The sequence below is a fragment of the Siniperca chuatsi genome, linkage group LG18 (genome assembly GCF_020085105.1).
Source record: "Siniperca chuatsi isolate FFG_IHB_CAS linkage group LG18, ASM2008510v1, whole genome shotgun sequence".
NCBI lineage: Eukaryota > Metazoa > Chordata > Actinopteri > Centrarchiformes > Sinipercidae > Siniperca > Siniperca chuatsi.
Genome location: NC_058059.1, coordinates 26,825,153 through 26,896,641, shown reverse-complemented (window position 1 = coordinate 26,896,641; position 71,489 = coordinate 26,825,153). Strand labels below are relative to the sequence as shown.

At 42.4% G+C, this 71,489-nt stretch overlaps 3 protein-coding genes and 1 long non-coding RNA gene across 5 annotated transcripts; 2 read left to right on the top strand and 2 right to left on the bottom strand.

Annotated features, from left to right (window-relative positions):
- Positions 1 to 21,834: 21,834 nt before the first annotated feature.
- cdk9 (cyclin-dependent kinase 9 (CDC2-related kinase)) lies at positions 21,835 to 28,595 on the bottom strand. The gene is made up of 8 exons (XM_044174408.1): positions 28,436 to 28,595; positions 28,200 to 28,313; positions 27,331 to 27,412; positions 26,766 to 26,856; positions 25,526 to 25,692; positions 24,030 to 24,201; positions 22,913 to 23,061; positions 21,835 to 22,806 (listed from the first exon to the last, which is right to left on the bottom strand). The coding sequence occupies exons 1-8, from the start codon at positions 28,474 to 28,476 to the stop codon at positions 22,441 to 22,443; spliced, it is 1,182 nt and encodes a 393-aa protein (XP_044030343.1). The 5' UTR covers positions 28,477 to 28,595; the 3' UTR covers positions 21,835 to 22,440.
- A 4,889-nt stretch (positions 28,596 to 33,484) lies between these two features.
- On the top strand, positions 33,485 to 54,308 carry fpgs (folylpolyglutamate synthase). 2 transcript variants are annotated; one of them, XM_044173753.1, is made up of 15 exons: positions 33,487 to 33,686; positions 35,859 to 35,987; positions 36,144 to 36,197; positions 36,529 to 36,593; positions 37,752 to 37,866; positions 39,515 to 39,592; positions 39,911 to 39,972; positions 42,308 to 42,410; positions 42,923 to 43,000; positions 43,139 to 43,286; positions 43,959 to 44,042; positions 44,380 to 44,530; positions 47,857 to 47,932; positions 48,785 to 48,851; positions 52,647 to 54,308. In XM_044173753.1, the coding sequence occupies exons 1-15, from the start codon at positions 33,540 to 33,542 to the stop codon at positions 53,021 to 53,023; spliced, it is 1,734 nt and encodes a 577-aa protein (XP_044029688.1). In that variant the 5' UTR covers positions 33,487 to 33,539; the 3' UTR covers positions 53,024 to 54,308. The 2 variants fall into 2 exon arrangements, with proteins under 2 accessions (XP_044029689.1, XP_044029688.1); XM_044173754.1 differs by lacking the exon at positions 42,923 to 43,000 and having other exon boundaries at positions 33,485 to 33,686.
- A 536-nt stretch (positions 54,309 to 54,844) lies between these two features.
- On the bottom strand, positions 54,845 to 59,556 carry LOC122865390. The gene is made up of 2 exons (XR_006375468.1): positions 59,259 to 59,556; positions 54,845 to 55,982 (listed from the first exon to the last, which is right to left on the bottom strand). It is a non-coding gene; the product is annotated as an uncharacterized LOC122865390 (long non-coding RNA).
- On the top strand, positions 58,976 to 69,944 carry skp2 (S-phase kinase-associated protein 2, E3 ubiquitin protein ligase). Its single transcript, XM_044173755.1, has 10 exons — positions 58,976 to 59,139; positions 59,753 to 60,003; positions 60,106 to 60,220; positions 61,554 to 61,697; positions 62,112 to 62,246; positions 65,108 to 65,206; positions 65,307 to 65,434; positions 67,485 to 67,536; positions 68,724 to 68,831; positions 68,912 to 69,944. The coding sequence occupies exons 1-10, from the start codon at positions 59,126 to 59,128 to the stop codon at positions 69,129 to 69,131; spliced, it is 1,266 nt and encodes a 421-aa protein (XP_044029690.1). The 5' UTR covers positions 58,976 to 59,125; the 3' UTR covers positions 69,132 to 69,944.
- Positions 69,945 to 71,489: the final 1,545 nt, after the last annotated feature.

Genomic DNA, 71,489 nt, shown 5'->3' with positions numbered 1-71,489 from the left:
GACTTGTCTTGCAAGTTGAAATTGTTTGAAGTTAGTTTACCTTTAGAAGAGACATGCAGAGTTTATTTTATATTTTTTAATTTTGATATTGTGCAATGAAGTTTTTCAATGATTGTAGTGTTTGTATCCTTTACTGTTCAAGAGAGAGAGAGCGAGAGAGAGAGAGAGAACAGTAGCACAATGTAAATTCCACATAGAGATAGCAATAGAGTTAGTAACATGCAGTAATGGGATAAAAATGCATACAGATGGATAGGGAGAGGAGGAGAGAGGAAAGAGGTGCATCATGGGAAGTCTCCTGGCAGTCTAGGCCTATAGCAGCAGAACTAAGGGATGGTTCAGGACTCACCCAAGCCAGCCCTAACTATAAGCTTTATCAAAGAGGAAAGTCTTAAGCCTACTCTTAAATGTGGAGATGGTGTCTGCCTCCCAAACCCAAACTGGGACCTGATTCCACAGGAGAGGAGCTTGATAACTGAAGGCTCTGGCTCCCATTCTACTTTTGGAGACTCTAGGAACCACAAGTAACCCTGCATTCTGGGAGCGCAGAGTTCTAGTCAAATAATAAGGTATTATGAGATCTTTAAGATACGATGGTGCCAGACCATTACGAGCTTTGTAGGTGAGGAGAAGGATTTTAAATTCTATTCTGGATTTTACAGGGAGCCAGTGCAGAGAAGCTAATGTTGGAGAAATATGATCTCTTTTCCTAGTTCTTGTCAGTACACGTGCTGTGTGTGTGTGTATATATATATATATATATATATATATATATTTTATATTATTTCCCCCTCCTATCTTGTTACCATGCTGTACCACATGAATGGCAACAACATTTACCTTACCTAGTAATTATCAAATAGGTACTTTGTACTTTTATAAAGAGTACAGTCTAGACCTGCTCTATAGGAAAAGTGCAATGAGATAACTTCTGTTATGAATTGGTGCTATATAAATAAAACTGAATTGAATTTAACTGAATTTTAATTTTTTTTTAACACAAATGTGTTACCCCCTTATTCACTAACCACTTGTCTTCTTCCCTTGTCCCTACATATAAGTACCCAGTAAGTACTGCATGATTACACTGTAACTTGTGGGCTGTAATCTAAAGTGTCACCTGTTTGTTTGTTTGTTTTAAATTTGGGTGAACTAAACCTTTAGGCCCCATTTACACCTTGTATTAACATGTGATCTGTATCTCTTTCTGTACCAAATTGTGTAGGTGCAATCAATTAAACTTGAAATAAAAATTAACAAAGATAATCATAAATAATAACTTTAATGAATAAAGTCCTTAGGGATACCACCCTTAAACAAGGGAAAATGATCTCACAAAATACATAAACTATTAATTTGTAACTCAATAATTAAATAATAATAATAATAATAATAATTAAATTAATAACTAGAACCAAAATTACCATTAATAGCTAGTACGTTAAAGGATTTGGAGTTCAACATAGAAGAGGTTGGCAAATTATTCACTCTTGTGCAACATTAAAGAAATAATAATAATAATTATACACAAGCATTCATTAAAAGATAATAAAAGCAAAAACACGCAATATGAACAGTGAAAAACACATCACAACAATAAACCTCCGAAAAATAAATCAATACATGTAACGTTACATTAGTTAAACAGTCCTGTGCTTAGCCATGTCCACTGTTACTCTATGCCCAGTTATATGTTACCAGTCCGTGAAGAAAGAAAAGGTTGCTTTGAAGTCCTCCTTGTTAGCTGGCCATGTGGATGAGGCAAGCGGGGAAGAATTTAAATTCCGCTTGAAGAAAAATCCTTGCTGTGTAGTCCATTTGTGCAAATGGAGGAACCAGTCGCTCCGTCTATTGTTCTCCTCAAAGATGGTTCTTAAAGTTAGCTGGCAGACTTTGTGTACAAGCCGTTGGCCCTAACTAAGTATTGTTGCAGAAATCTTACGCACCCCACCTCAGGCCAACATGCAGGAGACACAGCGCATGCTCGCCAACCAGCTACTGTGTGTGGAGCCAACAAACCCAGACTCCGTAGTTATTGTCCTTTAACAAAGGTAAACACCATGAATTTCCCAAATACAGACAGTTTATCAAATGCCCGACCAGAGAGGAGAATACTTTGGATCACTGTTACACTACAATCAACAGTGCCGTCCCCCGTGCTGCACTGGGACACGCTGATCGTTTCATGGTCCACCTCATTCCTGCATACAAGCAGAAATTAAAGCTCTGTAAACCTGTTGTGAGGACATCGAAGCAGTGGACCAGTGAAGCTGTGGAGGACCTTTGGGCGTGCTTGGACTGTACTGACTGGGAAGTTTTCAGGACTGCTACCAACAGTTTACAGATGCTGTGACATCCTGCATCAGCTTCTGTGAGGACTGCTGTGTACCATCATGCACCAGGGTGAGTTATAACAACGACAAGCCCTGGTTCACCGCTAAACTCAGACAGCTAAGGTTGCAAAAGAAAGAAGCGTGCAGGAGTGGAGACAGGGACAGGTTTAGGGAGTCAAAGTACAGGCTTAGCAAGGTGGTGAGGGAAGCTAAACGACTGTACTCTGAGAAACTCCAACACCAGTTCTCAGCAAACGACTCTGCTTCTGTCTGGAAGGGTCTCAGACAGATCACAAACTATAAACCTAAAGCCGCCCACTCCATTAACAACATTTACTGTCAATTTGAAAGACAATGGGACAGTCGACAACGATTCTCTTCATCCTGGAGAGGGACGTCAACATACTGTTCAAGAGGCAGAACTCCCACAAAGCAGCCAGACCTGACTCTCCCTCCCCCCTTTAAGCACTGTGCCAATCAGCTGTCTCCGGTGTTCACAGGCATCTTAAACACCTCACTGGAGACATGCCACCTACCACCCTGCTTCAAGAAGCTCCGCCTTCAACACCATCATTCCTGCTCTGCTGCAGGACACGCTCTCCCAGCTGAGTGTGCCTGACTCCACCTGCAGGTGGATCACAGACTTCCTGTCTGACAGGAGGCAGCACTAGAGCTGGGGAAACACGTCTCTGACTCCATGACCATCAGCACCGATTCCCCCCAAGGCTGCGTTCTTTCCACCAGCTGCACCTTCAGTCATCAGTCGCTCAAGCTCCTGAGGTTTTCAGACATGACACCACCCTCGTTGGGATAATCTCTGGTGGGGACCCAGGACCTCAAGTGGGAGCTGCCAAGGACAAGGGCAGACTGTAGTGTATCATTCTCTCTGCTAAGAAGGTGATTAGCTGTAATCTGCCATCCCTCCAGGACCTGTACGCCTCCAGGACTATGAGGCAAGCAGGAAAGATTATGGCCGACCCCTCCACCCCAGACACAAACTGTTTGAGATGCTCCCCAAGAGCTGTTTCTTCCCGTCTGCAATTGGCCTCATCAAAAAGGCCCAGGACCCCCACTGACACAGACTCTTATCCCCTCTCATGGACACTACACATTACATTAATATACAGTCTCCACATCTGTCTCAATGTGTTACTTTAATGCACATCTTTTGGATTATTAGCTCTGTACATTGCACATATTGTTCTACTTCATAATGTGAACTTTTTCACATTCATTGATCAATATTTTGCACATTCCTGCACATAATGTACAGCTCTTTCATTTAAATAACAGATACGTATATGTATATATATATATATACTTTTTATAATAGTTTTTCAGATTTTTATTGTCAATTTTTCTTTTTCTATTTCTATTTCTTGACTTTTGTAGTATGCTTTTAGCCTTTTTTATTTTCTCTTACTATGTTTATTGTTATGCACCAAAATATTAAAGCAATGTGAAAACCTACCGATCACATTAAGTTCTGTGTGCATTACATCTGCATTAACATGCGTATTATGCACTTATTCAGATAGGATATCCAGACACAGATACAGAACTGGGTTATAAATGACATGATGGCTGCCAAATATGATTTGTTGCCAAAAGTGTAATAATTAAAAGGTCTATAAAGTAGCATTTATTATTGATTATTGTGCAGTAAAATGTATTATATGTGGAAAACTGCCAGCAGCTGCACTCACTAAAGCGTGCACGTTACATGTAAAGATTCACTGTGTATTTCTGAAATATTTAAGGTGACAGTTGAAGGATAATTCAGAGAGCTCCTATTATATCTGTCCTTACCCCACAGTGATGGACATAAATCAAAGATAAGAAGTTTACCTTTCCAACAAGTAAATGTTATGGAAACAAGAGTTTTTGTTTTGGTGACCTCAAGTCTTTTCCCTGAGGGGGAAACATGTGCACATTGAATGTTAAAATGCATCTCCAAATCCTTGCTAAAAGCTCTATAAACATGGGCAATAAAAGGGCAGTTGTCCTGTTGGCAGGCCCAGCTGGCCACCAAGAGGCCACTCTTTATTGACTTGGCTGATAGAAATCTGCACTGACATTTCCCTCTCCTTTCTATCTGAAAGAGCCCAGGACTGACATTACAGCTAAGCATTTCAAAAGCCCAGTCAAATTGCTCTTTTTGATATTCAGTCGGGCCAGCCTTCTGGGGACTCACGGCTTGGGGAATCATATAAAAAAAGAGATGACAAGGAGTATCTAAGACCTAGACACTTTTCAACAAAGCACTATAGAAGGATTGTGACCAAAATACAAGACCTCTGTGAACTTTATGAACTCAGTAATCGCATGTGTCCAACTGAAAAAGTCCAAAATATCTAACTGCGAAGGCTTTAAAAGATTTCAGGTTGAGGAATGAACTTTACAGAATTTTTTTTTGTTGGATGTTTTTGTTCATGCTGAGGAGAGAAAGAAAATGTTTCAATTCAGAATGGGGTGATTGCCGATTTTTTTTTAGTCTGAGTCCTCAGAAGCTGCTGAATCACATTCAATGTGAACATAGTCTGGCCATGGCACAGTCTGTCTGTAAAAATGCAGTTATTCAGTTTTTTTTAGTTTTCTTCCTCTTGCATACACATACTGGTACATACATACTGTTTTTCAGTAGGGATATGTTGTGAGCCTACTTACCTATAACCTGTAATTATCCGTTCCAATCTTCCCCAAAATATTACTGAAGCCGACCGAAGTATGTTTAGTAAGTGGACATATACAACATACAGATTCCATAACCTTATAATGCAGTCTCTCATTTGGTCTTGGATTTCTAAATTGCAAAATTTGCAAAATCCTTCCAACTAGGTTTCAAAATCTGATTTATAGGTCTAGTTCCAGCCTAATCTTACTTGGTTATGTTGGACATGAAAATTCGCTACCGGAATGAGTCACATGATGATACAGTAATAATAGGATGGACCACCACCAACAGTGAGAAAGGATACCTGGAAAAGGTGAGGGTCCTGTCACTATGGGGCACGGCCAACAAACTCTTACTGAACATCAACAAAACCAAGTAGCTGGTTGGGGATTTTTGGAGGAAGAAGCAGAGGAACTACAAATCCCTGAGAATCAATGGGACACTTGTGGAGAGACATGGTCCACACACAAAGACAGCTTGATGGTAAAGGTGTTTCTCTGGGGGTCCTAAAGACCTTCTACTATGGTCATGTGGAAAGCATCTTGACAGTGGGCATCATTACACATATTACTTGTGTATGAGACAAACATACCTTTGAATCCTTGAATATCTACATTCAGGGAGACCCTACTGTAAATATACACATTTCATGACCAGATTCAATCATAATTGTGGATTTAAAATCAATCAGTTTTTACGTTCTGTTTCAGATTAGCACAATATCACTGAACTCCACAGATTTTACACATAAATGTCAGTTTACTTATGTATGACTATTGTATAATGTCTTCTGTGGCTCTGAGGAGTTTCCCAAAGTTTGAAAAAATGACCCTGATGATGTCATCAGGATAGTATCCAGTTATTTTTTTAGCTTGACCCATACGACAGACTGTGGTAAAATCTGTCTAAAAATCTGTCTCTTGTGAACAATAACTGGCATCCACCTCTTTTCCAAAAATTGCATACATTTATTTGAAAACATTTTAAAGCACTTTATCCATACCTAGTTATGGATAAATTGGATTGCCCCTTCCCAAATTGATATATTCCTATCTTGACCTGACCTGTCAAGAAATAGTGGGTATCCTGCTGAATTTCAACAGTACTGTACACAAGAGAGAGCAATTAGTGAAAGGAAAAGGGTGAAGCTGAGAAATCGTACGTTAAAAAGAAAAACATACTGTAGCAGGATGCTGCCAGGTTCAATAAAGTATCATATATTTCATGCAGGTGGTAAGTCCAAATGTTAAATAGTAAAAATCCATAAACAATGGTTATAATTCAAGGCTTTCTCAAATCTTCATTTTATCATTTGCTGCCCAGCTTCCAGCCATCCCAATGGGACAAATATATGTAATTTGTTCTCAGGTCTCTCTTGTAAAAGACATCTTGATCTCAGTAAGGCTTCTTAGATAAATACATCTTAACAAAATTAATTGATTAGATAGAATTAAGTTAAATACCTTAATATAAACCAATGGCTACTTGCAACCCCTCGTCACAGAATGCATGTCTATGGGTTATTAGAAGTTCAATTGATTTTCTTTACTCAATGAAATTCAATTCAGTTTCATTTATATAGCGCCAATTCATCCATCCATCCATCCATCCATCTTCTTCCGCTTATCCGGGGCCGGGTCGCGGGGGCAGCAGTCTAAGCAGGGACTCCCAGACTTCCTTCGCCCCAGACACTTCCTCCAGCTCCTCCGGGGGGATCCCGAGGCGTTCCCAGGCCAGCCGAGAGACATAGTCCCTCCAGCGTGTCCTGGGTCTTCCCCGGGGTCGCCTCCCGGTGGGACATGCCCAGAACACCTCCCGAGGGAGGCGTCCAGGAGGCATCCGGATCAGATGCCCTAGCCACCTCAGCTGGCTCCTCTCGACGTGGAGGAGCAGCGGCTCTACTCGAGCTCCCCGTGTGACTGAGCTCCTCACCCTATCTCTAAGGGGCGCCCAGCCACTCGGCGGAGGAAGCCCATTTCGGCCGCTTGTATCCGCGATCTTGTCCTTTCGGTCACTACCCAAAGCTCATGACCATAGGTGAGGGCAGGAGGCGTGGGATTGACCGGTAAATCGAGAGCTTTGTCTTTCGACTCAGCTCCTTCTTTACCACAACGGTCCGATACAGCGCCCGCATCACTGCAGGCGCTGCACCGATCCGCCTGTCAATCTCACGCTCCATCTGTCCTCACTCGTGAACAAGACCCGAGATACTAGCGTCAGAAGACCCTATGGATTATTTAAAATCAAGGCCAGTTACGTCGCCCGGATTGGCGCTACCGGGCCCCACCCTGGAGCCAGGCCTGGGGTGGGTGCCCGACGGCAGCGCCTGGTGGCGGGCCTTTCCCCACGGGCCCGGCCGGGCACAGCCCGAAGGAGCGGCGTGGGGCCGTCCTCCCGTGGACCCACCACCCGCAGGAGGATCCGTAAGGGGCCGGTGCAGAGAGATCTGGGCGGCAGTCGAAGGCAGGGGCTTCGGCGACCAGATCTCCGGACACAGAAACTGGCTCTAGGGAGCGCCAATTCATAACAGAGGTTTTCTCATTGCACTTTTCCTATAGAGCAGGTCTAGGCCGTACTCTTTTTAATATTAATTACAGAGACCCAACAAATCCCACCATGAGCAAGCACTTGGCGACAGTGGCAAGGAAAAACTTCCTTTTAAGAGGCAGAAACCTTGGACAGAACCAGACTCAATGGTGGGCGGCCATCCAATGCTGCCGTGTTAGGTTTTGAAAGAGAGAGAGAGAGAGAGAGAGAGAGAGAAGGGGGCTGGGGAGGGGGAGGGAGAGGGAAGCACAATGCAAATACCACCTAGAATTTTAAAATAGCCGTAATGGTAGTGGTAATATTAATATTAAGAATAAGGACCAGGAGGGCTATAGGAATACATGGCTCAGTTGAGCTGTGACTCTGTCAGCCTGGCTACAGTGCTGAAAAGAAACCTGGGGTTGTTTTTATTTTCCTCTATTAATGATGAGTAGTAAGCTGCTCTGGCGTAACGGAGGGCCTTCCTATATGTTTTAAGACTATCTTGCCAGACTAAACGAGATTCTTCCAGATTGTTGGAACGCCATTTCCTTTCAAGTTTTTGTGATGTTTGCTTTAATTTGCAGGTTTGGGGGTTATACCATGGAGCTAACCTTCTTTGTTTTACTATCTTCTTTTTAGAGGAGCTATAGAATCTAGACTAAACTTGGTTTTAAAAACTCTGAGAATTCAGATAAAAATTTCAGAATAAGGACCAGGAGCGCAGTACACTATAACAAATAGAATTGGCTGTCGAGTTTTCCAGGTTGAGTGTGAAAGACTGAGAACAGGACTTTCGAATGAGTTATAATTTAGTTTAGGTTTAGGGTTGATTAATAAGCTTGAGTTGAAGATGGCTGCAACTCCACCTCCTCTTGAGGAATGTGAGCATTAATATGACTGGGCAGAATGGATTCATTTAGGCTATATACTTCATGACACAGCCAGGTTTCAATAAGACAAAATAAGTCGATATGATACTCTGATATTAAATCGTTCACTAGTACAGCTTTAGATGACAGAGATCTGATGTTTAAGAGTCCACATTAAATTCTCCTATTTTTTTGTGCTATTTCAGCGTTTTTGTTTAGGTTTTTATGTATAACTCCTCTTCTGTTAACTTTAGATTTTATTAATTTAAGTGGTCGGGGGGCAGACACCATCACTAAGGAGTTTTGGGTGGGTAATTGATGGCGTTCATCCAAAGTTTCTCCTAATTAGACCAGGTCTTCCCCAAAAAGTCTGCCAATTATTATATGTGAACACCGTCTCAACATTAACTTTAGTGACCTCCGATTGTTGTAATCGGGAGTCGTTACCACCGGTGTGAATAACAATCTTACTGTATTTACGCTTATCCGTAGTCAGAAGTTTTAAATACTTCACAAAAATGCATAGAAATAAAAAAGCAGTGTCTGGTTGGGGTCTCACGTTTCAGATGTCTGTAAGTTGTTAACAGTTCCAGGAAAGAGAGTTTTCCCCTCAAAACTTCTCAGACAGTTTAATTTAAATAACCGACCAAAAGAGGGAAAATGATCTAACATTTTCTTCTTTACTGACCCCATAATCATCTCTCAGCCCCTCAGATTTATCTTGTGACACTTTGGAGGGGGCATGGACCCTGGGGCAACTAACTTACTGTATATAAAGTAGTTATAACAGTAACTTACACATTGATACATCAGTATTAACAATCTAATAATGTAATATACAATAAAATATGAGTCATATGAGTGAGTGCTTTTACTTTTGATACTTTAAGAATATTTTGTTGATAATACTTCTGTACTTTCACTTAAGTAGGATTTGGAATGTAGGACTCTTGTAATGTCTTGTAATGGAGTATTTTTTCATTGTATCATTGGTACATTTACTTAAGTAAAGGCTCTGACTACTTTTTCCACCAATGACATGAACAGGTGTGAACATACTGGAGTTTTTTGGGGGCCTGAGGCAAATAGGTATAGTGAACCGCTTGTTTACCCATTCACGTTTTTGTAACTAGTGATCTTAAAAAAAGATTTCCACAAATGTATTTTGTATTGCATATGTATGAAAAGAAATTACTTTGAGTTTGTACTCCAATACAGCAACATAATGAAGTGTGTCTTCCACTCTTTAATCCATAAAAACAAACATTATGATAAGGTGGATATGTGGGGCTGGCAAAAGAGAGACTGAAGGGTTGGTGTGGTTATGTAGTGAAGAAATCAGGGATCTAGGATTATCCAGATGCACCACACATGCTCATGACCCTCCTCGGGTCTCAAACATGAAAGAAGAGAATAAAATGGATCATTAAAGTTGCAGTGGAGAGAGACAGTTTGTCCTTTATAATACCAATTCCTTTGAGCAATGTAACACACAAACACACAGAGCACCCCAGGATTTTGACAGCTCCTGTATGTGTGCCCTTTGATTGATGAGCCCTATTCCAAATGTTTCTTCATCCAAATCAGTGGGAGTTTAAGTGCTTTGTGCATGTTAATACCCAACAAAACATTAGCCGGAGCGGTCCCATTGCTAACTCCCTCTCTACTGATTTCATCACTCATCTCTCTGTGGCTCCACATGACCCCGCGACACAGAGGGGTAGAGATGGAGGGAAAAATGTAAGGCAGACACCATTAATGGTTGGTAATTTTACACACATGATTCTATGAGATTTCCATAAGTTTTATGGAAACTGTCTTTTTATCTGTTTTGAGTCAGTGATTTGTCTTTAAGATTTTGTGTTGCATTTCTAAAATCATTCAGTGACCATTTCTAAGTTGACCATGAAAGCCTGGTCATCTATTGACAGGATCAAGCCTAAAATGAGATGATGGATGACTGTGACTGAGCTTTGTAGTGCTTAACATGTTGTCCATGTGGTTAACAGGATGTAAACCAACACAAGAAACATGACTAATACCCCTTTCATACATAAATATGTGTGACACTGGTCTACTCAACATGCAGTGGGCCCATGTTAGACTCATTCATATGAGACAGCGGTCACTCTGGCTGTCACTGTTAGCAGAGTCTCTCCCGCTCCTCTTGCGCCGTGTGCAGACGGTCAGTAGGTGCGTTGTGTGGGGCAGCAGGTTTGAGCTTCTCTCTCACTCTTTCTCTCTGGATGTCTGGATCACAGTTGTTCCTATAGCTTGTAAATAGGTCAATAGTTTGTTCGATCTTCTCCCTCCCTTTGTAGATTTTTGCAAATGTTTTATGCAAATGAATGTGATGGAATGCCCTGAAAATGTCCTTAAAATGACAATAATATCGTTTATCACAATTATAGCTTGGACAATATATCGAATCAAACAAAAGATCTGCACATCAGCACGACACTGATCACAATCACCTGTGTGATGAATGTGTTTGTGCCTGTATATTGTCTGCTCTGCCTGACAAAGATCTCTGTTAGATCAAAATGTTGCTCAATAAACATTGACGGAAGCTATCAGTACAGTGTGCAGATCTTTTGTTTGATTCTTGCCTTTAGTTTGCTTTTTGATCCAGCACCTGTAAAAGTTTTTTTGGATGTGCATACCCTACAACCTTTTTGTCCTTGGGACAATATATCGTCCAACAGGCCTAGTTGTATCATTGATTAAATGTCCATCCCCCAGCTTAACAAAGCCAGGCAGCTTTAATGCTAATTTTAACCAAATTTCCAGAAAATCTGCAAAAGAAAATGTGAATGAATGCACATTTCAATCCACTACCGTTATGCGAATATTAGGAGTTGGTTCATGGAGATAAACAGTTGATGGAGCTAATTCTCCAGAGAGGTGCCATTAAACCATTGCAGAATACGACACAACTAGTAATTAAACGGAAGAAAGCCATGTAGAAAACATGGTGAAAATATGACATTTCTGTTTGTTTCATGTATTAATTTGAGGAAAGTTAGTCTCCTCAATATTCCACTCAGATCTGATGTTTAAGTCTGTTGCTATTTGCTCGTCTCTCCACTGGAACGGAAGCTTCAATGGACGCTTAAGTCACATTCTTCATGTACGTCGTGATGTAGTCTGTTTCCATTGCATTTTGTTTTTATTCAGCATGAATCCAACTTCAGTTTGAATAAGGTAAGGATCAGGAGATCACGGTCACCAAAGCTGAGAAATCCTATAATATAAAGTGTGATTATTTATCAGTTTTCTGTGACCGCCCCCAAAACTAAAATTTTTAATGATTTCGAGGGAACTCAGGTCTCTTTTAAGGGAGCTGAGACCCCCTGGCTCCCCTGTAATATGAACTTTTTCAACTTTTTTTCAGAGCTTTTTCTGCCAAAAACCTGTAAATTATGACACTATTTTTGTTCCGTAGAACTTGGTTAGGTACTAAAAGCCCAAGGTTTGGTAGCATCTTCACCAAAATATCATTGATAATGGTCTTGAATTTCATGATTTCCAATGTTTAATGTTTTTTCTTCCCATAGAGGTAAAGACACTGATCAAGATGTAGTATAAAACTCGTCACAGCTCAACTTTAAAGTCAGTCTCTTGTCCTCCACAGAAAGACAGCCAGCGAACAGGATAAGCAACTGGGAGCTGCCATTAACTCCCCACAGCTCTGTGAGCCGCAGCAGAAAAGCTGTATATGAAATCCGCCTCAGGAGTGAAGCAGAGGGCTGGAGTGCTGCTAATGGCTTGATGTGGCCCCCTGACTGTGTTCATTTCAGAGCAACCCAAGCTCATCCTCTCCCTACTGGGCAGCTAATGCAATTACACCCTCGCATCGGCAGGGGGCTCCCTCTGTTTCCATCTCCACCTCAGCCCACTGCTCTCTTTGTGACTTTGTGTGTGTAGGTGGGAAGGTGTGTGTATGTGTGTGTGTGTCTGTGGGTGTGTGTGTGTGTGTGTGTGTGCACGCGTGTGTGTGTGTGGTGTGAAGGGAGAGGTAGAAGCTGGGACTGGTAGGTCTCATGCTCACGATTTACGGTTAATCAATCATCGTACCGCCTTAATGACACCCTGCTGCTTCCCTAATGTCTTCTGGCAGAGGCAGCCTGCTGCTGGCACAGAGCTCATGCAGGCACACATATGGTCGCCTCAAGTGAGTGACAGGACCCCTTTCATGTGTGCTGCCCTGCACGCTGGATGCCATCAGCCACATACAGCCGCTGGCTAGGACTGAAATCGTGATGGAGGGGGGAAAATGAGAAAAGAAAGAGAAGGAAGAAAGTGATGAAGAGAGTAGAAGAGAATTCTTGTGCCTTAACTGATTGGCTTGGCCTCCCTGCCTTCTAAAAGTAAACAATAAAGAACAATTCAATATGATAAGTGGTGAAAGTGTTACTCCTAGCTTCTGTGCTGGAAACACCTGCAATAATAGTGTGAAATCAACATTTTAGGAACTGAAATGAATACTGATAAATCATAAGATACTTGGGAGGTAGTGTGCACTAAAGTACATCTGGTAACTAGTCCAAATACTTGGGAGTTCATATGGAAAGTAATTACAAGATACCCCAAGACACCACAGATAATGGCAATGTGAGGGTCCAAATAACTCATGCTGGCGGAAATGGGAACCACACATTTACAATAATATTCACATATCTTGGTGTAGTCCAGTGCATTTTTACATGCAGTGTAGCTCTATGGATGGCAATGTAGATGTGTTGTTCAGTCTGGTCAGTCACTTTGATCACTTTGGTCCAGATATCTCAACAAATGTTGGATGGATTGATAGACATTCATGGTCCCCAGAGAATGAAGCCTGATGACTTTGGTGATCCCCTTACTTTTCCTCCAGTGCCATATTTATATTTTTGGTTTTTAGTGACATGACTTACAACCATTAGATGGATTACCATGAAATTTGGTCCAGACATTCATGCCCCCCTGTTAGCATGCTAACACGCAAAACTAAGATGGTGGTAAGCATTACAACTGCTAAAAATCATGATAGCATTGTCATTGTGAGCAAGTTAGCACATTTAGCTCAAAGCACTGCATGGCTGTAGACTTAGTATTGTTGAAGGAATTTCTAGATTTTGTATGCTAATGAGTCATATACAGCATGTAGTGAGATTATTATACATACATACATATATAATATATACAAGGTGTTACAACAGTGGTTTTACATGTTTTAGACCAATTACTAAATAACACATATTATACAGTATGTTACATTAAGTTCCAGACAGGCATTTGTTTCTATTCATCATCTGTGGGTGGAGTTTACTCAGTTGCAATGACCTAAGTATGGATCTTTGGTCATGTGATAACAGGTGTTAACTTACCACATAACATTCAGCACCTTAAAGGTGGGGTATGAGATTCTAATCCAATACATGTCTTTTTATCAAATTCAGTGAATATCTCCTCACAGTCCACTAGCATCCGTTCAGTGTGTGGGCTGAAATAAAATCTGGTGTTTGTACACTGTAAATGGGAAATAAACAAAGTGGCTCGGACCGGGCCACACAACACTATTCCAGCCATGATTTGTGTGTCAGGTAACATTAAATTTCTTGCCCACGGACATTCAGCCAACTTTCTAGTTTGCCAAGATATGCTGGTGTTGTGATGTTAGCTATAGTAGCAGGAGAGTTGTGAGTATCGCTGTCTGGAGCTGGTTTGCTGGCTCTGGGAAACCGTCTCATCCTCTCTGGCTTTTAGCTTCGCAGCAGCAACTGTAGGGACAGTTTGCTAACCCACAACCTAGCTAACATTAGTTACATTGCTTGCTGTGTTGTTGTTCGCGCTATATCATGGTATTCTCCAGAATCGCATACCCCCACTCTCTGCGGGTACACCCTAAAGACAGGAACCCCCTGAGAGGAAGACTGGAGTGGTGTAAGACATCATTATAATATCACAGCTGTGGGGAACATTACATAAGTGAAACTACAAAGATCCTGGACAAGAGACTGAATGAACACCAAAAACAGACATCATTCTGTTTACAGACTACTTATCCCCCACCGGCGCAGCTTTTCTTCACTGGTTTAGCAGCCCACGAGTCGAATCAGTGAGTGAGGTACACACACACAGGGAGAGCAGAGATGAGACGAGTCACATTAATTTCACATGGCGTGCTCTAAAAAAAGAAAAGTAGACAGTGGAAACAGAGCGTTTAATCAAGAATGGACAGACTCTTACATGTTCAATCTTCCCACAGGCAGTTCAAAACCAGTGTGTCTCATATATTATCGAGACCGTGGTGATTATTAAAAGGATCAATGTGAAGCGCCACTACGAGACAATGCACAGAGCATATTTTGAGCAGGCTAACAAGGGGGGCAGATTTTGGTCATTTTGTTAACAAGGGGGATGGCATCCCCCCTCAAATCGCCTACTGGATGCACTTTAAAGTCCAGAACAACTACACTGAAAACGGCAGCTCAGGAGGATCTGGAGGCTGCGGCAGCTCAGGAACTGGTGATTGGTGCAGCACTGGAATAGAATTCAGCCGCATCTCCGTAGGAACAGGAGTGTGCTGCAGCTTAGAAACAGCAGATTGCTGCAGCACAGGAACAAGAGACAGCTGCAAAGCTGCTTCTTTATCCTGTTTTTATCTAGTGATCAACTTCTCGATTCTATAGGGAAGGATATCCACCTGCCACAATTTATCCACATCACGCTTTAGCTCATTATAGGGGCTAGTTATTGAGGTGAATAGACACTGTGGTGTGTCAAGATGGGAATGTAGGCCCTTGGAGTGCCCAGCCAAGTCTAGAGTTTACTGCTGCAGGTGCCCTCTTTGGACCGAACAGGAGACAAACTGGTTCGACAGGAGTTATGAGGTGGGGGTTATCAGTCCTAATGAGGATCTGAGGCTGTACGTTGGAAAAGGCATCCAAAGGCACATTGTGTAGATGGTGATAGCGTTGCTTGAGCCTGTTGATAGGGTAAGTCTGCTCCACCAGTGAGAGTCTATCAGATGTGAATGCCCCTTCTATAGTATATGTTCTCTCTGGATTTGATGCAGCAGCAATTGTTAAGGTGACTGACCTACCCTGCATGTCTCTTGCCTTACTGTGTGCAGGTCAAGTTTCTCAGCCACCCCGTCTAAACCAAGGTACTTAGCAGCTGAAGGAAGTAGGATGGTGTGCTCTGAGCCATCATCCAGGATTGCATAGGTCTCAAGGGTATGAATTTTATTACTCAGCTTAACTTTAACTAGTTTAAGTAGGACTTTGGGGGACTTACCTTGAGGATTCATGTATAGCACTTTAGATGCAGTAGCTTGTTTATTCACTTCATTTATATCAAATTAACTTTATTCATTTATATATAGCAAAATTCCCAAATGCTTTCCGTTGCATTTAGGGCAGGGTTTTTTTAGGTGACAGTTTGCTGCCACATGTGACCTTCCACATCTCCAGCATCTTCCTTGCTCTTTAATTCATTTTACCACTTTCTCTGAACTTAATTCTTTCAGTCTTTCACAATTAGTCAGGGAATGGTCAGGAGACTGACAGTAGGAACATGAAAATTTGAATGTGGGTCTGGCCTTGTCTTGATCAAATGTGCCACGGGCAGCTTTGGAATTGGCACCATGGAGTATTGCTGATGTTGGGGAAAATGTTGATCTTTGACTGTATTCTCTTCTTGGGAATTGAGGGAAGCCCATTTGCTTCTCCTTGGAGCCATAGCGAGAAGTCTATTAAATTATAATGGGCATTTGAGTGAACCGCATGAGCATGTCTTGCATAGTTGTCTACAAATTCAGCTGGTAATTTGCTTAACAAACGTTAAACGTGTGAATGCAGGCAAGTTCTGATGCCCCTTCTTGCCCTAGAGCCCTAGGTTGGGAAGGAGGAGCAAGCTGAGATGAAAATGCAGGCGGGGGTGGATATACAGGCTGGGATGCATAAACATGAGGTGATGAGGGAGATGACTATGCTGTGCATGAGCTGATGGCACTTGATGGGTCGAGGGCATATGACTTTGGTATTCGTAAGCTACAGGCAGTTGACTAAAATGCACTGAGGTCATTGGCCTGGAAGACGCTTGGGCTAAATGTGCTTGGTTAAAAAGCACAGGCGCTGAAGACAGTTGGATGGAATGTGCATAGGCAGGCAGCACTTGGCTGTAAAGTACTTGAGCTGGGGGCATTTGACTGGCAGGGGCAGGAGCTGTGCTCTATCATAAGGAGTGTATTTCTCTTGGTAACAAGGCTTGTGCTGTTCAACGCATTCTCACAGTTCATCAGTCTGCTCCTTATCAAACTCATTTACTTCAGAATTACTCTGTTCATTCTGTTCAAGTCTATTTTTAAGTTCTTCAAACATGCTTTTCAACTGTGCCATTTCTTGCCTTAATAGAATAGTCTCTGGAGGTAAAGGGCAGGTTGCTTCATCCCGCATGAGGATCTGGTTGTAGGGTTCTGTATGGTAGTCTTGAAGATATCCAGGTGGCCTCCTCTCCCAACATGGTCTTCCACTTGATTCCTCTTCTATACTCTCTGGTTTGGCTCTTGGATCCATATCCAGTCTAGAAGTTTGCTCCAGCTCAAAGGACCATGAAAAAGACTGTAAAGTCTAAACTTGACATGTGATGGGCCATAGAGCTTCTAGCTGGTGTACACATTTAAACACAAGGAACCAAGAGCCATTTAACCGTTTATTGAGTGAGGGAGTGAATAGATGAATGGATGGCGGAATGGATGATTTTATTATTAATGCATCCACAAAGGTTAAAAAGGAAACTTTCAAGCCTTCATCAGGATCAGGTTTCAACTTTATCTCAAAGGTAAGTATATTAGGTGGCTCCAACTCAGTGCATGCATCTGCATCTGCTTCCATACAATTCTACCTTACTCAGCATTAGGTATATCAGCTCCAAGACAATACATCATGATTGGTGTGGCAGCATGGTCTCAGACAAAGGACTTGATGAGAGCACACCCAGCCCTTATATAACCTCCCCTTCTCCAAACTCCTCCCATGTGCACTGACAGGTGAATCTCTGCACCCACTCCTCGTCTCACAGAATTGACAAGCTTGAGATTCTTGACAGTATTGTAAGATAGTTTCTGCATTAAAATGCATTTTGAACATTTCTCGCGCAAAATGTTAATTTTATTTTCATAATCTTTGTTCAGTTAATGTATATGATCCTTAGTTTTGTTAGTTATACCGAAGATTTTCTCAGGTCAGATCATTGCTATGGATGCTGCTACGCTTAAGTAGGGAATTGTGGGTGGATTTAGCGTGTTCGACTCCTGTTTTGGGCTGTCTGCCGTCAGTGGGCTTCATTCCATTTCAAATTTCTGCCGCGCAGCCGTAACCTGAATCCAAACGCCACTATCTCTGTTGAGAAAAGGCCTTTTATAGCCTGTGATTGTAAAATGTGAAGTTGCTTATACCATATCCAAGAATATGTGGCTGAGGATATTTAACTATGAAATCACCTTTCTTAAGAAGGGGTTATCAAACTGGACATTACATTTCACATCTGTCATTAATCTAAGAGGAAAGAGATGAAGGGTCTGTGTAGATGACAGGTACTTTTGTTGGGGTGGGGGTTTGTTTCTCATTCCTCTGAAGATATAATGACATATAGACTACAGGAATGCAAGAGTATGTATCAGGCTGTTCAGATTAAATTACCTCCACTGAGAAGAACCTCACCAAGTATAGCAGCAATGTTTTTTAGCACTCGGGAGGAAGACCCCTGTTAATCTGAAATGACATTTATCCCAATCTGACATGGCATTTCCCCCAAACAAACCCTGAAGCTGAGTGTCATCACATCATTCAGAAAGAAGACCATAAGCCCTTTGGAGCCAGTTCACAGTGTACCCTACTGTGGCCCAAACCTGGCACAGTTTAGAGCGTCATTTTGCATGCTGGCCTCCCATCCATACAGATAATCAAAAGTGCTGTTTCTATGGCAAAGAGTTGGGAGTCCATTTGCATGCAGGAGGCTGCAGTCGGAGGCCCATCTGTCCATTGGAGCACTTTCTAATTTGTTAGTTGTTGTTGTCATCGTTGTCAACAACAACTAACAACACACACACACATCACACATATACCCTCCTCCTCAATAGAAGTGACAGCGGAGGAGCTCTGGAACTAAGAGAGCAATCCATCATCTGAGTAAAGCTCCAGTTTGACACCACACACAGACCGTTGTTAGACTGAGGAGGGTGAAACTATGAGCCTGAGGTGATTCTTGACAGATACATACACATGGCAAATATATACATATTCATAAATGCCTTCTCTCAAAAAAATGTTCTCACCATCTAATTTGTATTTTACATGTATAGCACACAAAGTTCTGCTTAGAACACTTAGCCCTTTTCCACCAACATTTCTTGAAAAACTTATTTGAAAGAGCAAACTCCATATATTAAGAAAGTTTTACTTCACACTACCGATTTCAGAAGAATTATTTTGGTGATTTATGATTCTTCGAAAGATGGGAAAAAAACAAGATTTCCACAAATACCTTTTTAGTGGGGTTTTTCAGATTAACGATGCAGTCAACCCAAAGGAAAGGATTTGAACTCTGACATAAAAGTCTTTTTTCATATGAGCTAGAACATAACATTGGAATGAACTATTTCAAGAGTATAATTGCCGAGACCACACATAATTATGTAAAATGACATGATCATAATTACAAATTATGAACCAACCTAAAACTTCTTGCTACATATTCTGAGTCATGAAGCATTCATGGAATGAAATGCATTATTTGCTGTTTCACTTGCAGAATTTTTTTTAAGTGGCTATAATCAATATTTTTATAATCAGAATGGATCAAATGACTATCTGTAATGTAGTAGGGGTCGCTTGTAGTGACGAAACCACAGAGAATTACCACCTGACTCTGCAGTTCCTCTCAAATCATTCAACAGCTAAAGAGCCAGATATTTTTTCTGGTGGAGACCAAACCGAAGCTAAAAGAAAAATAAATATTTCATTCCATTCACTTGGCAGACGCTTTTGTCCAAAGCTATAGCTTTTCCCCCCACACATACACTGAGAGCAATATGGGTTTCGGTATCTTGCTCAAGTGTACTTCAACATGTGGACAGGAGGAGCTGGGGATCAAACCATCAACCCTATGATGACACAGAGAATCAAACCACCACGAATAATAGCCAGCCGCTCTACCAGCTACCTCTATCTGCGACCTCTACCAACCTACGGTTCTCTGTGCAGGTATACATAGATGTTTTTGTGTACTGTATCTTTGCAGCAGCATAATTCTAGCGTCTGCCATCCTCAATACGACAGTAACAACAGCACCATGTGTGTATAGTGCAGGAAATACATATGCAGGAAGCACACACTCACATTGTGCTCATCATGTGGGCAATATTAAAAAAGTGAGGGGAAAAATGATGAAACCATATTTACAGTGAGTGCAAGTCTTATTTACCTTTACAAAATAAGAAAATGTAGGCCTATTTAGAGAAACTGAAAATTCCTTCATTATGTTAATAGAACAATGCCATTGTTTGAGAAAGGGAAAATTTATTAAATAGCTGTTAAATATAGTGTATATATATCAAATGATCTTACATTTGATGTCTGAATTCTTTGAAAAGCCATAATAAAATGTTACTGATTTGAAGTGATTATTTGCCCTTTTGTGAGTGCACTTAGTGTGGGTCAATTTGACTAACAACATAATGGATATAAATTTTTTTCAACATAAAAGGAGGGTTAAAGGTACACTGTGGAGTTTTACTAAGTGAGTCCCCTTTTTGTCTGTATCCAGTGCATGCGCATAAGGACGCACATGCAGCCCCGCTGTCTCATCCACTGCGTGGGAGCCCGTCCCGGAAGGTCCCATAGAAAAGCGGCTCTTCAATGGAGGTGGAGCAGTTTGTCTTCATCCTTGAACTCTTTTCTCTTGTAAAACCAGAAAAATATTGTTTAAAAACACTTCAGATAAAGCTTAAATTCCACCTTAAGTAGACTGTCCAAGTAAGTTTTCTAGTGTGGCGTCTGGCCTCATTGTGGTGCGCCATGGCTCCTACCAGAGAGCAGAGGGCGGAAAACCCCCACGGGTACTGGTGCTTGATGGCTGGTGAGTTGTAGTGGCTTCCCCAGCAGCCACAAGCTTATATACAGTCTATGGCCACAATGGCAATGATGAGCACGCTACACACTCAAAAACAAACTCGACACAAAGGTGAGATTTATGCACCCTGAGTTTATACAAAGTCAGAGTACCTTTAGATAGATTATCGGCTTGGTATGGAGTCCTTGTGGTCAAACACTGATGAATCCAGCTTTAAAATCAACAGAAGGTTCTTACCGGGACCCTCAGAAAGTTCTACATGAAGCCCATTTAGTAGGTTTGAATTAGAACACTCAGATAGGGTTACAGTTGTAACCTCCAAAAAAGCACAATAGTTCTTCAATGGGGACAAGCACAGGAACCTAAAAATGTGTTTAACATTTGCCATTCCAGCAAACAGGGAAGAGACATGGGTAGAAGGTTCTTTATGTTTCGTTATTGCTAAAGCTAGAGTAATGAAGATTGTCAAGGGTTCAGTGGAAAGCCTAAAAATAGTAATATGATGCTGCCACCTACTGGAGGCAGTTCATCAATGCGTCATATCCTTGGTCATAAGTCTGCATGTTTTATCTACATGGCTGAAATATAAAAGTCTGGATATGTAGTTTACATTAAAAAAAGGTTCATGAGGTAGATTAACATTTATAGACAGTACCCCCCCCCCAATGGCAGAGCGGACCCTGTCAGAGTTATATTCTTCTTTATGATTTATGCATCAGCAGTAACAAATTAAAAGTAAAAAGCAGCATTTTAATGTTGAAGATAAATGGCAAATGGACTGTTTAACGCCTTTCTAGTCTTCACACCACTCAGAGTGCTTTTACACTGCATGTCACATTCAGGGCATATTTTAAAGACACTTTAGAGCCATTTTTTCATAATAATGATATATTTTAACATCTCAGGAAGAGCTGACAAGAAACCTAAAAATAAATAAACACTGAGTGTATGCAGTTACTTCAGTGTAATAGCATATCTTGTACACGTCCAGGTAAACCTTTTTTTAAGTCTTGAAATGTATCTGTAAAGCACCTTGTAATATCTTTCCAACCCTAGTATCATTTAGTTGAAAGGGGTCGTTTTGAGTGTCCAAATGGAAATCTACCCAGATATAACCAACTCTGAAACAAGCTTCAGTGAGTCTTGTTGTTCGAGCTCCCTAGAGTTTCTAGAGTGAGCAGACAAAGCCCAGGCTGCTGTTAAACTTCATGGTTTTTTAAACAAAGACACAGGAACACCAGCTCACACAAAGGGTACATTTTCAGTGTTTGAGTGTAATCCCCAGGAAATACCACGATCACACAAAGTCAGATCAATTCAGGGAAAGTAACCATTTTATTTTGGGTATGTCACTTTTGGACATGTGTTCAGAAATGTGGGTGGTGTCCTTGTAAAATGGTTTAAATAAAAGATTCTCACTTTCTTATTATAAATAACCTCAAAATACTGCACAGCCTTAAAGAGACAGCTACTTTTAAAACAATTATCTTTTTAAAAAGGGTGAATATGCCAGACTCACTCAAAAACTTGGTTTTGTTTAAGTGACCACGTGAACATACCCAAGCCATGTCTATAGAGTTGAACAGCTGTCTCTTCATTATCAGCTGGAAAAAAGCCAGAACATAAAAACGTGGCTTGCAAAGGGCTCTGCATAACTTTGAACATTACAGTCCTGTCCCTGGTCAAACCAAATAAGCTGCATCCTCTGCTGTAAACTCACACAGAACAATGATCATATAAAAAACTGCAGAGATCTCCAGGTAATGTCTGCGAAACCTCATACAACAACAACAACAAAAAAAAAAAAAAAGGAATGTGTAGCCTTCTTCAACATTAGGCCGGCTGGGAAATAAAGTCACTTGTTACTAAACAACAAGCCCAACCAAGTAAGCTACTTGTCCATTAACTTCTTTAACCACTAAAACACTCGATCAAACTCCGTCTGACTGGTGGTGGCTGGGTTTCTGTTCTGATTGGGCTGCTGCTGTGGCATGTGGCCTCTCCGTCTGGGCGGGGCCAGATATTCAAACATGGAGGTGTTGTGGGTGGAGAGCATGTTCTTCAGGTCTGAAGGCATGGGGTCGGACCAGAAGAAGTCGTGGTTGAGCGCGTCGTCGCTGTCAATGCGCTGTGCCGGGTCCAAGACCAGGAGTTTATCTATCAGATCCAGGGCATACGGGTCTTTGACATAGGCTTTGAGCCGATCCTTCACTTTCCTCTTTTGGCCTTTAGGCAGCTCCATTTTCTGGTAAAGCTCATACTTCTTATCCACGCTCGGCCACACCTGATCGAAAGAGAAAAAGGTTCAGGATTTAGTTGACATAGCAGACATGTCACCAAGTAATACAACTTCAGTCTAAACCGATGTGCTCGTCATGATGTCATCTTACCTCAGCAGTGATGGAGCCACAAAGCTGGCTGATGAGAGTGAGCTGGTGCTGCTCAGTGTTGCCTTGCATTATGGGACTTCTGGTCCACATCTCTGCCATGATGCAGCCTCCTCCCCATAGGTCAATGGGGGGGCCGTAGTCTCGCTCACCTTCCCAAAAAATAAACAAATAAATAGATAATTAAATAATGCAAGCTTTCTTCAGGACTGTATCAAAATTTAAAAAAGGTATCCTGTGGTGAGTTTTAGCAAGTCGGTCCCTGTTTCGTGACAATGGTTTCACACTATTCCACTGAGCAACAGGTGGCTGTAGATGTGCCAGCAAAGGCAGTGAAGGAGGAGACTGCTAGCAAGGAAACATGGATGTGAACAATGCAAGTTTGAAACTTGCACAAAAATCTGATTTGCAATAATTTTATGAGGAAGGTTTTGGTGAAAAACACTGAATTTAAAACAGAAACTTGATTTACAAGAAGACTCCACAAGGTACCTTTAATGGAAACAGACTTCTCAAATAAATAATGATGTTCATGATGCATGGGACTGTAACGTCCACTGAATCTTCCACTTCTCTGTAGAGACGAAGAATAGCGGCTGACTAAAACATCAGATCTGTGTGGAGCAAAGAGGACACTGTAATCTCAGGAACTTCAGATTTCTACATTGTTTTTCACTGTTTGAGGTTTGACAGGCACTCTTAACTACGTCACCTTGCTGCACCCTCTCCTGCAATGGTTTAATGGCACCCGACTGAAGAATTGGCGCCACCTACTGCCAACTCCTAAATATCGCATTATGATAGTGGATGGAAACAAGTATTCATTCGCACTTCCTTTTGCTGATTTTCTCAAACTTTGGGATACATTTGGTTGGAAACCTGGCTAGTGAAGGATACAGTATCACTGCCAATGATGGTTTACAGGTGTGATGAATTAATGAATTGACACAGCAGGCACTATAAATAGCTGCAGCCCTGTGTAAAGGCTGTTGCAGGACCTAGCCAATACAAATCAGTGAATTACACTGCATCCATTTATGGCAGTAACAGTAAGACGAAGGAGTGCATATGCATATTGCTGCTTCTGTGCGTTGTGTTGAGTTTTATGGTTGTCTCTTACCCAGCAGCAGCTCTGGAGGTCTGTACCAGAGTGTGACCACGCGGTTGGTGTAGCGGTTCCCCTGGCTGTTTTTAGCCAGGCTGAAGGCTCGAGCCAAACCAAAGTCAGCCAGCTTCAGGACACCGTCTCTGGTAATGAGCACGTTGGCTGCTTTCATGTCTCTGTGAAGGATCTGATCCAAGACAGGGCAACATTATGATTAAGACCACAAGACATTGTAACAATGAGATTAATAAATAACAAATGAGATTTTATTTCTTGGGGTTTAAACTGTGATAAGATCAAATATTCTTCAGGTTTAAAAACTTTATTTTATTTACCTCACCTATTCACATCTTATTGGTCTACTTTCAGAAAACAAACATATCAAATACAAGAGCTCCTTTATGGTACAAGTAGCTTCCTGGTGGGCTGCAGAAGTATAATAATTCTGTTATTCATGATCTCCCAGATATGAGCTTTAACTAAAAGGAAACTGGTTTTATTTAGGATGCCAACATTGTGACCTGTCCAGTGTGAGCTTTCCTCATCACCAGAGACCTGCCAGTTGCTCAGCTCTCCATATAAAAAGGTATTTTACATACTGGGACAAATACTGTTCTCCTTATATATGCTCCCTTGGGTGATGTCATCCGCAGACATGCAGATGACACTCAGTTGTACCTCCCTGTCAAGCCCACTGATCTTAGTATGCGGAGTTCTCTGCAGGACTGCCTGTCTGACATAAAAAACTGGATGTCGGTACATTTTCCACAGTTCAACTCAAATAAAACTGAAATCCTTGTTATTGGGCCCCAACACATCACTAAACAAATACTGCCATCTACTGGCTACCTGTCACACATTTCAAACCTGTTGTAAGAAATCTTGGTGTCCTGTTTGATAGCAATTTATGTTTTGAGCAACATATCACTAAGCTTGTCCAATTATGTTTTTATCACCTCAGAAACATTGCAAAATCCGATCTATTTTAAATCTTAATGATGCAGAAACTGTGCATGCTTTTATCTCCTCACGCCTCGATTATTGTAACAGCCTGTTCACTCGTCTTAATCAGAAAACTCTGAAACGACTGCAGACTGTACAGAACTCAGCTGCTCTGCTTTTAACCAGGACCAAGAGGTACGACCACATCACACCTGTTTGAGCCCCTTTACATCGGCTCCCTGTTCGTTTTAGGATTGACTTTAAGATCTTATTGATTACTTTTAAGGCTCTTCATGGCCTGGCTCGTTTAAGTCTCTTCTCAAAACACATTTTTATCAGAAAGCATATCCTGATTTTACCTGAACTGGCTGTTTATTTTATTGTTTTTGTGTATTTTAGATTTTATCTATATTATTCTTTAGTATTTTATTTCTCTCTCTGTGAAGCACTTTGTACTTTGTTTTGATAAGTGCTCTATAAATAAAGTTATTATTATTTATATATTTCTGTTTTAGATCTTAAAATCGGTCAAAAGAACCAGTGGATGGTCATTTTTTTCAATGCCTTACCTTGTTTCTGTGGATGTAGTACAATCCGTTGAGCAGCATCTGCATAACCTTCTTGATCTCTGCCAGGGTGAACTTTACATTGGCATTGCTCAGCAGGCCGGCCAGGTCGTGCTCACAGAAGTCAAACACCAGGTAGATGCTGCCTTTGTATCTGTTGAACTGAGTAGCTTCAAGAACAATGAGAAGGGGGGGGAAGGATGAAAACATGTACCAACTAGGGGTGTAACGGTACACAAAAGTCACGGTTCGGTACGAGAGACTCATTTGGATACTGCCTGGCATCAGAGAATCTATGTCATATTTATTGTCAATCTGAATCTCTGGGCAGAGCAGAACAGGTATGTAATGTATCCGTTTCATACTAATGTTGACATTTTCATATTTTTAAATTACCTGATTTTTAAAACAAAGGTTTTGGGGTTTTTTTAACTTACATCACCAACATATTACTGTTACAATGGCCACTTAACTCGCTTATAAATAATTAACTGTTTTTGTCAGTTATTTTATACTGTAGGGCTGGGTGATGTATGGCTTATAAATAACTATTTTTATGCTATGCTACGATATACAATATATATATCTCGATATTCACATTTTAAATAACATACCGTAAATTCTCAAACAGTGTAAACATATGATGGTCTTATAGAATATGATACATTGCTGTAGATAGGGTTGAAATGATTCCTTGAGTAACTCGATTACTAAAAATGATCTATTCACTGTGTTTCGCACGGATGATTTACTGTCGCACAGCGCACTACCGCTGTGTGAGATCAGAGAAGGTCCGAGCGTCGTAGGTGTGATTGAACAGCATGGATTACAAAGTGGAGGAAGAGAGAAAATAGCGAGTGGCGGAGAGAAGACACAAAGTATCCACAAAAACTCTGGGGGTGGGGTGGGGTGGGGGTGTTAACAAAAGCTAACTGCACCTGCGTTACCGGCCGAGCCTTCCCCTTTAAGGAAGGTGGCCTTGTGGGTAACCAGCGGTGGTGTTGTGAAAGTGAGCCTTTCCCTTACGTTACTTCAGTCAGTGTGAAGATGAGCTCAGGTTGCAGTATAATAGTTACTGTACGGTAGTGTGTTGTGTTTGCTGCCACAGAAAAGAAATAAAAAGCCCCTGTTTATGTAACGGCGCTTCTTGTACTCTTCACAGCAGAGCTGGTCTCGACTGTGAACAGCTAGCTACTTAGCAGCTTCAAATCAGGCTAATGTCAAATAAAATTGTGACACCAACCTTTGGTTCTGCAGATCTCAATCAGATTGACCACATTCTCATGTTTGAGCAGCTGCAGGATCTTGATCTCTCTCAGAGCTGTGATTGGGAACTGAAACAAAGCAGCCAGAGGAAACTTGTATAATGTCTGGAAACAATGATGCACTAGTATGAATTAAGCATTTTGTCAATACAAAGATGTATGCAGCCAGAGCAGCAACATGGAAGCCTGTAAACTGTGATGGATGTTTGCAACAGACCAGTAGCTGAATAATTTCACAACTCACCTTCTAAATACAATTACTATTTAGCTGCCAGCTAACGTGTTGGTTTGTTTACAACCTGTCTGATTGTCTTAATTGCTAATGTTTCTTGCTCCATCTGACTTTTTAGTGACTTCTTTTAGTGGATTGTTTCCAGATCTCAGTCAATTCAAAAATAGACAAAAGACAAAACTTGTAATAAACTGGAATTATTTACTTTAATGTGCCTTTTCTGTCATATGGAAAAACCACTCATGCTGTGTCCACATCAACAATTGCTCACGATGCAACTGTTACCAGTTAGACTCTCAATGGCCTCTTACCCCTTCTTTCTCATTTTCCATCAAAACTTTTTTCAGCGCGACCTTCTTCCCGGTCTGTCTGTGTTTTGCTTTGAACACCTCCCTGTGAAGAGAGTATATATATATATATACACACATACACATACATATACGCACACATACATATACACACACATACATATACACACATACACACACAGCTACAAATAAAGCACTTTCACTTTGCTGGATTTTGAACACTTACAAAAAGGAAGAAACCTTGGTTCTAAGTATAATCTATATTGGTAAATCATTTCTAGCTAAACATATTATGCTCATTTCCACTTGGCTCTTTATTATAGGAGTATTGTAAATACTTTTGTAACATTATTTCCACTTACACCAGTGGCGGACTGGGAAACATTATTAGTATGATTATTATATATATATTTTTCTTTTTTTTAAAGGGCACCAGCTGTCTGCGGTGCGGTATATGACCCTGTATCATGTTTTCTCCACTGGAAGTGCACCTTAGGGGTCACTTTTGCTGCGTTTTTTCGAACATGGGGGCACCAGTGACCCGAATGGGTCACCCAACACGAGTGAGTACAGACTACTACGTCCTTCTATTAACTACATTAATATACAATCCACGAGGTAGCATCTATTTCAACAGGTTAAAACTAGGGTGCGTGTCTATGTAAGCTAGAGTCTCCTTAACATATAACGGATCTGGTCTTAAAACTAATTTTGACCACACGGAGAAAAACAAACTCTTCAATGTTTACTTGTTCTCTTGTAGTAAACATTATATTCCTTGTGATTAAAGTTAGCTATCAGCACAGCTAACGTTAGCCACACAAACCGCATTCAGATACACTCACACGATAAAACCTCTGTGTACTACTCACCCAAAGGTCCCTTGTCCTATTTTTGCCATTTTTTCATATTTGGAGAACTCGTCACAGAAAGGAAATTCAACTCCATCGTAGTATTTCGACATTATGGCGGCCTCCCGGTCGGGCCTGGAGAGACATTTCACTCGATATTAAGACATTTACGTTAAATTACGAGCTATATGACCCAATGTATTTAAATTGATGAAAAAGTGTCTTATAAGTAAAATTGTAAATAGCTATATTCTTACTTTTCAGCCCCGCCGGTGTTGCTAGTTTTGTCTCGCTGCATTGCTGTCCCGTTCAGTCTGCGAGCCGCCTTCTTCTTCGTCTGCTGCTGCTGCTTCTTCTTCTTCTTAATGGCGGATCGCAAACAGCTTGAAGGTACATACCGCCACCTACTGTACAGGAGTGTGTAACATCACATCATTTCACCCTATTTCTTATATCCCGCCCACCCCACCAACCCAGTGTTGTGTAAAAAGGAGAAAAGTGCCATCCTGGCGACTCCTTCTTCTGTTTCCAGTATCCCAACCAGATCCCATTCCCCTCCAGCCTCTTTGACTTTATCATGCAATCTTCCTGCTTCATACATGGTACAGTGGAATAAAATATGTTCAATATTTTCTTTAACACCACAGTTTCCACAGTCTTAAGTCTTGCTGTGATGATTTCCTCCCTTCTGTTCCTTCCTGTATAGCACTTCGCTATGACTGACTTTTGTATTTTGTGATACGTCCTTCTGTTTCTGTCTTCATCCCACTTTTTCTGCCACATGTCCTTTCCTTTCTTCTCAATCACTGCTTTTCCTTCTCCTCTGCCAAGTGGTATTGGAACAGTTATTTCATGTTGACTGTACGCTTTTAAGGACAGCTGTTGAATGTGAACATACCACCACCCTATCAGGTCTGACCTCTTCAACCCACTGCAAACCAACAATGGCTGCCACTGTCTCTGCTGTATACACTGATAGCTGGTCAGACAGCCTTTTGGGGACCGATATTTGGAACTCCGGGATACAAACACCAATTCCCACACACTCTTGTTTGTTCTTAGAGCCGCCTCTATTTCCTGAGGAGGCTGAGGTCCTTCAACATCTGCCGGACAATGCTGAGGATGTTTTATGAGTGTGTGGTGGCCAGTGCTATCCTGTATGCTGTTGCATGCTGGGGCAGCAGGCTGAGGGTAGCGGACGCTAACAGGCTCAACAAACTGATCCGTAAGGCCAGTGACGTTGTGGGGGTGGAGCTGGACTCTCTGGCGGTGGTGTCAGAGAGGCTGTCTGTGGGTTTGTGCATTGTTTTCTGGTGTGTTAATGCCACTTTCATGGGCATTTCCACTAGAATTGTTGTTTTGTTAGTTCCTGACCCCCTTACTTTCTTTAGTGCTTCCGCATATGATACTTTGTTCATTATCTTAACCCTCTGCACTTCTCTGGCTTCCTACTGTACTTCACAGCCTCCAAATACAGCACTGTGCTCGCCTCCACAATTACAGCATTGACCCTTTTGCATCTTTTCCAGATTTTCCGAACTCGTGCTCACCTCAACACCTAGCACATTTTATCTTTCCTTTGCACCGCTGAGCTGCGTGCCCCATTCTTTGGCACTTATGGGGATGTATTCCCTCACGTTGTAGTTCATGTAGCCCATTTGCACTGATTTAGGGGGGGTATTCTCAAATTGCACCACTACCGAAAGGGTTTCCTTCAGTGAGCCATCCCTATTGCTCTTGCCTTGTGGCATCAATGACTTTGCCTCCCTGAATTTCATTTTTTACATCTTCAATTGACATATTCAAAGGGACTCCTGAGATTACTCCTCTCAACTTTGCCATTGCTCCTGGAATATGAGCCTTTATTCTTTCCCCTTTCAGCGCCGCCATCCTGTGGATCTTAGCCTGTTGTTGTTTGTTTGATGCATGTATCAGCACTTGTTTGTTATTCATAAATCTAGCGAACTTGATTTTACCAATCTCTTCCTCTATCGCTTTGATAAGTTTGATCGGGTGATAGTGCCCTCCATCCTGATTAAATTCGATCACTATTTTCCACTCGTTTACTTGTAATTGACCCACTTGCATCTGCCTATCATCACGACTAGTTCTTGATTTCTTCTTGTGGTTACCCCTGTGCCCCTCACTCCCATCCGACCAACTTCTCGCTCTAGCTTGTCTCTCAAAGCCTTTGTCTGTCTCATTCTCCTGGATTCCATCCATTCCATATCCTCAGCAGCAAACCCACCTGGGCTAGTACAGTTTATGCTGATCCGCCAAAGATTCGCTCCTCTTGCAACCCTTCTTCTTCTTCTTCTTCAAATTATAACCAGGCAGAGCATTTTTGCCACCAACTGTACAGAATTATTAGGTTAGAAATTCATGTACAGTTTTTATGGCTAGCTGCTCATGTAGGCGTTTGAGGGAATGAAACAGTAGATCAACTTGCCAAAAATGGATTAAAAGCAAATCAAGTAGACTAACACCAAATCTTTCATTTGGAACAAAATTAAGACGCAGTGGCAAGGTCACATGGGAAAAGTCGAAAAGAAGAGCGTCTGATTAGTAAGATTAGACTCCTCATCAGAGAGCATCCGAGCGGAAACTGCAATATCTGCAATCAAACAGCGACTGTGGATCATGTCATTTTTGTTTGTCCCAAACATGCATACTGAAAGACAGTTATTAAGGAATGAACTGGAACGTAAAGAGATTAAACATGGGCCTAAAACGGCTATCTGCAAGACACCGGACTGATAATAAGGATATAAGAATGTTGTAACTCTATAAATATTACAATATTTCATAAAGAATATTCTGTCTGCATTTTGAAGGAGTATGCTTGAGACTAACCAGGGCTGCACTTGAGTCTGAACATATAATTCGCAGAGGTTTGATTTCCTCTGTCCACTGCAGAACGAATGAAATTTCCATCATTTCAACTGAATATACTGCTGTGTGGTCAGTTGTTCTCTTTGTCACCTTCACTTAAACATAAAATGCACAACTGGTTTTACCAGGGTTTTTAGACCCGTCAGTAAATATATGTACATACTGTAGACTAGTGTTCACATAAGCAAAATTAATTTGAATTGAATTTGAATTGAATTTGAATTCTGCCTAACCTTTTTAGGGATGTACACGCAGCTGATCCAGATACAGTACTGTGCAACCATAATCAAGAACTGCCCTGATTAAATATAAATATTTTCAAATCAATTCTATCGGCTCCCCAAGCAGTGCCAAGCAGCAGTCAAGCATCTCATAATATTCTAGACTCTTTTAGATTTATATTCTATTTTGCCAATATGATTTTTTCCATGTGAGCAACACATCAAACCATATTCCTAAAAATGTTCATTTTTTCTAATCTTTGCCCATAGAGTTTCAAACAAACATCTTCACAAACTTTCTTTCTTGCAAAAAAGAAAGATTTTCTTCAGATCATTTAAATCCCCACATCCCCCTTGTTGACCTGCTCAAAAGATGCTCTGCGCTTTGTTTAATAATCGCCACGGTCTCGGAACATCGGCGACAAACTGGTTTTGAAATGCCTGTGGGAAGGTTTTTTTTGCTCTCTCACTCGTTATTTCTTCAAATAAAACAAATACAGTGGTGTGAAAGTGTTTGCCCCCTTCCTGATTTCTTATTTTTTTGCATCTTTGTCACACTTAAATATTTCAAAGATAACACAAGTAAACACAAAATGCAGTTTTTAAATGAAGGTTGTTATTATTAAGGGAAAACAAAATCCAAACCTACATGGCCCTGTGTGAAAAAGTGATTGCACCCTAAACCTAATAACTGGTTGCTCCACCCTTAGCAGCAACAACTGCAATCAAGCGTTTGCGATAACTTGCAATGAGTCTTTTACAGTGCTGTGGAGGAATTTTGGCCCACTCATCTTTGCAGAATTGTTGTAATTCAGCCACATTGGAGGGTTTTCGAGCATGAACTGCCTTTTTAAGGTCATGCCACAGCATCTCAATAGGATTCAGATCAGGACTTTGACTAGGCCACTTCAAAGTCTTCATTTTGTTCTTCTTCAGCCATTCAGAGTTGGACTTGCTGGTGTGTTTTGGATCATTGTCCTGCTGCAGAACCCAAGTTCGCTTCAGCTTGAGGTCACGAACAGATGGCCGGACATTCTCCTTCAGGAGTTTTTGGTAGACAGCAGAATTCATGGTTCCATTTATCACAGCAAGTCTTCCAGGTCCTGAAGCAGCAAAACAGCCCCAGACCATCACACTACCACCACCACATTTTACTGTTGGTATGATGTTCTTTTTCTGAAATGCAGTGTTACTTTTAAGCCAGATGTAATGGGACACACACCACAGAGTATTTTCCCAAAAGTCTTGGGGATCATCAAGATGTTTTCTAGCAAAAATGAGACGAGCCTTAATGTTCTTTTTGCTCAGCAGGCCTGCCGACCAAAATTACACCAAGACAGGTCACAAAAGACCTCACAACAACATCCAAAGAACTGCAGGCCTCACTTTCCTCAGTTAAGGTCAGTGTTCATGACTCCACCATAAGAAAGAGACTGGGCAAAAATGGTCTGCATGGCAGAGTTTCAAGACGAAAACCACTGCATAACATAAGACTTGTCTCATTTTTGCCAGAAAACATCTTGATGATCCCCAAGACTTTTGGGAAAATACTCTGTGGACTGACGAGACAAAAGTTTAACTTTTTGGAAGGTGTGTGTCCCATTATATCTGGCGTAAAAGTAACACCGCATTTCAGAAAAAGAACATCATACCGACAGTAAAATATGGTGGTGGTAGTGTGATGGTTGTAGTCGTATCATCCGGCGGGGTTTGACAGTTTCCATGTAGCGACAACTCAGCTGACAGAAAATGATGTCTTTTCCGTAATTATATCCTGTGATTGTAATACTACATTATTGGGTCTTATACAGTCAGACAGTCAATGGGTCGCACATACGTAATTATATGGACGTTTTACCCATTCTTGTAAAACTCATGATTAGGGCAGTACTCATAAGATGTATAATATGGCAGTGCTTGAAGGCAGCAACATGGGACATTAGTGGAATGGACACTGGCGGCACCTGGCGACCGGGAGGAGTAATACCACCTGCAAAAATGCATATTAAAATGTTATTTTGACGTAAATGTGTCATGTGTCAATGTGGGCAACTGTTTGTTCCAAAAATAAAAAGTGTGGGTAAATCGTGATTTTTGCTTGTTTATCCTCCACAACAGTGTGGGTATATACTTTAGTTTATATTTAAAAGCTGGTTTGTAAAATGAGCGCGTGTCGCGACGTAATTACGTCTGTGAAAAAAACCTCCCAAATTTGGCTGCCGCTTCCTGTGACGGCTCGACGTCCATCATGGTGTGCATGTCGCGCGTGTGGCAGCAGGGTTGCTTGTTCGCCGCGCGGCTCCGAAACAAGGACTGGGCGTGCAGGTTGGCGGGCCTTTCTGTCAGATATTACAGCACCAAGACGGCACCTCAGATACCAGGCATGGAGTACCAGGTGAGCTGTGCTACCGTCTCTTCCACCTGTCTTTGCAGCGGCTGCTAGCGAACTACCTAGCCACCAGTACTAGATAGGAAGTTTGTATGACAACTCTCAGTGACTGCACAGTTTTGAGATGGATAGAACCATGGCTGACAGGACCACACGAACCTACATCAACTTTAGCTGGCGTTGCCAACGGAGCCGAGTGACCATAAGCTGGCGAATAAGCCATGTATGAAGCTGTTAGCTGAGTGACTGTGCTATGAAAAGTTCCAGTGTGCACAGAGCTCCCACCGTCCGCTGTACTGTCTGTCACTGCCACACCGACTGGCTCACCGTCAGCGTGCAAGCAGTGTGCTAACACGTGGGCTAAGCGTCTTTGATGGCATATTTGAGAGTTTGACCTGGGGCCAGTTTCACGTCATGTGTAAACTTAAGTGTTTACCTTTTTTTTTGTTTTAACTTTATATAACTCACACTACTATATCTGAAGTGCTGTATAAACATGAAACTGTGGAGACCTCACAAGAAAGACACTGGCTTATCTTTACTTGTTGCAGCTTAAAGAAAATCAGAAATACATCTTTTACCTGTAGTTTATCCATCTACATTGTTTTGCTGTGAGTTGCCGAGTTTGGGAGACATCGGCCGTAGAGATGTCTGCCTTTTTTTAATCTAATGGGTCGACATGGCACTCATGCACGTGAAAAATTCAACAGCAGTGTCTCTGTCCAGAAATCCTGACCCGGTTACTCACGTTAACCCACAGACCTTGATGTGAGCACTTTCATATATGACCTACTACTAGAAAGGAAATGGTTCCTACATTTCTGTTGTGGACATTGCTCAGAAACCCCCTCATTGTCAGTGTACCCAGGGGAGCCGTACATCCTCTGGATGCCCTGGGTCTCTAGCTTGTGGCTGTGAAGTTTCATGAGGCTGTGATTATCCTACAGGTCACAATAGGATACTCATTTTATACAGTGAGGTCAAGTTTCAGAAAATGGTCTCACTACAATGGGCCGGCTACTATGGGGACTAACATCATCACACATGAATACAATTGGACTCATGGAATCCACGAGTCTCAGCTTTCCGGTCATACCTAATTTATACAGTGCCAATACTGTTTAGGGACATTTTTAGAATAGGCAAAAATAATACATAAATACAAAAATGTATACTGCATGCACAAAACTGCATGGGATTAGCATAAAGTGGGCATGTCTGTAAAGGGGAGACTCGTGGGTAGCCATAGAACCCGTTTTCCTTCAGATATCCCGAGGTGAGAGGTCAAGGGACCATGCCATTTTTTCCCCTCACAACAATGAAGCCTATTTAGCCCCCTTCCCGACAAGCTAGCATGACATGGTTAGTACCAATGGATGCCTTAGCTTATCTAGTTCCATATGATACCAGCACCTTCACTCTAGCTTTAAAACTGAGCCCGCCTCTGAAAGACAGTAATGTCAGCCGAGGACAGAGGCGTCCCAGTGGAGTTTAAGAGGTTAAGGAGAGACTAGTTCAAATTCAGAAAAATATGTAAAAAGCTAGCAGATATTGGAGAAGTAACATGACTGCAACTAATGATATTTTCAGCATTGTTTAATCTATTATTTTCATGTCAGAATATAGTGAAAAATGCCCACTATAAATTCCGATTGTTTGATTTGTCCAACCAACAGTCTAAAACCCAATCAACTGACAATGCTAGAAAACAGAAAGCAGAAAACCTTCACATTTGAGAAGTTGGAAACTGTGAATGTTTGGCATTGTTCCTTGAGAAATGATTAATTTTTCTGTCAATAGACTAAATGATTTCAGCACAAAACATTTCCAGGTCCAGCTTAAGGAGCGGTTCTCCTTTTACATTATGGATTTTGTTGTTAGCTGTAGTCGGTGTAGTCATCTCATCAACTGATGGATAAGAGCTGGACTTCCAATACAAGCTACTGTCCGACAGCCAGTCCAGAGACCCGGACTTGTTGCTCTCACTGTACATGTGCATGTAAAATGAAAAAGGTGCCTGTTTGATTAATTCCATTGGCTGACTTGTGTTTTACACGTCGCAGTATGTCACAGGCAGGATGTGAGTTCAAGCTTCCGTCTTGTGCTGTGTAGGTTATGGTGGTTTGTTTTTGAAGCGTGCTGTGCTTCTAAACCTTTCGCGCTCTGCTTTTGCCGCAGGATGCCATCTGCACTCTGAACACCCTGCAGACTAATGCCAGTGCTCTGGAGCAGGTAAGACGTGAGCGGAGCCACCCTCAGCTGCAGCTCCAGGCCATGAGAGCCTTCCTGGAACGAGCCGGCCTCACGGTGAGTCAGTTATATCAGCTCACATAGAACACAGGGCACGTTTGTAGCATAACAGTGACGACTTCAAGGATTAGAGAGCATGTTATTCTTGTCTAACGTGATAGAGTAATTATTTCCTTTAGTCTTATCTGGTGTGTGTGTGTGTGTGTTTGAAAGGTGGAGGAACTAGACCATCTCAATATCATTCATGTGACGGGAACAAAGGGCAAGGTGAGCTGACTAGACACACAAGCTGCTTGTGTGTGTTGTATGCTGCATTTTAAAGGCTCAGTCAGTGATTCTTGGACCATACAAGTCGCATACAGATGTATTCACATATAGAAGTCAAGAGTTTGAATTATAGATATATAATGATCTGGCTAACCCTTTGTCTACATTTAGATCATAGAGTGGTCCTTTTATTATTGAGCTGTAGCCTTCCATTACGCAAGCTGTGACAGAAGGTCATGTAAACATGTTTTCAAACGTCCGTTCATTCACTGAAGGAGACAAATTATTGTGACCGCTATAGGAGGGTGGCCTCTAACTGTTTGTCTTTCAGGGGTCAACATGTGCGTTTACTGAGCAGATTTTGAGAAGTTATGGCTTCCGCACAGGATTCTACAGGTAAAACTGCAGTGAATGAATACAATTCACACTGTTCTATACAGAGGGATGATGTTTTTTTGTTTTGTAGAAACCAGAGATCGTTGCCAAATCAGGATGGAAAAATTGTGTAGTATTGCCGTTTTTAACAACATAACTGACCAATCCCCAGACAACTTTTTCCACTGCTTCAAGATTTTTTTATGATAGTTTTGCCTTTATTTGAGAGAGTGACAGGAAACCAAAGAGAGAAGGGGTGATGACATGCAGAAAAGCTTCCCCGCCGGAATCAAACCGAGAACATCCCAAACTCATTCTCCAGGACGTCCCAGAATTGGTCAACTTAAACTCTGATAGGGTCAAAACGCGTAAGAAAATGTTCTCCTAGAATGATTTTTAAATACTTCACAATATCAGCAGAAAATGACAGTGGAGTTTGACTTCTCGTTACATTTCAGTCCAATGCGATAAAAATCAAGTAGATATCTTAACTTGTGATTTCAACAGCTTGTGGAAGAGGGTCGTCTTGTTTTTGTGCTTTCATTTTTCCATATCACCCAGCTGTACTGGGAGCACACTTCAACAGTGAAATCTAAGCTTATGCCCTCAACATTACTAATAATAATGAATACATTTGGATTAGTCTGATCATCCAGCAAAGATTAAAGAGAGCAACTTCAGGTAAAAATAGAGAAATAGTTTGAGTAGCCTGAGCACAACAAGCAGCCACAGAAGGAAAGACTGAGCAAGTTTCCTTGGAAACGGGACGTAAGTCCAGTTAATGCACAGGAATGTACTGCTTAAATGTCATATATTATATTCATTTAAAATATCATAAATGTGGCCACATCGCATTTGAGATATAACGTCACTGATGGCTTGATACAGGTCTATTACATATTATGCTCCTACACCTGCAAGTGTAGTAATGTCCAAGTGTCCTTGGGCAAGGACACTTGGACATTACTACACCAAATTGCTCCCGAAGGCAGTGCCATCAGAGTGTGAATGATTTGTTTCTTTCTGGCGAGCAGTTCACACCTTGCATGGCAGCCTCTGCCATCAGTGTGTGAATGGGGTGAATGTGATATGTAGCATGAGGCGCTTTGAGTGGTCGGAAGACTAGAAAGGTGCAATACAAGTACAGTCCATTTACCATTTTCCATTTCTTGGTTTCAGTTCCCCACATTTGGTCCAAGTCAGGGAGAGGATTCGAATCAACGGGCAGCCCGTTGGAAAAGAGCTCTTCACTAAATACTTCTGGCAGGTTTATGGACGGCTGGATGAAACTAAGGTCGGTCATGTAACAAGGCAGAGATGTAGAGTTTTAAAACACAGCCCCTTCTCAGTTTTAAGTGTAACTGATGTTGTTTTAATTGTAAATAGCCTGGCTGGAAAGAAACTTGACTGACTAACCATGGCTACTCATTCACTTCACTCAGTGAAATGATTCAATGGATTAACCTTTTAATCGTCTAAAAGTAACCTTTGGTTACATTCAGTGATTTCAGTGGCATCTTACCTGATTGTGCGTCCTGTTTGTATTCTCAGCCTGAGTAGGACTTCAGCATGTATTATCAGTGTCACAGGATGTAATGGAGTCAAACAGAAAATGAGAATCCTCATGTAGGGATGAGCATGACCCTCATGTGACAGCACACTTTGGTCACATTACCAGCATTCAGTGTGCAGTTTGACTCCTTAAACGTTTTGGACACTTTGAGGACGATCGTGCGTTTGCATTATCCGCCCCAAACCTTTGGAACAGTTTACCATTTTCAATTGAGTTTTCCTCCTCTGTAAAGACTTTTAAGGCTAAACTTGTTTTTTCAGGCCTTTGAGTGCCCTTAATGGTTTTATGCCTCCCCTTTCTCCTTTACCTATTTATTTGTGCATGGGATAGTATTTTCATGCTGGCTACCATGCTGTGTGATTTCATTCTATCTATGTTAAGTTATTGTACAGCACTTGTACTGTGTGCCATAGAGAAGTGATGGCAGTTAGAGACAATCAATGTTGATAAATCACTGTATTTAATGTAACTCGAAACAGGACATTTGAGCATTTACAATGTCGGGACTGTTCGTTCAGAAGCTGAATCCAATTGGATATTCATGTTTAGGATTCTGTTGGCCATGTGGGGGCAGCGCACAAAGGTGTAATTCAACATCTGACACATTATCAACCTATAAAGTTGATATGGCAAATATGTTGGCACACAGTTGCCATCCATCAGGCACAAAGTAACATCATTCATTTAGAGTTGTGTTTGTGTCAACTGATGAATGTAAGTTGAATATTCTCTCTGTCAGCTCTGTTTTTGGTCTCCAGCAGCTCCTGAGGGACATATCTGGCTCTTTAGCTGCTAGCTGCTCCACTGTGTTCTGTGTGCCGTTTGGTGCTGGACAGCTGGTTCACAGTGGGTTTATCAGAGCTTTCTCACTAAAAACAGATGTGGCTAGAAACAAAACAAGGTAGAGAGTGCTGAGAGAGAGCCAAACAGTAAACCACTGTGGAGTCGGATGGTAATTCTCTGTGGGTTTGTCGCTACAAGCATCACATTACACACAGTCATTCGACCTATTGTTTATATAAATATAGTCATTAGTGTAGCTTTTAAGCCGCTATGTGTAGAATAAGAAAATGTCTGATTTTGACGCAGTGGTGCTATAAGAAAACACCAGGATTGTCTTTTTTTTTTTTTTTTTTCTTACAAACAAACGTATTCTGACAGGATCATGTGAAAGATCAGAAATATTCTACACATAGGGGCTTTAATGTACTGTTTGCCTACTGATACAGCAGTTTACAGGGAGCAAGAGTGCTGAGATTAGGATTTGGAAAACCCCATCATGTAAGCTTTTGCATGAACTGGTGTATATTATTGCATAGAAACTTTGCAAACAAGGTGATGCAGTCATTTTTTCCTTTGACCTCTTCAGGATTCCCATGGAGGGACGATGCCGGCATACTTCCGTTTCCTCACCATCTTGGCCTTCCATGTGTTTCTTCAGGAGAAGGTACGCTAGCAGGCCTGTGCTGCCTTCACCAGCAGCTAGCAAATAGGAACCCAATGTTTGTTTGGGAATTATACAAATTATAGAGTCATCATTTGGTACTGGCGTGAAACACAGCTGGGCATACGCGGCTTAGGTCCAGCCATTAGATTTGAATCTGATGCTGTTTGCTGGCCTATAGAAGATTCCGTTTCTTTGCACTTGTGTGCAACAGACTGATCGACTCGCGTCACCATCCTCCAGCCCGCTAGCAGGGCACACGGTTTTATTACTGAAAGTACCATCTTGCCTCAAATCTAAACAACTCTGTTCTTTGTCCAGGTGGATTTAGCTGTAATTGAAGTTGGGATTGGCGGAGCATATGACTGCACCAACATTATAAGGTAAGACTATTAATCAGGCTGCTGTCAATGGTAACTGACTCACCTCTTTCAGGCTGGACATAGTGAACTAGTATTTGATGATCTTTACGTTCTTTATCACAAATTTTATTCAGACTTGATAAATTTGTCCTTAAGTGACTTAAGTTTCAGAACAGACTCCAGATCAGACACTCGTGAACAAAGATTGTCTGTAAAAGAGCAGCATTAATATGTTGCATATTACAGAATGAAGCTTTAGCTTTGGTTGTGTGTGACTGACATGTCATTTTGATACACAGACACACACAAACAGCTGTAATATATTTGATGATATGGTTTTGGACTCAATAAAGGACTGCTGTACTATCACAATTAAAAGGTGCTTGATCAGCAATTCAATCAAACTTTATATTAGAGAGCTGAGAACACTTAAGTACTGTTACTTTCCATTTGCTGTTGAAAATATTGTGGTCTAATAGCAAAATCCTTTGTCTGAAAGTAAGCAATGCTTTAAAGAGTAACTTAACAGCCCCTGGAAGTCTGACCTCCAGTGGTTTAACTTCTCACCTTGCTGGAGTGAAGTACAATGGTGTTTTTCAATGACGTTACCCGTCTTTGCAGTGTTGACTACCGGGATGCAAAGATGTTACCTGACAAAAAGTGACATCTCCTGACAGTTCCCACCACACCCCCACCCTCGCCGCCTTGTGACGTACCTGTAGTATCTATTTTGATTGATTTAGCAGCTTCCAAATAGAAAAAAAAAAAAAATTGCAGGTGACAGTATGCTGTTGTTGTTGCTGATCTTGTTGTTAGCTAGCGTCATGGCTAAAAAGCAGACCTCCCTGAACAGTTTTTTCATCACAGGTAGAGACAAAGATGTCAACACGGAGCAGGGGACGAGTGATGCACAGGGTGAGAGAGATGACCCATCAGCTAAAAGAAAAAAGTTATCTTTCAATCAAATATATTGACTCCTACGTTAAATACGGATTTGTGGCAACAGGCGACCCGCACATTCCCAGTCCAAACAAAGCTGGTCAACAGCAAGTGTTGAAAACCTCCTCTAAATCGAACATAGCAGCTTCACATGCATCTTTCCTTGTGGCTAACTACATAGCTAAAGCCAAAAAGCCCTTTACCATCTGTGGGAATTAGTCCTACCTGCAACCAGAGACATCAGCCGGGAGTTGCTAGGAGAGGCAGCAGTCAGTAAAGTTTCTTAGATGTGGAGCAGCAGCTGTTTCAAAGATTGAGGGATTGCACTTGGTATGTACTGCAAGTCGATGAATCGACAGACATGGACAATAAAGCTAGACTGCTCGTCTACGTGCAATATATTTTCCAAGATGAGTTTCACGAAGCTCTGTTTATGTGCATTGTCATTGCCAACTCACACAACAGGAGCCAAGATTTTCAAGGCTTTGAATGATTATATGAGAGGCAACGTATGCCCTGACAGGACGGCTGTCCCGCTTCCCTGCCCAGGTTCGACGGGTTGCCCCGGAGTGTGACTTCACTCACTGCGTTATACACAGCTCTCAACGCACGCCTGTTTGAAGAACTCTGAGAACATGGATGCTGGTCCCAAACAGCTTCTGTTGCAAACCAAAGTCAGATGGCTCTCAAGAGGGAAGGTGCCGGCTCGGGTATTTGACCTGTTGCGGACACAAAAGTAATCTCTCCTGGCAGCTCTTTACAGACACCTAGTGGGTGGCCAACCTGTCCAATATATTAGCCACAACAGGGGAAAATGGCCACTGTCTTCAAATTGGGAGACCAAGTGACTGGTTCCAAGGAAAAACTGAAACTGTGGGAGACATGAGTTATATTTATAGTTCGTATTTGATAATAGTGAGAGGCAGCGATTGCCTCTTTTTCTTTCGCTCTCTCCACACTCTGTCCGGTGATGCTGTCCATGGTCCTGACACATTTTGTGATGACAGATCGCCTCAAAAACACTGAACTGACTAAGGAATCGGCTTACTTTCAATGAAATGAATGATATAGTTTTATATTTTTTATGTTGATTGAATCATTTTTGAATGAATTTGTTTCTGTGTCCACTTGTTCATTTGTTATACAGTATGTAAGCATCATTCACTAGCATGAAATTATTTGACTTGTCAGAATTTAATCTAAATTCAGATTAAAGGCAGTTAGTTGCAGTAATGTGTGCTTAGCACCAAATTATGAGGCTGATAGATGATAATACTGAGGACCTTGCCAGTTACACATTGAAGTGTACTATTGCTTAGCATGATATGCTGTCACCATAAAGTTTTGTTCACAACTTTATTAGTGTTGTAATAGAATTTTACCAGTGTTTTTCCCCTCTGTGGCTCTGTGTCAACAGGAGGCCGTGGGTGTGTGGAATCTCCTCTCTGGGTATAGACCACACTCAGATTCTTGGAGATACCATTGAAAAGATCGCCTGGCAAAAAGGAGGCATCTTCAAGGTGTGCTGGCTGTACATATCAGTAATGTGTCAGTGATTGGACTAAATATTGCAAGTAATAAAACAGAAACATTTTACTCAAGGGCCACTTTCAACTTCATCTCACAGTCTTCTTTGGCAGATGGAGTTTGCTCCATTGTCATGGAGATGGAAATGTTCAATTTTGGTTTTTGAGTTGATTTTGATATAGCCAGGTTTTTAAGTGAAGCCAAGCCGCCCAAATAAAACATCTCCATGAAAACTGAGCAAACTCCATCCACTGACGAAGACCGTGAGATGTGTTTTTGAAAGCGCTGGAAAAAGCTAGCAAGTGAGTTACATGTTTATTTGTCAAATAATAATATAAACTTTTAACAGTCAGTTGGAAGTAATGGTTTCTTCATACTTGAATTCAGACTTTGTGGAGAGACATTGAAGTCCTTTTTAAAATAAAACTACTCATTGACAGTATTTTTCTGCTTCTGTGCTGCTCTGGCATCTCACTGGCTGTTGATCATGTGCATGTGTTTTCAGCCAGGGGTTCCTGCCTTCACAGTGAAACAGCCAGAAGATGCGATGGTTGTGCTCAGGGACAGGGCCAAAGAGATACGAGTAAGGGACCATTCAAACTAATACGGTGTTTTCAGTGAGAGATCGCTCAGTGAAATGTAAAGTTTTAAATACACTTGTTGTTGAAATCTCTCCTCCAGCTGCTCAGTTTGATGTAAAACAGTCTACGTGTTGTTGTAGTGTCCTCTGTGGGTGTGTCCAGAGCTGGAGGACTACCAGACAGACTGTGGACCTCTGCGCCTGGGCCTGGCAGGGCAGCACCAGCACTCCAATGCCTCCCTGGCCCTCCAGCTGAGTCACACTTGGCTGCAGAAAAGATGTCTACCAGGTCAGGGAGGTCTGCTAACTGTATCAATGGCAAGAAAAACATCATAACTGGCTTCATAAGGGAGAAGCTATCTCTCGTTGGGACAGGGCAAATCTATTTGGTCAGTGCTAACTTGGGCTAAGCACAGCCTATAACCCTTTTCGGACACACCTCGTTGCGCATGTTTGGCAACAATTTAACATGTTGGTGTCATGTCAGAATAAACGCCAACGCCACTTTCATGTAAAAGTCACAACAGCCATCTGGCTAGGTTAGACGTAAAGACCACAGCAGCATGGTGAAATACACAGATGAAATGCATGTCTTGTTCCACCTTCTTAGAAACACTCACACTAATTAATAATACATGTATTGCTCAATTATCATCTCTTAGGCACAAAGAAAATAAAAATAAGTTTGATAAACTGCACAACATTGTTAATGAGCCAATTTTAAGTTGTTGAGAGTCTTCTTATGTCAGCTCAGCCTGTAAAAATGATTCTCCCTCTCGGTGCAGGGCCAAAAAAAAAAAAAAACCTTGTACAACCACAATTAACCCTGTGCTAAATATTGTGCGAGCATTGTGGCCCTTTCCGTAAATGTCATGTCTGAATATGGGGGGGATTGTGTATTCCATGTCTGAAAAGGGCTTGAGGCTGTCTGTTTTCACAACAACCTGTCCTCTCTCAACAGATAAAAGCTTTCCCTCCACCAGTGTTGAGAACACAAGTGTACGTCAGGCCACTTCTTTCAAGCCCAGCCCCATCATGGTGAAAGGTGAGTCCTGAAGATCAGTCACTCACTGTTAAGAGCCAAATTAGGACAAAGATCATTCCTTTCATTCATTCTTATGTTTTGGATCTCTGACTGAGTTAATTCAACACATTGACATGTGACAGTTAAATAAAGAGTTGGGACTGAATAGTGACAGTCAATGAAGCACATTTCTTCTGCAACATTAGCAGCTGTGACAGCAAACAAGTAAAGCATTTGTTAGACTTGAAGCACATCCCTCTTAAAGAAGACGTGCAGCTGACATCTTAATTATGTAGAAATGTCATGTCTCATTTCTGTTTACCAAATTAATTAGACAGCCCTGTGTGTTTGGTCTCAGGGCTGGCAGACACAGAGTGGCCCGGAAGGAATCAGACTCTGAAACACGGAGCAGTCACATACTTCTTGGATGGAGCTCACACCATGCGCAGTATGCAGGCCTGTGTACACTGGTTCAGAAAGACTGCAGCCCAACATGAAAGGAATGCAAGGTGAAGGTCACTCCCCAATGACATGACTGTTAAGGCAAAAATGCCAGGCAACAGGGAAAAAACCCAAATGCAGACAAAGTAGGCAGAAGGTGCAGTTCAATGATATTTAATGAGTCAAAACTGGCAGCTTTACAGTGTGGTGATGAGGCAGGCAGAGAACAAAGGGTAGTCCATGCATGGCAGACAAATCTGATAGAGGCAACACAAAACAACTGAAGGTGGCTGGTCCAGGTAAAATCACATGAGGACAGGTGAGTGTTACAAAATAAAACAGGAAATGATTAACACAAACCCAAAATCATGACAGTGACATTCAGTGTGGGTTGTTGTACCTGCAACAATCATCAAACAACTTGATGTAACACTGTTTGTAAGTCTCTGAAACTGCATACTATTCACTACTAATAGAATGTCACTTTACACACAGTTATTACAGGAGGTGCTCATAGTACTGAACCGTTAAGTTGCAGTTACATCTACTTTTTCTTGTTTTTCATACCATAATAATCTTTTTGTATTTTGTTAGTATAGGTTTACATGTCACACTGTGAATACAATTTTACCATGTCTGCATTATAATATATACTGTATACAAGTAGAAGTAGTAAATGTTGTTGATAAACCTGCCATACTGATGTGTAGGTGCGATCAGTTAATTGTGGTTATCAGAATTATCAAAGATAATCATAAATAACTTTAATAAAGTCCTCGGGGGCACCACTCTTCTTAAAGAAGAGAAATGATAGCCAATTAATTAATTGAGTCTCATAAAATACACTAAACTATCTATTTGGAACTCAGATTAATAATTAAATTAATAACTATAACCAAAATTATCACCAATAGCTAGTAGGCTGAAGGATTTGGAGTTCAACATAGAAGAGGTTGGCAAATTACTCACTGTTGTGCGACATTAAAGAAGCCACCATAATTATACACAAGCATTTATTAAAAGATAAACAGAGCAAAAACACACTATGAATACTAACTCTAAATACACTAAACTACAGAACACAGTATGTGTCAACTTAGCGGTGGCTGAGAACTACGGTTACAGTAATAACCTCACGTTAACCATAGAGAAGATCACAACAATAAACCTCAATGAAAACACATCAGTAACGTCACATGTAAAAAAGTTAAACGGTCCTTTGCTTAGCCGAGTACACCGTTACTATGTGATGCCCAGTTACGTTACCTGTCCATGGGAAGGAAAGAGAGGTTGCTTTGGTGCTACTGTTAGCTGGTAGTCAGTCTGTTGTAGATGAGCCAAGCTGGGAAGAATTGTGGTTCCGCTGTGGAAGCGTCTTTTGCTGTGCAGTGTCCGCTTGTAGAGATCGGAGGAAGCCGGTCGCTCCGCCTGTGGTTTTCTTTAGAGAGTTAACAGCTCGGCGGTAACTTGCTTCGTGCTCCTGTTAGCATGTGAAGTTAGCTGGCAGGCTTTGTGTGTGGCAACTGTTTGCACTAAACTTTGACAGAGATCTAAGAGGCCTTTGCAGCGCTTTGGTAGATCAGGAGACTTTGCTTCTGCTCCGAGCAGATTACATGGCGAAGCCAGGAGGAGAGAGTTCAGGTGGGTATCTGCTGTGAGCAGGCCACACTGAGAGGGAGACAGCCATAACTGTCTGCTGCAGTGATGGATTCCAGGAGAAAGAGACAGAACAAATGATCACCGAACTTTTTGCTGATCTTTTTATTGACCTGGTGACATCCAGGTCACAGCTCATACTGGCCAATGCAGTGTTCTCAGTCCAGTATGTATCACATCAAACAGAATATACTTGGTATCACACATTGCAAGTGACTCAGGTGATTGCTGCTTCGTCACTCTCTCTGACACACACCTATTACCAGCAGTATAGACTGTGTACTGTTCATGGAATAGATATCATTCAAATGTCAGTGCTCTCACCTGCCAAAATGAACCAAACTAATGAAGCAAACAGCTAGGTGAAGCACTCCAAACATACTTGTTTTAAGGAGTGGCATCCTTCCCTCCAACAGAACCACGGTTTAAATGTCAGCTGAGCACAACATGTAAAATGTTTTTACATGAAGCTGTAGTCCCGCTGGCCGATCATCCATATTGGTTTTAAGATGTTACATGAGCCCGGTGAAGTGGAAATCAGACCACCTAGTTGTTTCTGCTCTGTGCGCGGAATAAAAAAGAATTTAAAAAAATAAAAGCTTGGTGTGCGGATCGTGAGAGGGTCTCTTAGGAGGGCAAGAGTGTTCAGAGACCAACGAAACCCCTGTGCTTTACAGATATCCTACAACAGAGACTGACTGAAGCACTTAAGCCTTGTACTTGTACTATAAGTTATGAAAGTAAGCCTACTTACCGCTTTGAATTATGTTTTTATATTTATCTTTTATTTGCTTCCAAGTCTGTTTCACACCGCTCGGTTTGAAGCTCGAAGAATAAGGATGAAATGATCATATAAGAATACATCTAAGCAACACATTAATTTAATGGAATACACAAATATTCATACCTTCCTATATTTTGTTTTTCTTACAATTTTATTCTTAATTCTGCTTAATACTTAATTCTTAGTATTGAGTTGCATTATACTTTATTCTTGATGCTGCACTTAAGTCTTGCACTGCTCTATTTTGAGTTTTAATTCAGCCATTGTCTTTACATTTTATCCTTGGTGTTTTTATTTATGGTTTTTAATCGTCCATTGTGTTCTTTTATCCCCTATGCCTGCCTGTTCATTCAAACATCACTGTATTTTATTGTTGTTGATCTATATGTAAAGCACTTTGTAATGCTGGTTTTGATAAGTGCTATACAAATAAACTTTATTATTATTAGAAATGTAATTATAGTCACATGCCCTAATGATGGGGCAGTGACATTTTAAGCCTATTAATTAATTTACACATTCACAGTCGGTGATGTTTTGCCAGCTGTCCTGCCTGCATTTGCTTGATTATGTGTTTAACTTCTTCATATTCCTCAAATATTATAGTTTGCTCTTCATTTGTAAAATATGCTGCTCTGCTGCCAGTAGACTTGTCCATGTTTGTGATTGGTCATATGCTGCAAACACAGCCCCTTTTTATGTGAACATACTCATGGCTAGATTGGGAAAATCTGGGTTGACTTACCAAGTTGATAACCAGCATCATGTGACCACTTATCCTGACTGCGGTTGTTAGGGTTAGTGAAGCCAGATAACAGAAAGAGATCCGGGGTGTATTGAACTTGCTTCGTAGTACAGGCCCCTGGTCTCTGCTTTTACTAAACAAACCCTTCAGACATTTTCTCAAAGAGCTAAACGATGCTGATGTAAAACCTTGATATGTTTGTGTTGTAGTGGACCTGTGGCCAGAGTTTTGCTGTTCAATGCCACAGGAGAGAGAGACTCAGCAGCCATGCTTAAACTACTGGTGGTGAGTACAACTGCTTTCAGCAATACAGAGAACAAGGTCATTGTCTTCACAGCTATTAAGCACATTGTTGTTATGGGTATTGTAGTGTGTGTGAAAATGTGGAAACTATAGCTTGGTTTTCTTTTTCCATTTTAGCCAATTTTCGATTTTCTATGTTCGATTGTTGTTTATTTCGCATGTTAACTACTACTGCTACTGGGATAACTGATAAGGATTTCACACAAATAAAATTAACATTAAAAAAAATTACATGAATGAACAACATGTAAGGATTGTTAAAAAATGGAGCAGATGTAGGGCAAATACTTGTCTCTGATTGGCTCTTCCTGCTCAGAGCAGACATGGGATTAATCATGTGATCACTTGAGAGCTGATCTTCAATGTTGTTCTTACACTTTGCTATAAGTAGAAGTAAGTTGCTTGATAAATGTGTCTTACTCTTCACACTCAGTAGGTAAATAAGTTATTTGCTAAGTTGGCTCTTTAGAGCGTTCTTTAGTGTAAGTTTTGAGCCATGGTATATGAGGCTCTGCAGATTCAACACTAAAACTTAATGTATGAATAAGAAGTAAGAAGAAAGCCATATTCATATTAAATTGGCTATAATCAATGTAGAAACATCCCTGTTTAACCTGGTTTGGAGATTAAACCCAGAAAATCGGATTGTTTTGCTCTGTCAACATCTCTCCCTGGCTGAAGCAAGCTACATAAAGTCAATATCAGTACTGACACCACAGAATACCACAAACCTACTGATAGATCCCACCAGAAGGTCTGATTTGGCAACAACACTATTCAGCTGACTAATAAATGTCAGATATTTATGTCTTTCTTTTTCTTGTTTCTTATCAGCCATATCAATTTGACTTTGCTGTGTTCTGCCCAAACATCACTGAAGCCATCGCTTCTTGCAATGCAGGTGAGATCATTGAGCCTGTTGCTTTTGGCTGTTGGCACCTAACATTCTACCTAAAAGGATTAAAGGATCATACCAGTGTTTTTTTAACCCATCCATCCATTAGCTATACCTATATACTTATCCTTTTGAGAGGGTTGTGGGGGACTGGTGCCAATCCTAGCTGACATTGGGCGAAAGGCGGGGTACACCCTGGACAGGTCGCCAGTCAGAGTGCTGACACGTATAGACAGACAACCATTCACGCTCACATTCACACCTACAGGCAATTTAGAGCCACCAGTTAACCTAACCTGCATGTCTTTGGACTGTGGGAGGAAACTAGAGCACCTGGAGCCACACACATGCAAACTCCAGTTTTTAGCTTATTAACTACAAGTCATGTGTAGTTTTCATGACTGCTAATTTTCCAAAGCATTGTATAGTTTCGAGATTGATTTCCTACCTGTAGACCTCCAGTGGTTCATTTAAAGGAATAGTGCGACAGTTGCAGTAGTCTAGCACTTCCGTCGCCTCCAGGATGAGAAACCACAGAATTCTCAGTGATAATGAAGAGGTCATGGCCGGGAGATGCCTTTCCCGGAAAGAGCAGCTCAGTCTTGTCAATGTTGAGCATCAGGTGGTGAGCATTGATTCGTGCTGTCACCTGGGTTTCAGACCGGGGAAAAGACTCATCCAATTAGTTGATTGTCATCTGCAAAGCTGTGGTAGGAAAAGTCATGCGAGTGAATCACAGCCAAGTGACTTGGTGTAAAGAGAAAAGAGGAGGGGACCCAGAACAGAACCCTGAGAGACCCCAGTAGTGAGGCTTCAAGGTTCAGACACAGATTCTCTCCAAATTACCCTGTAAGGTTGAGGTAGGATGTGAATAGGGAGAGTGCTGAGGATCTGGTGGTTCACTGTTTTGAACGCTGCTGACAACAGAGGGGAGGGAGACTGCTCTAGTAGTGTGGAGTTCCTTTGTGACGGTGAGAGAGGATAGTGTCAAGAGGGCAGGTGGTTGGGCGGTGGGAGGTACCCAGGGATAGTACCCCATTGGGACAGAGGGGTGAAAAGGAAGTTAGAATAGGAGATGAAGAGGTGGATATAGGACAGGTGGTGTCAGCAGGTGGGTGGGGAAACTTATGTATGTCATCTATCAAGTAGAGAGGAGAGTGTGGCAGAGTCGGGAGCCATGAGTGAGAAGGAGTCAGGTGAGGGGAGAGCTGATACGACAGATGAGACCGGGAACAAAGGTTGTGGCGTATAGGGACAGTATACAGTGGTGTGCAAAACTGTTTGCCCCCTTCCTGATTTCTTATTTTTTTGCATGTTTGTCACACTTAAATATTTCAGATCAACAAACAAATTTAAATATTAGTCAAAGATAACACAAGTAAACATAAAATGCAGTTTTTAAATGAAGGTTGTTATAATTAAGGGAAAACAAAATCCAAACCTACATGGCCCTGTGTGGAAAAAGTGATTGCTCCCATTAAGGCTCGTCTCATTTTTGCCAGAAAACATCTTGATGATCCCCAAGACTTTTGGGGAAATACACTGTGGACTGACAAGACAAAAGTTGAACTTTTTGGAAGGTGTGTTACATCTGGCGCATTTCAGAAAAAGAACATCATACCAACAGTAAAATGTGGTGGTGGTAGTGTGATGGTCTGGGGCTGTTTTGCTGCTTCAGGACCTGGAAGAGTTGCTGTGATAAATGGAACCATGAATTCTGCTGTCTAACAAAAACTCCTGAAGGAGAATGTCCGGCCATCTGTTCGTGACCTCAAGCTGAAGCGAACTTGGGTTCTGCAGCAGGACAATGATCCAAAACACACCAGCAAGTCCACCTCTGAATGGCTGAAGAAGAACAAAATGAAGACTTTGAAGTGGCCTAGTCAAAGTCCTGATCTGAATCCTATTGAGATGCTGTGGCATGACCTTAAAAAGGCAGTTGATGCCCGAAAACCCTCCAATGTGGCTGAATTACAACAATTCTGCAAAGATGAGTGGGCCAAAATTCCTCCACAGCGCTGTAAAAGACTCATTGCAAGTTATCGCAAATGCGATAGGGGTGGCCCAACCAGTTATTAGGTTTAGGGGGCAATCACTTGTTCACACAGGGCCATGTAGGTTTGGATTTTGTTTTCCCTTAATAATAACAACCTTCATTTAAAAACTGCATTTTCAAGTGTGACAAAGATACAAAAAAAAAGAAATCAGGAAGGGGGCAAACACTTTTGTACACCACTATATGTAGAATAGAGAGGTTTGAGAGAGAGGGGGAAAGAGTAGGAGATGAAGAAGTGGTCAGAGACATGAAGAGGAGTTAGAGAGGTCAGTGGTAGAGCAGTTCCTGGTTAATATAAGGTAGAGTTGGTTACCAGCTTTGTGGGGGAGAATTCCCTAAGAGGACCTGTTGGGTGGTAGAGCACAACGAGGATAAGTAACAGTCACAGCATGAAATTTGCAAGGAGTGAAGTGTGGAAGCAGGTAGAGAGAAACTCTCCATTGGGGGAGATTAGCAAACCAGTGCCACAAGGAGCTGGTTGAGGAGAGGGCTGAAGGGGTCGAAGTGTTCTCAGGTGTGATCCAAGTCTCAGTGAGAGCAGGGAAGTCCAGAGATTACAAGGAGGTGTAGCCAGAGATTAACTCTCTTGTGGGAAGCTGACTGGCAGTTCCACAGGCCCCCTGTGACAAGGTGTGTGTGTGTGTGTGTGTCTGGAGCAGGTGGGGTAGATAAGATTAGAGAGGTTACAGTCATGTTGTGAGCAGGTGCGTGGTCTATAGTATCTATGAGAAGAGGGGTGTTCAGGAATGTAAAGTATACGCATGTCATATAAGGAAAAAGCACGTATATAGACTAAACAAAAAGATGCTTAGCCCTCACAATGTCACGCTGATGTATGTTCAAGTCTTTGTTTTTCTGATAAGTTTGGTTTTAATTAGTTATTTGTTGCTTTAAAAAAGGTGGTTTCACGTCATGATTGACAGCTGAGCCCTGCTCATGATTGACTCAACCGGGTGTGTGGGCGGGACCTCAATACCGCAGCTCCAACCTCGATCACTACTGCGCAGACTCTGGCTCCAAATGACGTCCCCAGCTCAAGACGGCAGCTCCCATATCTGGGATATTTTGGCTTTATTTAGTACAGTGGGAAGAAGTGGAGACACATTGTCCATCTTCATATAGTCTGTGGTCCTCCCACGAAGCACTCCTGCGAAAGACTGCTTTGTCTTTTGTATGATGATGATGCTGCTGAATCTGCCGCTTCAAACAAGGAGTGCCTTTTTAACACAAGTGCTGATTGCTCAATTGGCTACAGAAGTGCTAACTGTTAAATAGCAGTACAGTGACCCTGGTGGTGATGGCCTGGCAATAGCAACTTGTTTCCACTGACAGCTCAACAAACAACACTTACACAGATCAGGGAAGAGGTTTTAAGAATGAGGTCTCTTAACCCTACGCTGGTTTCAGATTAGTTCACCACAACCCTAGGTGTAGTTAACCCTAGCTTGCACAGACTCTCGACCCAGGCAGTATATAATGTATATACCAAGAATATAACAATAGACTAACTGTAGTTACCTTACAGCACAATTTGCTAATACCAATGGTTAACCATACTAACACCACAAGAACAGCACACAATTAGACTAAATGATTTAACCAACACAGCAGATAGAGCACAGTCAAGCAGAGAAATGCCTATTTCAAAAGTGTGGCTCTGTAAAAGAAGTGGTTTGTGTTACAAAATAAACAAACAAACCATTAACTATTAACCATCATCATCCTGTCATTCCCACACCTCTCAGACCAGCAGAACTTCAATGTCTCGGTGGAGAACATGTTGACTCGCTGCTTGGACAACGAGAGGAGCTGGCGTCTCCACAACAGCCTGGGGGATAACACAGGTACACAGCTGCTCATTGAGGACAGCCTCCCCCTGGTCCCTGAAAAGAAAACAGACACCCTGGTCTTCCCCTGCATCCTCAGCGCCCTCCAGTGGATCACCCAGGGCAGGGATTCAGTGCTGGCAGACCCAGCAAAGACAGTCTTACCAGTTAAACCCAGCATCATGGCCAAAGCTGCTCCGCTCTGCGATGCGGCCGAGATCCATGTCCTCATCACCGGAAGCCTCCACCTGGTGGGAGGAGTACTCAAACACCTCGACCCAGCTTCTTCCAAGTAAATGGACAATGTTGAAATTAGCAATCAATTTTAGATACAGTTTAAAATAATGGGGGGTGCACTGCCTACATACACATTTACCTTTGTGGAAGAAAAATAATTTCTGTCTGTATAGATGAGGTTTTTGCGATACTAGCTTTTTGGACTATTAGTTTACGTGTTTACCTGAAAGGGATTAGCTGCACCCACGTATTGTGGTTGTCTTGGTAGCTTCCCTACAGTGGCTGATGCTAGGAGCCCGCTAGTTTGAACCAAGGCAGCTCCAGGCCTCACAACGGCCCAAGCTTCACCCAGAGCCTTACAGACGGCCGCACAAACGTGTGGAGCTCGTGTCTTTAGTCTTAACTTGAAGCCAAATATGTTTACATGAACTGCAGAGGCTACATTCAGGTACACCACGATGTGAGCTGAGTTGGCTAAACTGATTCACTGATGCCACCTGGATGAACCAGAGTGGTGTGATGGTTAAAAAAAAAAAATGGTACAAAAACTGCAGATTAACGGGCACCAAAAAGTGCTACCTGGAGGTCTGAGCTTTCCGGTTTTACTTACACCAGACTATTACCTTTCAGTCTTTTTTTTTGTTTTTTAATGAAAGCCATTTTGCATGGTTTCTACTTTAATTTTGTCAGGATTTGACAAAGTGCTTCATACACATGGCCTGCTCATCTCTTTGTGGTAGATGTGTCAATATTCTAACATGAGTATTGGCATCAGATGAATTCATGTAACTGTCAATCAAAGTCTGTGTAATGTTTTACACTGGAATTATATTGCTATTTAAATGGCCCTTTATTTAAATTTGCATTATCTGACTGTAATACATAGTTTATGTATGTATGTATGTATAATGGTGAAAAATATTGACGCTGTATAAAATACACACATCGTTGGGGTCTTGTTGGAATGTTGTCATGGTGATCCATCCAGTGAAGCTAACAGAGCTCATCAGCTTCACAGCTGCTTCAGCCACATCCGGTCACCCTGTAACCTTCAAATTGAATTTCAGTATAAAATAACCTACACTGACAACACTTCAATGTTCATGTGGACCCATCAAGACACAGAATGCACATAAATGGAACTTCTCATTTTTAAGTAGTGAAGATGAAATCTGCTCAAATCTTAATTATGAGGCAGTATAAACAAATAGAAATGGTATGCACCACTGTTATGAATATATTTGGTCTCCCCTTTGTGGACCTAAAACCTAACAAAATGTGTTGTACTAGTGTACACGATCCTTGTCTATTCATTGTGATCCACAATAAAAATGTAGCCTTTCACCTCTTGGAGAATATGTTCCATTTCCTACCCCCCCCCTCCTGACTCCCAGAACCCCGCAGCAGCACAGCCCCAGCACATCAGTGCTCCAGTACAGAGCCGCACTAGTGGAAGATCACAACGCTTGCATCTGCATAGGAATTTATTAGGAAAAAAGCTCTCTGGGAACAGGGGCAAAAATGTGTTAGTTACTAAATAGTGACGCTGTTAACCCCCACCAGGGGCGAACTGAGAATAAAAATCGGCCCGGGTCTTGTGATTTAGACCGGCCCACCAAAACTCAGCTGGAGATACAACAGCGGGAACGCCACAAATTCTAAAAAAAAGTTGACATATCACAAAAAACGTTTTATGCTTGGCTGAGGTGGAAAAGCTGGTGTATCGGTAGAAACAAAAAGCGTACATGAAGCGTGTGTGAGCAAAGGTTGGTTTTCACCCTTCTCACTAGGCCCTGTTCCCCAACTTCCACTGGGGTTTTTTGTCTGCTTAATCATTAACTTCACTTATTCCATAAATGATCAGTCGTTGTATAAATAAGCTTGTTTAATTAGTTAGTTTTATTTAGGATCTGTTGAAAGGGCTTCACCGTAGTGTTTGTTTTTGTTCTGCCTGCCATGTTGGGGCCATTAGGCTCGGCTGAGATGAGCCAGGCCTGCGCAGAATCGATCGCCGCCCAATGCCGGTTACATTTTTGTCTGACTTGATCGCGGCTTGCTCTGACGTCATGCACACGTGAGCAACGATAACCTCACGAGATCGCGGCGGCCGCAGTTTACATGCTCTGTTTCAGACAACATCGGAGGACGGAATTTCCCAGTTGAAGTTTCCGACCTCAAAGCGTTCCAGGTGCACGACGACCAACGGAAACAACATGGCTGACGTGACAAACTGCGGACTGAAGCATCGGCTGGATAAAGGAACCTCCTGGCTTATTTAGTTTAGTGAGAGATGCGTTCCATTACTGCGGCTTAGAGGGTTCTGCTCAGTAACCAAGGAAACCTGTACTGCTGAACTAGCCTGCTCCGTAGCAGGCTAACTGTCAAGCTCAGTTTACCTGTGTGTCCAAGAACGTCCGACGGGCGGAAACAGAATCCCAAACACAGTTCCGTCACGAGTCTTTTCGCGCTCGCATCACGTCATGTGTTCTGGAGCATAAAAGAAGAGCTGTTTCACTTAATCCCCATTTTATTCATGGCCACCTGTATTTTGGAGTGAAACCTTTTTATTTGAAAGCTTAGCATGTGTAATTTAAGAAAGAAAAGTGCCAAAGTTGTGTTGGAAGTGTATTTCTTTATTAATTCACTCATTTTGTTCAAGGTGTGAAAAGATGATCTGCTGCTGTGTTCAGACTCACACTTGTGGCTCTCCAACTTCTTAATGTTTAACGTTTTGTACTCCGTGTCCAGTCTCTGGTTTTAATGCCAAGGAGCAGATGCTGCTTGTATAGTGAACAGACATGCTGTGAAAGAGAAAATGTGTCAAATAGTAGCTGATTATGTAGTTCGATAACAGCAGGATGAAGAGTTGCTCACTTCGTGCCTTGCTGACGCACTTGTTGTTCCGGTCATGTCCTGCAGCGAGCTGTATGGTTACACGTCCAACACATTTCACATTTGGTCTTCCTCTTACCTGTGGCATCTGTGACTGCAGACAGTCTCCTCGTCAGCACCGTCTCCCTGCAAACAGAACAACACTGCAGCTGGTAAAGCAAAAGAAGAAAACTGCTTAAGATGCACATGTGTTTGAACAAAAGCCCTTCTCACACGCGGGTCAGGCAAGCCTCTAGCAGACATCACTGAAAGATACAGGCCTGCCGTTAATTTCCACTGAGACGCCTGCTGAGGAGCAGCAGCAGTAGACTAATACCTTATACATGCTGCCCCCGAGTACCTTGGGGAATGATGTCTGAGGAGGCCCCCCCCTCATTCCCTCTATTAGTGGACGCCCCCGGTTGAAGCTCAACGCCAGCTGCTGCTTCATGAAGTCGGGATCGATGGATTTGCCCTAATATACTTTAGGCCTTTAAAGTCTCGAAGAAAACACATCATTTTCAGCATCTTATTGACTAAAAGGAAGCAGGCAGTAGTTAGGAGTACAGTAAAGACAGTTAGAGGGGATTTTTGGAAAAGGTATTGTGACTCCACCATTAGGCCGAGTATGGGGGAGGATTAAGAGGATGTCTGGAAACAGAAAAGAGTATGGATATCTGATAATGAAAGATGGGGAAATGTAGTAATAAAAGGTAAGGATAAAGCAGAGTTATTAGCAGAGACATTTGTTAAGGTACATAGCACTAAAAATTTGAGTAATGAGGAAAAGAAGCAGAGAGAAAGAACAAAAGGAAAAAATGTAGAAGCACTGCAGAATGATGAGGAAGACGGAAATGTAATGAATATGTTGTTTACAATAAAAGAGCTAAAGAATGCTTTAAGAGGAAGGAAGGGTTAATGATCAGGTTACATCAAATGGGAATAAGAGGGAGAATGTGGCGACGGGTTAAAAACTTGTTAACGGCGAGGTGGACATCAGTAAGAGTAGGGAAAGAATGAAGTACCAAGTGTTGAGTGGAAAATGGAACTCCTCGAGGGAGTAGATCGGCCCAGTTCTGTTCCCAGTTATGAAGAAGTGTTTAGTAGTGTCGAGGTCTACTGGTGTTGCATTATTGGCAGATGACAGAGTTATGTGGAAAAGGGGAAGAAATATTGATTATGTAGTCAGGAAAATGGAAGAGGCAATAAGGAAAGTAGAAGGCTGGGCAATGGAGTGGGGTTTCAATTCCAGTGGCAAATTCTGGAGAAATCCAATACAGAGCGAACAACAACACAGCAAGTAATGGAACTAACGTTAGCTAGTGTGTGTGTTAGCAAACTGTCCCTACAGCTGCTGCTGCGAAGCTAACAGCCAGAGAGGACGAGACGGTTTCCCAGAGCCAGCACAGCCGCTCCAGACAGCGACGCTCACAACTCTCCTGCTGCTACAGCTAACATCACAACACCAGCAGATCTTGGCAAACTAGAAAGTCAGCTGAATGTCCGCGGGCAAGTCGTTTAACGTGCTGTGCGGCTCGGTCCGACTGTGTGTTTCCCATTCACAGAGCCGGGGCTGAGTACACACACCGGAGTTCTTTTCAGCGCTCTCACTGAACGGACAGCTAGCGGACCGTGAGGAGATATTCACTGAATTTGGCAGAAAGACGTGTATTGGAATAGAATCGCTGACCCCACCTTTAAACTTAGGTATCTGGTTCGACAAGAATCTTACTTGGACTACTCGTATAGGGAAAACTGTTGAAAAATGTAAAAAAGTACTGAATATTGTAAGATGTTTGAGGGGTAGAGAGTGGGGTGCAAGCAGCACTTCTCTGAAAACTGTACATATTGGGTTAATCAGGGCGGTTCTAGACTATGGCCGCACAATTTACCAATCTGTATCAAAAACATTATTAAAGAAGCTGGATACAATTCAATATCAGGCCTGGAGACTCTGCTGTGGCGCCATAAAAACAGCACCAGTACCAGCCTTGCAAGTGGGAGTGAATGAAATGCCACTGGACATCAGAAGAACTCAATTAGCACTAACATGCTGGGCCAACCTAAAGGGCCACCAGGAGAATCACCCTACTCAGGTGTTACCGTTGTCCCACCTCGGTTATTAGGACAGACAGTGGTGGACCTGCACCTTTCAGAATGGAAGAAAGAGAGAAATATAGATAGGAACCAAGTTAACAGATATCTAGAGGGAAGTTACTCTGAGTATATTAAAATATACACTGATGATCAAAAGCAGTTAATAACAGAGTAGGAGTTGCATTCATAATCCCAGATTTAAATGTAGTGTCAAATAAAAGAGTTAGTAACAACCTTCCAGTATTTCCAGGGGAAATGTTGGCTATTCTTTTAACCCTTCAGTGGACAGAAAGCAGCAAACCAGGCATAGTCTTAACAGGTTCAGATTCTAGTAGTGCGTTAACCAGGTTCACGAGTTTACAGGCAGAAGCAAGACAGGACACGATGCTGGAAATAGCTCAAAGTATCTGCAGAATTACTAAAGCAGGAGTAATAGTCAAATGCACCTGGATTCCAGCACATACAGGGAAGAGGGAAGTGAACTGGCAGGCAAGTATGCAAAAGATGCAACTAAGAAAGTAAATGTGACAGTAAATTATAGTAAGGCTGAAGTTAAACGCACAATCAAAGTAGAAGTGAAAAAGAAATGGCAGGACATTTTGGAGCAGGGAAACTAAAGGGAGACGTTACTATAGTATCCAAAAGAAAGTAGGAGAAATGAGGGAAACCAGTAGAGCAAAAAAAGAAGAAGACATTATCTCGAGAATGAGGCATACTGGTCTTAACAGCACACTGAAGATAACTGGTAAACATGGGACTGGTCTGTGTGAGTCCTGTAACATACAGGAAACTGTAGAACATGTAATTATCAACTGTCCGAGGTGCCTGCAGGAAAGGCAGATGCTAAAAAAGAGCCTGAGAAGAGATCGCATCAAGTTTGGAACAAAGGAGTTACTACAGTTGACCTCAGGGCATGTGCGCTGCAGGGCCATATTTCTCTTTTTTTAGAAAAGATAGGACTTTAAGAATATAAGGTACAAGACCATTCTGACCCACACTCCATTTCAGAAGGTGGCGGTAATGCACCAAAAGCTGTTTGCCAACCGCCATAAAACATCAGAAGAAGAAGAAGCCGACGAGCGGCTACAGGGCGCCGTGCTGCTGGCGGCCAGTTTAAAGAGTCCCGGCTGGACGGTCCGCCGCTTCGTGTGCAGGGCTCTACATCTTACACACTGTGTTCCGAACTGGAGGAGATGCCAAGAGACAGGTATGGCCGCGCACGTTTTTATACTTTGTTGACGTTAATGTCAAATAGTTTCTTGACCGAAACTGTGAGTTAATTTTCGACGTGCGATCTATGTGACAAAGAGCCAACAGTGACGTTACCTGGGTAGTTGTTTCTGTTGTGTAGCACCAGTCTCGGAGCATATTGTCGGGGATTCGCAGGTCTGTAACGTTAGTCGTGTCTCGCGTGTGTTTGAGTCGCCGTTCTGAGCAGCTTTAATATAAAACCGAAGCTAGTAATAGTTGATACCGCGCTTTCATCTCAGCCAGGCCTCCGGGCGAGTCTGTCCAGGCTTTCTTCCCGGGTTAGGAAACTAAACTGGCTACCGAATACGAACATAAAAAGCCAGTGTAGCTCTTCACACACATATCGCTTGAAATACAGTATTTGCGTTTTCTCTTGCAGTCAGAGTTTGCGCGGTCACACCGCTGGTAGCTGCGTCAATATGGCGGGCAGAGCGAGGTTCTTCTCTGCGGACGCCAGGTCGCCAACGAATCTCTCTGATGTGCTGCTATAACCGGACAGGAGAAAGTGCTGTGTAACCTCGCCAACATTTGGAAGGTTTAAGTGTTTGATGAGTTTCTCCCTCACCCAGCATGCCACTGCAGGATCTGCCCTGCCTGAGTCTTCAGGGCTCCATGTTGTCTCAGTTCAAGAGGATCACCAAACGCAAGTCGAGAGGCTGTGTCAGTGAGGGCCTGGACCCTGAATGCACTCCGACAGAGCTCATCCAGCAGTGGTCACCGAGCCACAAGCACCAGCGGCTCGTCAGCAAGGGGAAAGAGAACGACGGCAAGCAGTTTGTCCTCGCCAGGAGGTCAAGGAGGAAAAAAGAATCCACGTCAGGTAGGAAACCGGTTTCTGACCTCCTTTAGCAGCTGCACTGGACTGTGTGTAGCTATGATAAACTCTCATACTTTGCTCTTTTTCCATCGTTATTTCCCTCAGCGGGCATTTCATGGGACCACCTGCCTGACGAGCTGCTTCTCAAGATCATCTGCTACCTACCTCTGCAGGACCTCCTCAGGATGTCGATAGTCTGCAAGCGCTGGCATCGCTTAGCGTGAGTCTCTAATCCCTAGACTGCCCAGTGGGTTTCAGAGGGTAACACACCAATGAAGTGTTCTTCATTCCCAGCTTGGTCCTGATTTACTGCGTCCCATTCCTGTCTCATTCCCACCCAGTTTCACCCGGCCACTTTCATTCTTGATGCTGTCGCAGTCCGCAAAATGATGACTAGTGTGGAGCTTAAACCCAACAAACACCAGTGTCACTGTCAGCCCAAACCAAAGTCATGTCAAAACATCTGTTCTTGCAGTTTTGTCAGATCTTAAAAACAGTGAACACTCAGTGTGTTTTGTGTGGAGAGCTGTTGAGTAATGAAAGTTGTCAAAGCAGTAAGTTGATGCGACTCCTGCACACGAAGCACCCACAGCACGAGGGAAAAGGTAGAGAAGACCTCCTCTTCTTTCAGAAAGCAGTGTGTCAAGCGCATTTTATTTATACAGACTACAATCACACCTTTGCCTCAGAGGGCTTTACTATCTGCACAGCATACGACCCTCAGTGTGCATTTGGATTTGTTTATTCCTTCACTGTAGTAAACTTAGTCACTAACAGGTAATGTTAGTTCAGAAATATAAAACATGATTCTATAAATATGAGCCTAATGGATATTATGGTAATGCATTGTTCCTTCATGAGCTTGGGTCCCTGGGACACACTACCTTTCAGTTTGGGTCCTAAGAATCTAAAAAATGAATTCCTGATCCAGAGCAAATAATCCCACAGTATGACACCGCGCAGAAATGACTGTGGCGTCCAGACTCGCGTCCCCTCAAGGCGCAGTTTTTCCAGTCCATCCTGATTCTGACAACAGTCTAATAGTTCCCATTAGAATCCTCAGAATCCACGAGGCTCACGGGAATTCAGCTCTAAGGTCAGCATCTAGTGTGTTTTTAAATGTCCCCCCACTACTCATGTTCATCCATAAACAGCCCTCATTCTCATATTTACATATATTCTCCACAGGTTGTTCAGACACATTCTGGAAAACATAGTCAAGTGTGTTTACATGCGCCTCAGTAGCTGGCTGTGTGATCTGATTTCTTAAACGTCAGGATGAAAGGAAATATTCCATGTGGCGACGCATCCTCATATTCAAGATTCGAAGTCCCACTTCAGCTGAAACTGACACAAAGTAGCTTCTACGAGTCTAAACAAGTTTCCACAGCTGAACAACTGATAGATTTTCTCGACGGCAGTGAATGCTACACATTGCTATTTAACAGTGTGACAGGATCAGAGGGAGCTTAAGTCTGTGCAGGTTGCAGACTGTCTTGGACATTACATATAGAATTTGACTGCAGCCCCCCCTGCTTGTGTGTCTGTCCCAGGTTTGATGAGTCTCTGTGGCACAGCGTGGATCTGGAGGGGTTGACCCACGTGGGTCCAGCTCTGCAGCAGGTGCTGAAGACCGGAATCCGCAGGCTGCGCTGCCCCCGCTCCTTCGTGGAGGAGCTGCACTTCACGGGCACGGGGTGAGTCGAGCAGCTGGTGCTGCTCCGGCTGGAACAGGGTTCAGAACTGCCGGGTTCACTTTCGTGTTTTAAGAATAACTGGTGGTATTCTATATTTTTCAAATCCCATACAGAGACCCAAACTAACAGTGACACACACACGCACTGTACTTTATTCTGACTCAGCCCCACACACACCGTCCTGCTGCCCCAAACACTCACTGCAGCACCACATGTGGATTCATCCGCCGCTGAAAATAGAGCATAATAACCCACACATTTCATCAATGTGGCATTTACAGAGCGAATGAAGGCTGCTGTTACATGGGCTTCTTTCTTTCTTCCCAAATGAAACATTTCATTCCTCTTCAATCTGAAGTGACTTTAAACTTGAACTTGATGGTCTTGTCCTTTCTTGTCCTTTCTGTTGTTCAGCCCACTGCAGATAGTTGAGATGGATCTGTCCAGCTCCATCATCCCCACCTCGGCTCTGGAGAGCATCATCTGTCGGTGCAGGCTGGTGGAGTTTCTGAGCCTGGAGGGTCTGCAGCTCTCAGACTCCGTCATCAGGTGTGTTTTCAGCTCTCCACCTCTCTCATTCCACTGCCACCACCGAATGAGCAAACATTTGTTTCATCAGAGATGTGAAACATGTTGCTGATTCTCACCTCGGAATCCTTAGTGATGTCAATCACGCAACACTAACTAGAAATTTAGCTTGGGCGCCTCCCATTTCTCTTGATCGTCTTTGAGATGTTTCAACGCTCCACCGATCTGAGCTTTATGGCAGCGTGGACAGACGGAAGCCTCTCCTCAGTGAAAGCCTGAAGGACTCTCAGACTGAGAGAAACGAGGTTCTCTGATGAAACCAAAATGCTGTGGGGGTGTTTATCAGCGGCAGGGACCGGGGGACTAGTCAGGGTACGGAGATATCCTTAATGAAAACCTGGTCCAGAGTGCTCAGGACCTCAGACTGGGCCGAAGGTGCACCTTCCAACAGGGCAATGCCCTGACAACTCTGAGTGGCCCGGCCGGAGCCCGGACATGACGGTACAGATTAACACTGGGGGAGATGATGGCAAGGCAGCTTTCCAGTCACCACTAATCTGCCACGGTCAGCATGCCAGTTTAACATCACAGCTTATATCCGCTCGGGTCCTACTCAGTGATGTAGCACATGCATATATACTATATATTATTCATGTATTCTCTAATGAGAGTCCATGGGAAACCTAGCCTATTATCATACTCTCCGTCGACAATAAGTCCAGTAAGCTCCTCAGCCAGTCACGTTTGTTGTAGCAGTGTGGTTTACGGATTTTCCAGTTCAGGCATTGTCCTCTTTAGACAGGAAGTGGCTAGCGCGACAGCACGTTGTGTAGTTCTTGCGTTGCATATTTTCCATTCTGTTTCCCAATCAGTTACCAGTGGACAGGACCACAGTAAGTGCACGAGAGTACCGGTCCTAACACAGCCATGCCAGCACATTTCAGAAGCATTTGGGTCAATTTTTATTTATTTATTTATTTTTTAAAAGCAAAAACTCTTATGGTGTAAATATAAGCTCTGTGTTTGACCTGCGTTTGAATCATTTTATATCTCTCAGTTGGACACAGATGTTGAATGCAATATTGAGTCCCATCGATCCAGGGGTGAACCAGTGTCTCGTTCGTGTAATTTGGTGGGGGCGGTGCTGTCAGGGAGGGATAGACTAAATAACTTCTACATAGCTGAGACAGTTCCTCGGCCAGTAGCATCCTCCCTCAGTTAGCAATCCGGGCCCTTTCGATCCCCGTATGATTCCCTTGGCTGTGAGCTGTAAGTGCTGGAGAAATGCAGACTCATTCAGGCCAAACTGCATTTTCAGTTCATGGAATAAATGTCTCTTGGATTATTCCATGTTGGACAAGATGGTAGCGACACCATTAATAGACAATCGTTGTGTACTGCCATTTCACAAATCAATTAGCAGATTATCTATTTTAGCATTATATTTAGGGTGGTACCATAATGACGTTATAGATTTCAATTTGTCGTATTCAAATATGATCCTCTCCTCCAGCCCCTCCCAACTAACGGCATATCTGTTCTTAGCTGTGTTTGCCCATGACAGCGGGAGTCTTGCATTGTATGCTAAATAGTCGAGGTGAACATCAGGAACACCCAGACCACCTTACGGTTGATTCTAGGCTTCTCGTCCCGCCAAAGGAAGCTTAAAAAGAATGTGAATTTCCTTAAACCATTGCTGGGGAAACTTTAAGGGTATGGATTATATATACACACACACACACACACAGTATCTCACAGATGTGAGTTACATTTTTTGTAAAGATGTTATATCTTTTCATGTGACAACACTGAAGAAATGACACTTGGCTACAATGTAAAGTAGTGAGTGTACAGCTTGTATAATAGTGTAAATTTGCTGTCCCCATTAATGTCTAAACCGCTGGCCACAAAAGTGAGTACACCCCTTAGTGAAAATGTCCAAATTGGGCCCAAAGTGTCAATATTGTGTGTGGCCACCATCATTTTCCAGCACTGCCTTTACCCTCTTGGGCCTGGAGTTCACCAGAGCTTCACAGGCTACCACTGGAGTCCTCTTCCACTCCTCCATGATGACATGACGGAGCTGGTGGATGTCAGAGACCTTGTAACACTAACGAGTCACATGACACCGGGGAGAGAAAATGGCTAATTGGGCCCAATTTGGACATTTTCACTGAGGGGTGTTCTCACTTTTGTGGTCAGCGGTTTAGACATTAATGGGGACTGCAAATGTACACTGTTATACAAGCTGTACACTCACTACTTTGTAGCAAAATGTCATTTCGTCAGTGTTGTCACATGAAAAGATATAATAAAATATTTACAAAAATGTGAGGGGTGTACTCACTTCTGTGAGAGACTAGAGAGGGAGAATCTTTATGCTCTGCCCCACAGTGATAAACGGAGGACTGTCCATTTCCTTAAATCCTCTCTAATTACTTTTAAAATGCTAGGGCTGTTTAATTGGAGATTAATATTTATTCCGAGGTACTTCATACCTTGAGGTTTCCAGACAAAGGGTGCAGAGCCGAGGTGGGCTGCAAAGGTGTATCGGTTAAGAGCGATAGCCTCACTTTTACTGCAAATAATTTTGTATCCAGAAAGTTGACCAAATGCTTCTGTAGGTTTTAACAAGTTAGATTGGCTGTGAAATCACATCCACTCAGATTAATAGTTATATTTTGATGGGCTCGAATGGGGGGGAAATGGCAGCAACGTGTATCATATCTATCTCATCATTATTGCAGGGTTAGTGTGTTTACTGTTAGAGGTGTGTGTGTGTGTGTGTGTGTGTGTGTATGCCTGTGGTCTTCTCTCAGTAACTGACTCAGCTGAATGATGTAAGATGGGGTTTTTGTGTGGTTTTTTTTGTCCTCTCTCAGCTCTCTGTCCAAGAACCCAAACCTGCTGCAGCTCAACCTGAGCGGCTGCTCCGGCTTCTCTGCTCCGGCTCTGTCTGACGCGCTCAAATCCTGCTCCAGGTCAGCGACTGTTGAATCTGTCAAAGCTGGTTTTACTCATGCTCCATCTCTGTGACTAACTAATGCTGTGTGTCTGCTGTGTGTTTTTCTTCCTGTGCAGTATAGAGCAGTTGAACATATCATGGTGCGACTTCAACAATAATCATGTGAAGAGTGTTGTTGATAATCTGAGCTCCAGTGTTACTCACCTCAACCTCAGCGGTTACAGAGAGAGCCTCACGCTGGACAGTAAGTGAGATTGATTACCGTGCAGTTATTCAGTTTCTTAGTGTGGCAGTGGGCTGAACATACACGAGTGTTTGTCCAGAACAGAGCCACTCTTATGTTCATCTTTGGCTCTTTAAGACGTTGGCTAGCTTAAGGCATTCACAAATTTTGACTTGATGCTAAGTTGCTTCCAGTCTTTTCAAATGTGAGTCGTTATCCCAAACAGTGCACTTTCTCTTCGTGCTGGAACACTTTCTGTACACTAGTGTCCCTCAACAGAGCGTCTGGACACGCGTTGACCTGTTTGTGTGCCATTATCTCGATCTATATCGACCGGGTTAGTCGTGCCATTTTCTGTGCACATGTAACCTCGTGTTACTTCAGTTTTCGGGCTCGACACATGAATGACAGTGAGGAATGGCTCTCACAGGGCAGCACAGAGCTGCTGAGGCCAGCGGCCGGTGCTCCAAAGTGTCCCGAAACATCGTGCGGTGCGCTGTGTGTGTGCAGAAGCAAGGAAGAGTCTGAAAAATGTCCCGACGACTCGTTATCCCAAAGAGAGAAAAAAGCATATTGCTCCAAAAATACGCACTGGAGTTGTTGGAGTCCAGCGACTGCTGGCCTTACTGCCTTCCAGACTCCGTTAACATATTGCTCAATCGAACAGATCTGGGTTCCCCGTTACATAGATGGTACTCCTAAATCACAACGTATGACTCGGCTGATATTTAACTTTAACAGCTCCTCTTTGAACTAAGTTAACTAAACTAAGATGTGTAACGTTAGTTTGACATCCCGAAAAACCCCTCCAGTCAGCACGTCCACTCGATTTTTCATTTCATTAAATCAGCGTTCTGCTTTGTGAAACATGGCGCATATATCAGGAGAACTGAGTGAACCGTGAAGTCTGTCAAGTTCATTTACATTTTAAATGACTGACGACGAGACAAATAGTCTTCAACTGTTTCCTCCTGTCGGAGGAAAACCTCCCTTGAGCATGGCGTTAAATTTAACGGAGCCGAGGTAAACATCTGCTCCTTCGAAAAGACAGTCGGACGCTAACTCATTCGGTGAACGTGATTTAACATAATTAATTTTAGCTCCATGTAAAGTGAATAAACGTGATATTTCCCAGATAATGCTCTTCAGTTTACACATTTTTATAACTGCTGATCTATTAAATCGGAGTTCTACTGAGTGAAACATGACATTTAGCAGAAGAACTCAGTAATATAGAAAGTCTTTTTTGTCAGGTAACAAACTGTCAGTGTCTGATAACCAGTAATGACGCACTGCCATTATTTATAGTTAGGCTTAGTCTTTTCCCATAACATCTTAGCGTATTTTGACGAGCTTATAAATAAAATAACAGTTTTATGGTGTAACGACGCAGTGGGTAAGATCTGGCACAAAAGCCCTTGGTTAGGGAACGATCAGCAGTTAGCGGTTACTTTAGCAACAAGTAAAGCAGTCTGTCCATCAGGGAGCTCGGTAAATCAGAGAGCTGAGGCAGAGCAGCCGGAGGACATCAGACAGCGTGTTCCCTGTGTCCTCCGTCCACGAGATGGCCTGTTAATGTGGCTTCTTGTTGTTCCGCACTTGAATACGATGCCGTTCTGCTTGCAGAGGACGTCCTTCAGCGTGGCCCAGGGCGCATTCGCGTACATGCTGCTAAAAGAAGGTGGCCATACGCGGCCCAGACCACCTCCGAATGTGGTCTGAGCGATCGGATCTCTGTGCGTCTCGGGTGCATTCACACCTGCACTGTCCACCTATGATCGGATCACCCAAGACGCATGGTAATACCAGGTGTAAGGGGGGCTTGAGTCAGTCAGAATACAGATGTAGCGGGGCCTAGCTGTCACGAAGCCGACGCCTGCTGTTGCTATGCAACACAAACGCAGCCAGAGGAAGCACCGTCATATCAAATGTTCCTTATTTGGAAAGTGCCGCGCTCTGATTGGTGACATTTCAGCCGCGCGTCCCCGGATTAATCTGCTGCTGTTGGCTGAAACTTTGTGTTTACTTTGTTAGACATAAAGATCTGAGATGACAGTGTGTCTTTTTACAGATGTGAAGGTGCTGGTGACGAGATGCCCCCACATTCAAACTCTAGATTTAAGGTAAGGTTTTATTCCTCATGAACAGTTTGATAGTAGCGTACAGGTCCAGTCTGTTTCAGGGTCCGCTCCATGTTCGCAAGAGATAATCTGGGACACACACTCAATACATAGAAGGTTTTGTGTGGCATGACATTGTATAATCTTTAATACCCTGTCATATGATCTGCATGCACTGTGCCTCCAGAGTGTTTCAGCTTATTTTAGCACATTGTTGGGATTTAAAATGTATTAAACTCTCCCAAGGTTCAATTTCCAACTTGAAATACAATGTTAATCAACAGAAATAGATTAAATGTATGTGTAAATGAATAATATATGCATACACTATATACATGCACATCACAAAGGGATTTTAGTGTGGAAGGGTCTAGCAGAATGAGCCTGGGCAGTGATCTGAATACAATCATGACTCAAAGAATCCTGAGAAGTTTACATGCTGCCATAGAACGTGAGCGTACCCTCCTCCATCTCAGCAGGTACCTGCGCATTAACCTGGATGTATTCCCGCTTTTATGTTATGCTAACACTAATGTACATTGTTTTATGGGAGCTTGTGTGACAGGCATTTGTCTTTACATATTTTGTCATATGTATTACGTTCACACGAGTCTGGAACAATCCTACGCAGCCACCACTGGAATCTAATTTTACAAACAGTATAGGCCTGATACTAATAATATTAGTGTAGCCTAATCTTTATCTGCAACTGTGCAGAAAAACCGGGTTTAAGCAGAATGAAGAGACATGCACAGAAAAAAAAAAAAAAAAAAATAAGCTGCCCAGCATTCGAAAGTAAACGTTGTGAATGAAGCTTCGGACCATTCGGTACAGCCCTCGATTTTAGGCCCTTTTTTGTTTTCCGGCAAGTAGTGCTCTCATATCCGCATCGTTTCCAGCTGCAGCTGTCTCCACGAAAAAGCTCAAAACCCCACTGTACACTACCTGCACAGCACCAAACAGCACACAGGTGAAGTTAGACTAGCTGGTGAGCATCATGGAACATCTGCTAAAGCCTCAAACCCAACTCCAAATAATGCTAACATTGCTCTGTGACTGCTGGATGTGTAAATGACCAACTGTTTGCTAACAAGTTCTTGTTTTCTGCCCCAAAGTGGCCAAAATCAATGAATGCAGCATTGTTTCTCCAGGTCTGTCCTACAGTATTCACCCTGGTTCCTCTGTTACAGTGACAGCACTCTGCTGATGGCCGACAGCTTCCCTGTTCTCAAACAACTGAAGTATCTGCGGCATCTGTCCCTGAGTCGCTGCTATCACATTCACATCGCTGCTCTCACGTGAGTTTCCCCGCCGCTGTCCCCGCTGCCGTTACTCTTGAGTTTTGGAGTCCAAAATCGAACTTGTGTCATATTTCCAGGGACCTGGGCAAGACGTTCCCCATGCTGTGCCTGCTGGATGTGTTCGGCCTCGTCCACGACAGCCACCTGCCCTCTCTGAAGAAGGAGATGCCTGGCGTCTGCATCAACTCCAGGCCATTCTCCAGCATCGCCCGGCCCACGCCCGCCAGCAGGCTCGTCGGCTCCTGCAGCGACCGCGCCATGTGGAACAGGAAGTGCCAGCTGAGGGTCAAACTGTAACCACCACGCCCCTCGTGTTTTTAAGCCGAGTTAGTTCCTGCTGCTGAGTGTTTGATTCTGCAGTCCGGCCCATTATGCAGAGGTGGAGCCATGTTTCAGTGTTTCTTGCTGCTACAGAAGAGGGTTTTAGTGTTGGCTGGCATTAACGTACTGAAGGTCACATACTGGGCCGAGCCTTTCGGTACTGAACGTGCGAGCGTGTAGAGAAATGTAATGCTTTATTTAGGAAAGTCAGATGTGGATGTTGAATCCAGTTCTTGTTGGAATGTGTTAACACAAACTTTTAGTGGATTTTTGAATCTGTTTTAGGTTCTAATAATGTGTTAATTTAAAATATTTTGTAAGGGAAACGTGGTTTAAAAGGCTCAACTTGAAAATCAGATGTGGGATGTCTATGAATATTTGGGACAGCTGAATCCTCAGACATTTTAATACTGATGGCAGAAATGTCCTGTTCTCAGCTGTAATAATGAGAGAACAGCTGATTTTAATCAGTGAGGAAGTTTTAATGTAAAATTATGTATCTGGATCTTGAATCTCCAAACTGTTGCTAACACTACGTTCTACACATTGTCTGGCTGGCTGTGTGCTACTGTAATAACTGGACCGGGTTATCATTAATGCACATGGGACTCTCCAGCTGGACAGTAGGTGCTTTTGTGATGAGCTCATTTTGTCGGTGTTCATGTGCTGTATGTTCACTGCTCTATATTACCATTTCACTCAAATGTCAAACAGACTGAACTTTAATGGAACACGTTTTAACTTCCCTTCCGAGTCTGAACAAGTAAACCACTGAATACGCCAACTGTTCTTTGTGTCAGCGCTGGTTTTCATGTATCGAATATAAACCGTTCTATTTTATTTGTCAAAATGTGAAAGTTCATTCTTGACCTTGGAAGTAAGTTAGAAGACTCAAGTCTTAACTCACGAGCCACTTACTAGCTCTTCTGAGGGTTTTCAACCACATCATGGTCTAATCAGCAGATCAGTTGTCATGTAGGTGGCTCGTGTGTGCAGTACACATTAATTACAGGTATGTGGCATGTACAAGTACTCAGATCCTTTACAGAAGTATAAGTACCAATACAATGTAAAAATCCTCCATTACAAGTTAAAGTCCTGCTCAAGTAGTAAGCACAGAAGTATTATCAGCAAAATATACAAGGTATAAGAAGTAAAAGTACTGGTTCTGCAGTAAAATGGCCCCTGTGGCTGATACAGTATATCATTCTGGCATTATTAGATTAACACTGATGCATCAATGTTAGAGCAGCATTTTACTGTTGGAGCTAGTTTTAACTGACTTATATACAGTTGGGTAGTTTAGTCCAGTGGTTTCCAACCTAGGGGTCGGGCCCCTCCAAAGGGTCACGAGATGATTGATGGGAGAGGAAAGACACCAAAAACAAATCTGTTTCTAACTTTGTTTCTGTAAAATACTGGATAATTTGACCCATTGAGCCTTGAACAGTTTAAATGAAACCATCTGAGAAGTTTAGAGGAGCAATGTTGCTTTGGTGGAACTGCTAACAACTCAGACAAATGAAACGGGGAAAGTGGCCCCAACTAGACTTTTATGTTTTGTTTTTTTGGAACGGACCACAAGACAAATGGTTGGGGTCTACTGGTTTAATCTTCACAGACGTCACTACACAGATCTGAAGATGAAAGTTTGTTATATCATTTGGTCTTATGGAGATGGTGGTGAAGAGCAGCAGCGCGCGCAGCTCCAAATCTTAAACACTGTATCGGGTGCACATATAAGAGAATAATAAGATCAATAGTCTTCTCTTACGCGTTGGTCCTAAACCTTCCACAGCTGTGAAACTGTTGAGATCTGGTGACTGTAAAGGCTGCAGCATTTTATTCACGTCATTTTCATCCTCACCAAACCGTTCAGTGAGCGCTGCGTCTGCAGTTTAGTAGGAAAAGCACAGGTGTTACAACATTAACGATGGCGCTCCCAGTACGCCACGGCAGCATGTACAGCACCAGGAGCCTGAAACTGAAGCAGCTAAATGGAATTCAGCCGTCATTCATTTGATTATTTACACCTGGGCTTTTCCTGCTGTCACATGTCAGAATGTCTTCTGTGGAAAAGGTTTATTCACTCACTGTTGTAAATATGACCAGCCTAAGAGTAGTTGGATGTCCCCATATTTAACCTTTGAGGATATTAAACATTAGGCATTTAGTGGACAGTTTTATATCCGAAGCATCATGTATTACTGTGACTATTTTCATTTTTAGAACGGGTAAATTAGGGGCCGGTCAGCCAAATTACAAAAACATTCTCACTCATAGGTCTTAAAAAAATCCATCTGAGATTTCTGTCTCCACCACAGTACAATGGAG

Excerpts from the sequence above, each read along its gene's own strand:
- skp2 (XM_044173755.1), top strand. Across the intron at positions 60,221-61,553 it reads AAGCGCTGGCATCGCTTAGC|GTTTGATGAGTCTCTGTGGC; the intron begins GTGAGTCTCTAA and ends TGTCTGTCCCAG. Across the intron at positions 62,247-65,107 it reads CTCTCAGACTCCGTCATCAG|CTCTCTGTCCAAGAACCCAA; the intron begins GTGTGTTTTCAG and ends GTCCTCTCTCAG.
- cdk9 (XM_044174408.1), bottom strand. The coding sequence starts at position 28,476 with ATGCAGCGAGACAAAACTAGCAACACCGGCGGGGCTGAAAA. Across the intron at positions 26,857-27,330 it reads TGGAAAATGAGAAAGAAGGG|TTCCCAATCACAGCTCTGAG; the intron begins GTAAGAGGCCAT and ends GCTTTGTTTCAG. Across the intron at positions 22,807-22,912 it reads GTGGCTCCATCACTGCTGAG|GTGTGGCCGAGCGTGGATAA; the intron begins GTAAGATGACAT and ends TCTTTCGATCAG.
- fpgs (XM_044173753.1), top strand. The coding sequence starts at position 33,540 with ATGGTGTGCATGTCGCGCGTGTGGCAGCAGGGTTGCTTGTTCGCCGCG. Across the intron at positions 33,687-35,858 it reads TACCAGGCATGGAGTACCAG|GATGCCATCTGCACTCTGAA; the intron begins GTGAGCTGTGCT and ends CTTTTGCCGCAG. Across the intron at positions 42,411-42,922 it reads AAAAAGGAGGCATCTTCAAG|CCAGGGGTTCCTGCCTTCAC; the intron begins GTGTGCTGGCTG and ends ATGTGTTTTCAG.